Source organism: Rhineura floridana, chromosome 3 (genome assembly GCF_030035675.1).
Source record: "Rhineura floridana isolate rRhiFlo1 chromosome 3, rRhiFlo1.hap2, whole genome shotgun sequence".
Lineage (NCBI taxonomy): Eukaryota > Metazoa > Chordata > Lepidosauria > Squamata > Rhineuridae > Rhineura > Rhineura floridana.
This window is the reverse complement of record NC_084482.1, coordinates 55,581,738-55,652,180: the sequence shown is the minus strand read 5'-3', so window position 1 is coordinate 55,652,180 and position 70,443 is coordinate 55,581,738. Positions and strand designations below refer to the sequence as shown.

General features: G+C 45.3%; 2 protein-coding genes across 4 annotated transcripts; both read right to left on the bottom strand.

Moving 5' to 3' along the window:
* Positions 1–11,936: 11,936 nt before the first annotated feature.
* LOC133378740 (ninein-like) lies at positions 11,937–13,763 on the bottom strand. Its single transcript, XM_061613366.1, has 2 exons — positions 13,721–13,763; positions 11,937–12,720 (listed from the first exon to the last, which is right to left on the bottom strand). The coding sequence occupies exons 1-2, from the start codon at positions 13,761–13,763 to the stop codon at positions 12,362–12,364; spliced, it is 402 nt and encodes a 133-aa protein (XP_061469350.1). The 3' UTR covers positions 11,937–12,361.
* A 6,968-nt stretch (positions 13,764–20,731) lies between these two features.
* GCGR (glucagon receptor) lies at positions 20,732–66,546 on the bottom strand. 3 transcript variants are annotated; one of them, XM_061615908.1, is made up of 14 exons: positions 66,256–66,546; positions 35,483–35,623; positions 35,272–35,368; positions 34,295–34,402; positions 33,646–33,767; positions 33,337–33,443; positions 32,033–32,186; positions 29,884–30,043; positions 26,335–26,395; positions 26,012–26,081; positions 25,064–25,152; positions 24,334–24,472; positions 24,171–24,212; positions 20,732–22,270 (listed from the first exon to the last, which is right to left on the bottom strand). In XM_061615908.1, the coding sequence occupies exons 2-14, from the start codon at positions 35,534–35,536 to the stop codon at positions 21,977–21,979; spliced, it is 1,497 nt and encodes a 498-aa protein (XP_061471892.1). In that variant the 5' UTR covers positions 35,537–35,623; positions 66,256–66,546; the 3' UTR covers positions 20,732–21,976. The 3 variants fall into 3 exon arrangements, with proteins under 3 accessions (XP_061471892.1, XP_061471890.1, XP_061471891.1); XM_061615906.1 differs by lacking the exon at positions 66,256–66,546 and adding an exon at positions 35,709–35,781; XM_061615907.1 differs by lacking the exons at positions 24,171–24,212; positions 66,256–66,546 and adding an exon at positions 35,709–35,784.
* Between the last annotated feature and the right edge of the window lie 3,897 nt (positions 66,547–70,443).

Sequence of the window (70,443 nt, the reverse complement as noted above, 5' to 3'; positions counted from 1 at the left end):
CTATTCATCCCCAACACAGACGTTACCTCTGTTTCTCCTACAACCATCAGCACTACCAATACTGCATAATGCAGTTTGGTCTATCATCTGCTCCCTGGGTTTTCATGAAGATAATGGTAGGCCTGGTAGCCTACCTTCGTTGCCAGGGCGCCTACTTTTATTCCTACCTGGACAATCTGCTAATCCGGGCAGAGACCTTTCCACAAGCAGAACGGGGCATTGCTGTCACTCTACGGGTCCTGATGTCCCATGGGTTTCTCATCAACTACACCAAGAGTCACCTGGTTCCCACATGACACCTTCAGCATTTGGGGGCGATTCTCGACACCTCAGAGGCCATGATTCAACTTTCTTCAGAAAGGGTGGGAAATCTGCAAGCGATCGCAAGGACGCTAATCAATTCGATGTTGGTGGATCTCATGCTCCTAACCAAGGCTCTTGGCCTTTTTATATCCACAATCCAGATAGTTCCATGGGCACGCCATCATTCCGTCCCACTAGAGTGGTTCTTGCTTCCCTATCAGCAGGACATCATGGCCTGCAAACAGTTGGCTGCACCTCCTCAGTCATCTCCGAGACTCATTCTTATGGTGGACGGTCTCACCCAACCTCCAGAGGGGCATCCACTTCCATGATCTGTTGTGGGAGGTGATTACGACAGATGCCAGTCTTTCAGGGTGGGGCGCACATTGTCGTTCCCTATGTGTCCAGGGACAGTAGTCAACAGAAGAGACACAGCATAGCATCAGTTGGCTGGAACTCAGAGCGGCCAGATTAGCCATCCAGCACTTTGTTCCAATACTCCACCTACGCCACATCCTGGTTTGAACTGACAACATCTGTATGAAAGCCCACATCAACAAACAAGGAGGGATGCAGTCGTGGAACCTCCAGCAAGAGGCTGCCCATCTCCTCACATGGGCAGGACTCCATATGGACTTGGTGTATGCAGAACATCTCAGAGGGGACATCATTACAGCGGACTGGCTGAGTTGCCAACAGCATCAATTGGGGGAGTGAAGACTGCATCCAGAGGCGTTTGCTCAGCTACAGCATAGATTTGGCAACATGAGAGTGGAACTCTTCGTGTCTCCCATCAACCATCAGCTTCCCTGGGTTTTTGCCCATTACCCAATGAGCCAGGCAGAGGCAGTAGATGCACTTTTAGCTGCCTGGCCCCCAGGACTCCAACTTCCTCCAACTCGTCTGATAGCCCTCACCTTAAAAAAACTGAGGGAGGAACGCACGGAAACAGTTCTGATAGTGCCCTAGTGGCCACGCCGGTGGTGGTTTTCAGAGCTAATGCCTTACCTGGAACTTCTGAGGCAAGGACCGATTCAATATCTGGACCCAGCTTGGTTGAAACTGACAGTCTGGCTGTTGAGTGGCACTGTCTAGGGGAAGTGGGCTTGTCACAGGAGGTTATATCTACCGTTTTGGCTTCACACCACCCCTCTACAAAACAAATCCACAGTTCTATGTGGCAAAGCTTCGTCACCTGGAGCAGGTGCAGAGACATCTGTCCAACTAGGGCTTCAGTCTCAGATATACTTGGTTTTCTGCAGGATGGTCTCATCATGGGCCTGAAGGTCAACACCCTAAGGCATCAAGTTTCAGCATTATCATCGGTGCTGTCCCTTTGCCTTTAGGGAGTTATGGGTTCCCATCCACTATTAAGGCTTTTTCTCAGAGGAACTATGGCTCTCTGTCCATCTACAGTTCACAGATACCCTTTATGGAATCTTCAAATGGTCATTTCTGCACTTCAGAAGCCACCTTTTGAACCTCTTAACACAGTTCCTTTACATCTACTTCCTTTAAGGTGCTCTTTCTAGTGGCAATTACTTAGGCCAGATGCATCTCGGAGCTCAATGTGTTGTCTATAGCCAAGCACCTCTGTATTTTGCAAGGACAGTGTTGTCTTGAGATTTGACCCTTCCTTTGTGTCCAAGGTGAATTAACTTGCTTTTCCACCGTCAACAAGAGATCGTCCTTCCTTCCTTTTATCTGAATCCAGCTCAACCACATGACATTCTCTGGATGTTAGGAGAGCGTTAAAGGTGTACATCAATCAAACCAAAGAGGTTAGACTGTCTGGCTCACTGTTTGTCTCTTTCCATCCTATCTGTTTGGGAAAAAGAGTATCTACTTCTACCTTGTCGCGTTGGCTGCGAGCCTGTATCAAGTGAGCATACGAGGTGCTAGAAGTGCCTGTTCCTGAAATTATAATGGCACACTCTACATGCTCAGCCTCAACTTCAGCGGCATTTTCTGTTAATGCCCCAGTATTGGAGATTTGCCGAGCAGATGCTTGGTCCTCCACCAATACATTTGCATCTCATTATAAGATGGATTCTCATGTTTCAGCCGAGGCTACATTTGGCCGATGTGTCCAGCAACATGTTGATAAAGTCTGAGCCACATTACCCTCCCTATGCTGGGTGGGAACTGCTTTGGTATATCCCACTTGATGGACTATCATCCAGGGAGAAGGGAACTTTGGTCCTTACCTGAAATAAATTTCTCCTGGATGATAGTCCATCAAGGCCCACCACTGTGTGACTCTATGGTTATTTACCAGGAGTGTTACACTATGAGGGTGTGTGCTTTTACCTTGTTAAAAAAAGAGATTTGTTTTTTCCTCAACACTACTAGTTTGTGGCAAGATATGTGTTCTGTTGCTGTCTCTTGAAGTGGTCCCTTAATACAATTACTTGTTTGATTTGGGTTTCTATGGCTATTTTTTCTGTGTGCTGCTTATGTTTTAAAGGGAGTAGGTCTTCAGTGGTTGAAGCTAGCATGCAGCTAGGGCCACAGTACTCGACTCATCATGAAAGGACTGGGGAGGTCATGTGTGTGAGGTGACCTACTCCCAGCAGTTCTGCTGTATTTCCTGCCTACAGACACTAGGTGGAGCCCAGTACCCACTTGATGGACTATCATCCAGGAGAAATTTATTTCAGGTAAGGACCAAAGTCCCCTTCTTCTGGCCTGTTTTTCCTTATGCCCAAGTTAGCCCAGTTACTGTTGATTACTCCCCTAACTTTTGATCTCTGACTATCCTTCGGATTGAAGATTCTGCTCCCTATTTTTGTGGCAAGTTTGCTTACTTGAGGCCCCTTCTGGGGTAGAGAGTCTCAAAGAGCATGTTAAAAACTCATTTTTAAATATTTTCATTCTGCCCTTGGGCAAAGATGAGAATGCACAGGAATAATCTATCCATCCATCTACTTATGTGTGAGAAGAATCAAAGAAATAATTTATTTGCTAGATGTGTATCCTGCCCTTCTTCCAAGGCACTCAGTGTACAATGTTAATCACAGGGCTCCTCCAGACAATCTACTTATTGAGCATCCTGATTTGCTTGCACAAAGCTTATGCAGAGGTTAGATTATGCTCAGTAGAGCATTTGCATTTGTTCTGTTTGAGGGGAGGTTATACAATGACTATTCATCCTAATTTGTTTACAGGGTATTTATATGTCTTCCCTTTAATCATTTGTTCATTCCACACTTTCCAACGTATTTCCTTGTAACTTTTCTAATTGCAAAAAGTCCTTTTCTTTTTTAAAGTGGATTTGTTGAGCTAGGGTGACAGAGCACTCTAATCCTCTTTAACTGCACAAACCTAAATCTCCAAGTATGTGCTTGAATCCCTCCTGCAAAATGCTCCCAGCCTGGAGGTGCCCTCACAGCCCCTGCTCTTTGTAGGCTGGGGAGAGAAAAAGTGACTTGCCTCCTCAGTGAGCTTCATGGCCAAGCAAACTTTTGAATCCTGGACTTTCCACATTCAAACCAACACTAGCCTGTTTACCAGACCCACTATCCTTAACCTAGGACAGTTTGCTGTGAGTGACACAGTCTGAGAAACTCCTGTGAATAATGTATATAGCTAATTGATGAACCTCACTATCATGGGGTATAGTGATGATGGCTCCTAAAAGCACTGATGAATAGAAGTATCAATGCCTGGTCACTAAGATTCTAAGCCATGCATATCCCTTATGAAATATATAAAATCACCAACAGCTGGGAGTGACTATATTCTATTTATACCATAAGTACTTCTTTAGCATCTGGAGATGGTGCTTCTTGGAAATGTGTTGCTCATTATTCTGACTCAGTTCTAATGACATGCTTGACCAACAGCTCCTGATGAAAAAAAATCCCTTAATCTTAGCCTTTAGTTGTCTAGCTGTTATATTGTTGTTAGAGCCAAACTGAAACTTGTAAGAAGTGTAGATACCTGGTCTGTGCTAAAGGATTTGGGAACTAGTATAGGTATGGTTGCAATCTGTGGTGGTCTGGTTCAGAGTATGTTGTTTTGAATAGAGCCAAATCTCTCTGCTTTAACTTACTATAGCAGAAAAAATGTCTGTGGATGGATGACTTGTGTTAACTCTAGGATTCAGTCTTTACACTTGCATTGTGTGGGTGTTCCTGATCTGTCTCTGTTCTGCTTTGTGTATTTTGGGATGAATTTATTTATTTTATTTATATCCCACCCTTCCTCCCAGTAGGAGCAGCATTGTTTTAATAACATCCATGTGCATATTGCTCTCCAGATCATTAGTTTTTAGATAATATGGCCAATGGAGGCATCACAAAAGCAAACCTTGTGACACCGTGGTAGTAGTGGTGGTAGGGAATGCAAATTAGATTTGGGACTACCAAAAGCCAAAAGCACTGTAAGAAATGTGAGCTCAAACAATACTGGACCTTGAGATTGATAGACAAATGGTCAAGGAATACCTAATCACTTTGAATGAGTTCAAATTGGCAGGGCCCGATAAACCGCATCCTAGAGTATTGAAGGAACTGGCTGAAGAACTCTCAGAACCGCTCTCTATTATCTTTGCGAAATCATGGAGGACTGGTGAAGTGCCAGATGACTGGAGGAGAGCTAATGTTGTCCCTATCTTCAAAAAGGTCAAGAAGGAGGAACCGGGGAACTACAGACCAGTCTGCCTAACATCAATCCCTGGAAAAATTCTGGAGCAGATTATAAAGCAGTCAATCTGTAAGCACCTTGAAAGCAATGCAGTGATTACCAGCAACCAACATGGATTTATGAAGAACAAATCCTGCCAAACTAATCTCATCTCATTTTTTGATCGGGTAACCTCCCTTGTAGACTGTGGGAATGCTGTGGACATAATATATCTCGACTTCAGCAAAGCTTTTGACAAAGTGTCCCATGATATTCTGATTAGCAAGCCTGCTAAATCTGGGCTGGATGGAACAACTATTAGATGGATCCACAGTTGGCTCCATAATCGTACTCAAAGAGTGCTTATCAATGGTTCCTTCTCAAACTGGGTGGAAGTAACGAGTGGGGTACCACAGGGCTCTTTAACATTTTTATTGACTTGGATGAGGAGGTACAAAGTATGCTTATCAAATCTGCAGATGATACAAAATTGGGGGGGCATAGCTAATACCGTAGAAGACGGAAAGAAAATTCAAAGGAACCTTGATAGGCTGGAGCATTGGGCTGAAAACAACAGAATGAAATTCAACAGGGATAAATGCAAAGTTCTACACTTAGGAAAAAGAAACCAAATGCACGGTTATAGATGGGGGATACTTGGCTCAGCAGTACAACATGTGAGAAGGATCTTGGAATTGTCGTTGATCACAAGCTGAATATGAGCCAACGGTGTGATGTGGCTGCAAAAAACGCAAATGCTATATTAGGCTGCATTAACAGAAGTATAGTTTCCAAATCGTGTGAAGTACTAGTTCCCCTCTATTCAGCACTGGTTAGGCCTCATCTTGAATACTGCATCCAGTTCTGGTCTCTGCACTTCAAGAAGGATGCAGACAAACTGGAACGGGTTCAGAGGAGGGCAACAAAGATGATCAGGGGACTGGAAACAAAGCCCTATGAGGAGAGACTGAAAGAAATGGGCATGTTTAGCCTGGAGAAGAGAAGACTGAGGGGAGATATGATAGCACTCTTCAAGTACATGAAAGGTTGTCACATAGAGGAGGGCCGGGATCTCTTCTCGATCTTCCCAGAGTGCAGGACACGGAATAATGGGCTCAAGTTGCAGGAAGCCAAATTTCGACTGGACATCAGGAAAAACTTCCTAACTGTTAGAGCCATACGACAATGGAACCAATTACCTAGAGAGGTAGTGGGCTCTCCGACACTGGAGGCATTCAAGAGGCAGCTGGACAGCCATCTGTCGGGAATGCTTTGATTTGGATTCCTGCATTGAGCAGGGGGTTGGACTCGATGGCCTTGTAGGCCCCTTCCAACTCTACTATGCTATGATCCTATGATTCTATGAAATTAAGTTGCCTGTACTGCTGACATTCTAGGCACTTTTCTCTCCCTGGGTGTGTATGTGTGATCTTTTTCCTCACTGCAATTTCTTCAGTTCTTCTGTGTTGGATTAGCAGCCTCTTAAAATGGGATAAAGAAGACTCATTATTCAAGTTAGGTTGACCCCCCAAATTTGTTATGTGACTCTGATATTTTCAGTTTTATTTTTATATATCTTCCCTTAATAGTTCCTGACATTGTTTGTCTTTTTAATGACAGTTCAGTACATTGTTGATATTTTCAGTGAGCTCTACTGTCTGTAAGGATTATCAGATGCCTTTTCTGCATACTTCCTCCACTTTTAAGAATCTCAACACTTGCGCTTCTCAACCTTGAATTACCCTGCATTGTTTCTTCTGAGACATTTTAAGAGATCTCTGTGTAAGTCTGTTTCAGCCTTTTGTAAATTACCTATGCTAGATCAATTTGTATTGTTGCCAGTTATGCAAACTTCAACTCCATTCCCTTTTCAGGTTCATCAACTAAGTGGGTAGACCATGAGGCACCCTGCAGTTTATCTTTTCTACATTTTGAAAAATTTGATTCATCTCTAGGCCTTTTGTTTTTTAACCTGATACATGAATGAATTAGTTTCTCTCACCTTGTGACAAGGGAATCTAGAGACCTGCATGGCTTTTTCTGCTTTGAGCTGCAGAATACATAATTTTAGACCATGCTTCTGTGACTTTTTGGAATTTCAAGTATTTTATGTTTTTGTAAAAAGACATATTGAGTTAAACTTCTAAATCTCAGTGATGTTGATAGGAGAAATCAAACAAGTGCCCTTACTGAAACCAAGGAAACATCTTCTTCTTCTTCACCATCACCATCACCATCACCATCACCATCACCACCACCACCATCACCACCACCACCACAATAATAAATTGTTAAATTTATATCCCACCCTTCCTCCCAGAAGGAGCCCAGGGTGGCAAACAAAAACACTAAAAGCACTTTAAAATATCTTAAAAACAAAAGACTTTAAAACATATTAAAACAAAACATCTTTAAAAACACATTAAAACAAAACATCTTTAAAAAGCAACCTTAAAAACAACTTTAAAGGCAATTCCAGCACAAACACAGATTGGAATAAGGTCTTACTTAAAAGTCTTGTTGAAAGAGGAAGGTCTTCAATAGGTGCCAAAAAGATAACAATATTTAATGTCTAATATTTAATGGAAAGGAATTCCAAAGGGTAGGTGCCACAACACTAAAGATCCAATTACTATGTTGGTCAAAACATATCTTTTGATAAGATGGTATCTGCAGGAGGCCTTCACCTGCAGAGTGTAGTGATCGACTGGGTATATAAGGGGTAAGATGACCTTTCAGATATCCTGGTCCCAAGCTGCACAGGGCTTTGTACACCAAAACTTGAACCTTGAATTTGACCCGGTAGCTAATGGACAGCCAGTACAATTTTTTCAGCAGCGGAGTAACATGTTAGAGATACCCTGCCCCAGTGAGCATTCATGCCACCATATTTTGCACCAGATGCAGCTTCCAGACCAACCTCAAGGGCAGCCCCACATAGAGTGCATTTACAGTAATCCAGCCTGGAGATTACCAGTGCATGGACAACAGTGGTCAGGAGATCAGACAAATTACCAGACAAAGCTTCATATAGACATTAAACAACATGGGAGACAAGATGGTACCCTGCTGCCCCCCACAGCGCAACTGTCAGGGGGTCAAAAGTCAATCACCCAATGCTATTCTCTGAAAATCACCCTAGATATAGGATCAGAACCATTGTTATCTCACCAGGTCAACTCAGGATACCATGGTCAATGGTATCAAAAGCCACTGAGAGTTCAAGTAAGAATAACAGGGTCACACGCCCCTTGTCCTTCTCCCAATAAAGGGCCAACCAAGGCCGATTCAGTCCCATAACCAGGCCCGAACCTAGATTGGAATGGGTCAGGATAATCTGTGTCATCCAAGAGTACTTGCAATTGCTGCACCACAAGCCTCTCAATCACCTTCCGTAAAAAGGGAGTATTTGTGACCGATCGGTAATTGTCACAAACCAATGGGTCCAGGGTGGGCTTTTTCAGGTCGGATCACTGCCTCTTTCAGGGCGGTGGAGACCACTCTCTCCTGCAAAGGCAGATTGACCACACCCTGGATCCACTCAGTCATACCTCTTGGGCAAAGCGGTTGAGAGGGTGGTGGTGAAGCAGTTGCAAGCACGCTTGGAGGAAGCGGATTATCTGGATCCATTTCAGTCTGGCTTCAGGCCTGGACATGGGACTGAAACAGCCTTGGTCGCCTTGGTGGATGATATGAGGAGAGCGTTGGATAGGGGTGAAGGCACCTTCCTTGTCCTCCTGGATCTCTCAGCGGCTTTTAACACCGTTGACCATGGTATGCTTTTGTACAGATTGGAGGAGTTAGGCATAGGGGGCACTGTTCTGCAGTGGTTCTGTTCCTTCCTCTCTGATAGGTACTAGAGAGTGGCATTGGGGGATGAGGTTTCGGATCCTTGGCCTCTCACTTGTGGGGTGCCTCAGGGCTCCATCCTCTCCCTGATGCTATTCAACATCTATATAAAGCTGCTGGGGGCTATCATCAGGAGATTTGGGCTGCAGTGTCACCAATATGCGGATGACACACAGCTCTATCTCTCATTTAAATCTTCACCGAGGTTGGCTGTAGAAACCCTGTCCAAGTGCCTGGAGTCGGTGAGTGGCTGGATGGGAAGGAATAAGCTGAAACTGAACCCTGACAAAACCGAGGTACTGTTTGTGGGAGACAAGGGAAGGTTAGGGGATTTGGACCTGGTGCTCAATGGGGTACAACCAGAGCTTGGAAAAGTTACTTTTTTGAACTACAACTCCCATCAGCCCCAGCCAGCATGGCCACTGGATTGGGCTGATGGGAGTTGTAGTTCAAAAAAGTAACTTTTCCAAGCTCTGGGTACAACTGCCCCTAAAAGACCAGGTCCGCAGCCTCAGGGTCATTCTTGACTCCAAACTGTCCATGGAAGCTCAGGTTTCGGCTGTGAGCCGGGCAGCACTGTATCAACTCCATCTGATACGGTGGCTGTGCCCCTACCTTCCCAATCATCGATGGTACATGCCCTGGTCTCCTCTCGCCTTGACTACGGTAATGCACTCTACGTGGGGTTACCCTTGAAAACGGTCCGGAAGCTGCAACTGGTTCAGAACGTGGCGGCACGCCTGATTAAAGGCAGCCGCTGGTGAGATCACATAATTCCAGTGCTCAGAGAGTTGCACTGGCTACCAGTTGCTTGCCGGGCCCAATTCAAGGTGTTGGTTTTGACCTTTAAATCCCTACACAGTTTTGGCCCAGCCTATCTGAAGGAGCGCCTCCAGCATCATCAGCTATGCCGCCCAATAAGATCGGCCTCAAAAGACCTCTCTATCCCACCAGTCAAAACAGCTAGACTGGTGAGGACTAGAGAATGTGGCCCCCACCCTATGGAACTCCCTTCCAAATTATCTCCGCCAGGCCCCCTCTACAATGAGTTTCCGCTGGGCCGTGAAGACCTGGCTCTTCAGGCAGGCCTTTGGGGTGGGCTAGATTTTATCTTTATCGCTTTTATCATTATCGCTTGTATTGGTGTGTCATTTTGTGTTATTTTGTTCATTTTGTACGTCGCCCAGAGTGGCTGGATGGCCAGCCAGATGGGCAACTAAGAAATCCAATAAATTAAAATTAAATTAATAAACCAAGAAGGGCAAAGGTCAAGGGACACACTGCTGGCCACATCATCACAAGCCGCTTGTCCATTGGGCTGCTTCAGCTGAAAACAATCCCAAGAAGTTGCAGCAGGCGTTGCACTGGACACCTCACTGAGGACTGCAGTAGATGTAGATGGGGCATCAAGATTGCTATGGAGGTGAGCAACTTTACCCTTGAAGTGCCTTGCAAACAGTTCACAGTGGATTTCTGAAGGGTCTAAAACTCTGTTTGCAGGAGTTAATGTTAACAGGCCCCTAGCAAAAAAGCAAGGAGGGAGGGAGGGACCCAAAAATGCTCCAGCAAAAGAGAAAGAGGACCTCAAGGTGCCAAACCAGCAAATAGCAGCAGCCCAATGTGGCCATTTACTTTTTGCAAATACACCCACAAGTGTTTCTCTTTCTCCAATCCTTTGGACAACAGGGTCTACTTTTTATGCCATTTTTCCACATGTAGCAGTGCCTCTGTGGATTTTGCAATTGAGTGTCCCTGTAAAAAACTTTACATGGGGCAAACGAATAGACCCCTTAAAAAGATCTCGTGTTCCTCAGCGTAACAAGGGCTTCAACAGAGTCACCTGCTCTATCTACTGGAAACACCCCCAAGGCATTCAGGAATCCAGTGGATTCCATTAGCCTCCAGGGGGAACCATTTTAATCTGTGCACAACCCCTGCAGAGGAGGACTGGAGCAGTAAGCCTAAACTTCACCAGGAAGTGGTCTGATCATGACATTGGGATGACATCCACCCCACTTATCCCCAGACCACCACTTCCTCCATCTGGAACAAAAACCAAATGGAGGGTGCTTCCTGCTCTATATGCCTGATCAATGACAACTTGAGACAGCCCCATGGAGGTCATGAAGTCCTGAGCTGGAACACTAGAGGCAGCCTCAGTGTGGACATTGAAATCACCCAGGACTATAGTTCTGGCTTCCTCCAATACCACAGCTGAGACGGCTTCCAGCAGCTCAGTGAAAGAAGCTGCTGGGCAGCAGGGTGGACAGTATACCAGCAGCAACTCTAGTTTACTGTCTCCTTGGCTCAACACCAGATGCAGGGCCTCACAGCCAACTCCAAGACAGAGTGGTTTCCTGGTGATAGTGATGGAAGTTCTGTAGACCACAGCAATCCCCCCCACATCCCTGCAGCCTGTGCTGGTGTTGCACTGAGTATCCAGGTGGACAAAGCTAGGTCAGGTCATCTCCTCCCAGCTCACCCACCCAGGTCTCAGTGATGCACATCAAACTGGCACCCTCATCCATGATCAATATCCATGATTAAAATACCAAGATTTTGACAAAGTTATCTGATTTTCTTTTCATGACCAAATTTTCCTCTGTAAAGAGCAAAATGAATCACTACCATTAACACTGAGCGGTTATAAATATGGCAATATCAAGATAGTAAAAGATCCTAGAGAGCAACAGAATCTAGGATGCTAGAATGGCAACTTCCCAAACTCATTAGGCTATTTATTTAAAATATTTTCTATCCAGCCCTTCTACCCTACAATGTGGCGCTCAGGGTGGCTCACAATGCCATCATAGACAGTAAACAACACAAAAAACATTAAAATAGAGAAAAACACACAAAATACAGTAACAATTCAAAGGGAGTGATATTAAAAGGGGACTAAAGAGATACAACTAGAGAAGGGGGGAAAATCAGTGTCAGGCTGTACTGTCAGTCCCTCACAAAGGTCTCTGGAACAAGATGGTTTTCAGAAATTATTTTTATTATTATTAGTTTATTTATACCCCGCCTTTTAGCCAAAGGCCCTCAAGGTGGCTTACAAAAAACACAAATATAAAATACAATATAAAAATGCATCAATAAAACAATACAAAATACAATCTGCAAAAATTAAATAACAATACACATAATAGCTCTTAATGGTGGGTTTATCCATGATACAAGTAACTGCATTTTCTGTGTTAAATTCCAGTCTCCTCAAAGCCAGCTGAATTGCATTTGCAACCAGGTCTATAGTTTCATATGTTTTTTGTTGGGAGGGGAATGTCCTGATTTTCTTGGGTGTCCAGCTGCCCCGGCAAGGCGACAGAGGGCAGCCCCACTGCCCCTCTGGGGACTCCAGGGGTCCTTCCAGGGGTGCCTTGCACGGAACTTCCTCCTCCTCCTACATGGAAGTTCCACTTAGTTATTTATCACAGCTAATGGCTGTCGACAGACCTGTGCTCCCTAGTTGATGGGGTGCAATCTCTCTCTTGCAAACCAGGCTAACGGCCTCTTCTAGGTATATTTTGTTGTGGGGATAGTTTCATCTCATGAATGCCACCTCACAAAGCCCAGAACTATGTTAGATCTCCATCACCTGTGCGTCCAGTTTGACCTGTTTCTTCCGTAAGCCTTCATTTTCCAAATTGATGGTTTCCAGCTCATGTTCAAGGGAATTCATCTGGCTGATCTTTCGGTTGGCTGAAGCCAGTTCTTTCTGCAGCCGCTCACATTCCCTCTTCAGATTCAGCTGCTCCTGCTCAATGGCTTTCACAATCCCCGACTGGCTTTGGTGTTTTACGTGCTTCAGAGACAGGATGGTGGATTCGAGCTGCCGTATCTTCTCCCTGGAATGAGCCAGATCTGCCTTGGCGCTCTGGACCTCCCGCTGGAGCCTCTCGTTGTCCTGCCTCAAGAGCTGCTGTTCTTGCTTGGCCAAATCTCAGGAACACCAACAGGGAGAGTGGCCTTCTTAAGACTATGGTGCTTTTTCCCTCAATACATGATTCCTAAGACTCTGAACATGAAAGTGTGTGCAAGTATCATGGCTCTTTCAATCCACTAATATGCTTTTGCTTAACTGACAAAAGTTTTGAAGTTTTGCTGAACTCTGTCGATTTGTAGAAGAGAACACATTTCTATAAAAGATTTTAAAGTGACATTTTCACACATAGTAAGGCCTTGAATTATTAATCCAAGAAAGTAATGCTGAAAATAGCTGTTCTTGTTAACTGCATCAGCTCGGCCTGGCCGAATCCTATAAATCAAACGGAGGTAGATTTGAGAAGGAATTCAAGCCTTTTCTGTTTTGGCATCCTAGTGGGAGGGCAGGACAGTTGTATTTTCTGTTTCTCCATATATCTTTTAAAAATCCTTCAGTTTAGTTTCAATATTATTTATGATCAGCACATGCAAACTTATGCACGTTAACATTTTGCACCCAACATATCCTCCAGGAATGAATTGGAACTTCTTGGGCAGCCTGCAAGATGCATGGTTTGCTACACATGTGCATATATGCCATTTTTGCCCCTCCCCTGATGCTCGGTGCCACTTACACAGCTCAAATAAATTTGTGGCCCAATCCAGTTAAACCTTCTTTGTGCTGCCGTATGTGCAGAGGGTTGGGGGATCACTTAGGAGTGGGGCTGGTGTAAGGCTTGATTATGGACATCCACTTCTGTGTGAGACAAGAGTGATGGCCCTGCGGTTTGTAATTGTGTACTTGGCAAAGGAACAATATTAGCAGCCCTTGTCATCTGTGCAACTTGGTTGCTAATCTTACAAACCCCTCTCCATAGGAGGCACTCCACTAGCTTCAGAGTCCATCACTCCTGTGGACAGGGCAATGTGTGTGTATGAACTGTGACGCCTTGGCTCATTAGCGTTTCCCCTCCAAGATTGCAGGCTGCTCACCTGCGCTTGTGCAGAGCTGACCTACATGTACTTTGAATGCTGGTGATAAACCCCAGCAGGTAGCTCATTTCTCCTAAGAAGTCCAGGTCCCTGCCTGGCTAATGCTGCTCTTGTCATCGCATCTCCTGTTACCATGGAAGCCCATCCTTCACAGATGACGTGTGCAACTGTTCTTTATTGCTGGGAGAAAATGTCAGCGCATTTGACCTTCTGCCCTGCGCTGTGGCAAATGGAGGCTAGGAGTGCTGGGGAAGCAAACAGTGCAATTGGGCCCAGAAAACAGCTTCACTCTCTGCTCTTTGTACTGTGGGCCTTGGTAGGGAACTGATGAGAATGAATTTCCCTGAATGGGCCTCCCCTTTTTGGGAAATGCAGGCAGTGATAACAGGAGCTAGTGGAGGATGGGTTGTTTTGCTGAGTTCCGGCTGGCACAGTTTGTTTTGGGAATAGCCCTGGGAGATATTGATGGAAGGGTAGCTAATGCTGGCACAATTTATGGGCTATGGAAACAGCCCCAAGAATCCATATGTTGAGTGTGTGGGGGTGGAGGGAGAGAATGGCAACAATTTCAGCCCTTTCTGAATAGCCTTTCTGGGCCAAAATCATGACACTATAGGTCAGAGCTACACATCATGGATATTTGTTGAAAAGGTCAGAGCATCCCATGGCAGGAACAGGAAGGAATGCCTGCCTGTATCTCTGGTGTTGTGTGTGGGGTCTCTGTCTTCTTCCTGGGCTCTAGGATCTGGACTGTGAAATTGCTCCCAGTGGGGCTATTACATAAGGTTCTGTCTGTACTTGGAGACTAAGTGGCTGTCAGAGGCACAGCATTGCCCACACGACAGGCAGGAGCGCCTAGGGTGCTATGCTCTCTGGGCTATAATTTATCCTGCCAACTCAACACAGTGTGCCAAATGAGGCACAGCTCTCTGCATTGGACACAATTGCACAGGGGTACGTGCCAACCATGCATGATTGCTGCCTGGAGTCTAATACCTGCCTAGGATTCGACTATGACCTGGGAGACCAGGGTTCGAATCCCCACACAGCCATGAAGCTGACTGGGTGACCTTGGGTGACTGCTTCTCAGCCTCAGAGGAAGGCAATGGTAAACCACCTCTGAATGCCCCTTACCATGACAACCCTATTCATAGAGTCGCCCATAAGTCGGAATTGACTTGAAGGCAGCCCAAGGTTAAAAGGCAGTCTCCCTGGGCTCTTTCTGACCATAGTACAACCCCCTTGGCTATGGACTCATCCTGTAGTGCTTGTCTGCAATATGTGTCCACAGCCATCCCAGCTGAGGTTCTGCCAAGGTAACATGGTCCACCTACCACTATCCCATAGAGCAGGGGTGAGGAACTACAACTCCTATCAGCCCTTGCACACATGGCCAATGGCCAGGGATGATGGAAGTTGTGGTTCAGCAACTTCTGGAGGGCCAAAGGTTCCCCACACTTGCCACATAGTCTTGAAATGCAATATTCTTTCCTTATCGTAGAACTTGAAGGCCACAGAACTGGGGTGCAGTCCCACCCCTATTGTGTAGTGACTGTGGGCCCCAGTGCAGGAAACCCAACATGGAGATCTCTTTCAGAGGGCAGATGCAATGCATCTTCTGTTGGTATCACTTTTGAGAATTATTCTTTGACAACTGAGAAGGGTGAGCTATCCATGCAATGCACCTGATCCGCCAACCATATTTACCTTCCCATAAAGTGCCTTTGTGCTCCAGCAATTTGCTTCAGTTAGGCTCATTATCTCAGTCAGAGGCAGCCAGTGACAGCAGCAGCTCCCTTGGTGGTGGTGGTAGTGAGATAGCATCTCTGTCTGTGCCCCGTGCTCATCACAGGCCCATGAACAGATGGTTGTGGTGGTTCTTATGCCCATCCTCAACTGCCCTTCAGCCTGAGGGTTGCAAGGGGTAGGAAAACAATAAGCCAGGCAAACACCGCTGTGTTATGTTTCCCCACCTCTAACTTTTTAGTCAACTTGTGGTTTTGATCACTGGGTTTGTGTTCCCTGTGGGTGTGCCCCTCCTGTACAGTTTGAGCTTATATATGTAAGACAGCAAATAAATTAAGGCAGTGGACTGGGCTGAAAGATCAGGTCTCCCTCCCCGCCCCCCAAATGTATAGATCAGGCCTCCCTCTTTCCCCTCAATGTACGTGTCAAGCATCTAAGGCCAAGGCCTAACTAGCCAGGACTGGGACCTGAACCAACTTCAGGCATCTATAGGGGGTTTATTCAGGAAGTGATTCTGAGTTCGATGTAATTACTTCTAGCCAGGTTTTGGAACAGGCACAGAAGAAAAGGGGAGCCCGAACTAGGAACCTCCCACTTTTCCCAGAGGGGGATCGGAATGCTGGGTGGCATGCAGAAGGGAAATCAAAGCAAGCAATGGAGAGAAACCAGAAATGGGAATGATCTTAAGCTGCCTCTGCTGCAGTTCCCCTTTCTCAGGCTGTCAGTTCTATTTGTCTAGGCAGAGGGAAGCAATCCAGGTAAAGAATGGACAACAGCAACCCCACAGCTTAGGCCAGGTCATGCCTGTGCACTTTGCTATGTGTACAAGAGTGGCCTGGGCTTAATTTATAAGGTAAGGTTAGATGCTACTCTGGGCCTTGGGTGCCTACTTCCAGCATTTCTGCTGCTAGATGTGAGCACCTAAGTCAGTGCAATCGCTGCTTTATTGCATGAGATACCAAGATGTAACTCTTGGGCTCCTATGCAGCTGCTCAGGTATGGCATGGGGCCATTGGCAAAATTGGTACATTTACTGGATAGGAAAGTGCTTTGCACTGAGTCAGACCATTGGCCCATCTGGCTCAGTACTGTCTACATTGACTGGCAGCGGCTCTCCAGGATTTTAGACAGAGGGTTTCTCCCAGCCCTACCTGAAGATGTCATGGAATGAACCTGGGTCTTTCTCCATGGAAAGTGGGGCTCTTCTACCGAACTATGATCTTGCAGCTTAAGGTTTACCTGGTACAAGTCATGAAAATGCATTTCAATATTGCTAAAGCAGGACAGGTGGGTGATATGCAAACTGCCTCATGTGCAGACAAATCCTTTGTGGCTGCCAAGGATCAATGTAGCTTGAGCTCAGAGAGGGATGGGGTTAGCCTATTCCCAGCTGTTCATTCAACCAGCCAGTTTCTGAGGTTTTGCCAGAGATGTCTCTGGTAAGTTAAACAGAAACCTGCCAGTCTGTGCATACAAATAAAATGTTCATGAACCTCCAGGCTCCAGCTCGCTTTTTGACACATCCTAAGAGACACTTGGAGTAAGGGCCATGGCTCAGTGGCAAAGCACATCATTTGCATGCAAAAGGTGCCATGTTCAATCCCTGGCATCACCAGGCAGGGCTGGGAGAGACCCTTCTTGGGAACCCTGAAGAGCTACTTGCCAGTCAGTGTAGGCTATGACCAAACTAGATGCACCAATAGTTTGATAGTGAAAAGCTGGTTCCAATGTTCCATTTAGGTTAAGGAATGTGAAAAAATAGCCATCATTGCCAACTTTTGGAGCAGAAAGCATTTCTCTTCAGCTCATGTGGATTGCCCTACCTTGGGAATTTTTCCTCTTTCCCTACATTGCATGTAACAACTCAGTGAAGATTTAGATAAAATGGCCACTTGGTCTGTTCTGCCCTTCAGATTCTATGGCGCCTGGGTCCAAAACAGATTGCTTGCATGGTACCCTGCCACAATGGATGTTGGCTCTGGGCCATGTTCACAGTCTGTTGGATGTTAAGCTTATCAGGCCCCAGGTATAGCTGCAGTCTTGGCGAGGGTGTAGAGGTCACTGTGTGGTTTCTTCCCCAAATGATGGCAATCAAAGCTCTACATCTCATAGCTTTGGAATGCGGTGGTGTTTTGAAATGGGGAAGAAGTGAGTTGGAGGGATGCTGAAGCTATTAATGCCAAGGAAATAACTGGCTGTGTGCCAGAGGGGGTGTATAGCAGTGAGCTGAGGATTATTTTGGCTGCTTCTTCCCTGTACTGGAGGGCATGTGGGATTTTAGGGGTAGTGCACTGTAGGAGAGGCAGAGGGACTAATTCCACAAATAAGGGGATTGTTCTGTTCCTAAAACTACCTCAGGGGGCTTAAAAGTCATGTTGCCAAAGCACCTTAGGTGGAGGCACAAAATAGTTGGAGTGAGCACATGCGTGTGGCACCCGGCTGCTGAAAGAACTGCACTGGCTGCCCATTGGCTGCCCATTTGATACTGGGCCAAGTTCAAAGTTCTAGTTTTGGCGTACAAAGCCCTATACAACTCGGGACTGGGATACTTGAAAGACCATCTTAGCCCTTATATACCCAGTCGATCACTGTGCTCTGCTGGTGAGGGCCTCCTGCAGATACCATCTTATCAGGAGGTTCGTTCTGCACAATATAGGAAACGGACCTTTAGTGTGGCAGCACCTACCCTGTGGAATTCCCTCCCTTTGAATATTAGGCAGGCGCCACCTCTGCTATCTTTTTGGCGCCTTTTGAAGACTTTCCTCTTTCAACAAGCCTTTTAAGTTGAGACCTATCCCAGTCCGCATCTGTGTCAGAATTGTTTAATGTTTTTTAATAATGTTTTTAACCCTTTTTAAGGTTGTTTTTATAAATGTTTTTAATGCTGTTTTGTTTTAATGTATTTTAAGATCTGTTTTTATGATGTTTTAAAGTGTTTTAGTGCTTTGTTTGCTGCCCTGGGCTCCTGCTGGGAGGAAGGGCGGGATACAAATTAAATAATTAATAAAATAAATAAAATAACAATGCTCCTGTTTGTGCACGTAGTTGTTTGGGGGCAAGCAAATGCTATGTGTGTGTAAAAGATGTTCTGGGATTTTACATTCACTCTGCAACTCTCCTTACCAGTTCCTAAGCCCAGCAGGCATATAATGTGAGCAAAATGGGTCATTGTCTCAAGAAAAGTGTCCTGGACTTCCTCAAGTGTCACCTAGGTCACAGGCAGGAGTTACACCCCTAAGTGGAATATTTAATCTATCAGTAGTCATGTGTGTTCAGTACCTGGTTCCGGACCTGAGAGAATGTTGCTGAGCTGAGCAGCCAGTATGTTTTCAATGAGCTTCCTAATGCAAGGATGGGGAACTAGTGGCCCTCCAGATGTTGCTGGACTAAAATTCCCATCAGCCCTGGCTAGCTTGGGAGTTGTAGTCCAACAACATCTGGATAGTCATAGGTTCCCCAACCCTCCCCCCCCCCACAAGTCTCTTGTTTTCCAGTACGATCTCCTTGTCCCAACCTCAAGTTCTGTCTGCTGGTCCTATCTCAAATAATGGTTTGTAAATCAAATTACATGTCAATAAATACCTCTCTGTTCAGGTTTCTTTAAATGTTCAAAATGTTTCAAAGACATCCATAAGAAAGCATTTCTAAATGAATCCACAGAGAATAGTAACCTTGCCAATCCCCAGACTATTTGCTGCAGTTAGAGTGCAGATCTTACTATAAGGCAAAGAATTTGAACAGTATTTAACCTTCAAAGTGCACCTTCCTAGCTGTAGGAGGACCTTTCTCAGATCAACCCATTATAGTTCTGCACCCCCTGAACCTTATTTGGGCTTCATCTTTGTGTGCATGTCTCTTCAATTTCCCCCCCCTTTGAAATGCGCTTTTGGGCCCTACTGTTGTTGTTATTCTCACATACAAAGAACTGAGGCTCAGAGAAAATGACTTGACCAAGGTCACACAGTGAATCTAGGGCGGGGAGTAGGAACCCAAGTTTTCCAAAGCTAAACCCGAGTGCACTGGATCACGTCACATTTCCCTGGTGCTCCAGTGCTTCTTCCACTCCCCGCTTTTCTCCCTGTACCAGTATGAGGCCTTCCCAATGAAAAATGCTGCTCCCTCCAATAATTATCATGTGATGAGTGATGCTTGTGAAGAAGATCACCTTATAAGTCCTATTTACTGAGGTGGAGCAAAGACTAAGAATGGCTTGCCCAAGGCCAGACAATTACTATGAGGCAGAAAATAATTAAAAACACATTTTTGGTTTATAGTAGATTCTCCCGTACAGATGAGGAGCAGAGGAGGAAATAAAGTCATTTGCTTAAGACCAGATGACAAGACAGTGCTAGGAAAGTATTCTGTGGGAATCCACTCTGCATGGCAGAAAGTTGGGTTGGACAGGGAACCCAGAAGGGGAAGAAAGGAGGTTGAAAGGCTTGGGTAGGGGGCAGTGGGGAGAAAATGGGAGGATGGAAAGACTAATGGAGGGAGGGAAAAATGTTTGAAAATCATGCAAAACCCAAGACATACATGGTTCCAAAACTCTGCGTGTAGGCAACCTCTTAAATTAGAAGGAACATGAAGGCTGATTCCAGAGCTGGCATGGCACCCAGGGCTGAAAGCTGCTCATTGCTCCACTGGGGGTGGTGAAAATCTGCCTCCTTTAGGCCTGGCTGCCTGCCAGGGAACAGTACTTATGCTGGCTGTAAATATCTTACCTCATTTTGGGAAGGGGTTGTTTGTCTGGGTGTGGGGGAGTGGGAGAGGGTGGCAAGAAGATGATGGATGCTGATTGTACTGATCATTTCCTAAAGAGCCTGTGCTAAAGACTTGTTGCATGCTGGCCTGGCCTCCCTATACTGCAGTTGGTATCTTGCTATGCCACATCACTAAGGTGCGCATATACTGGAAAAGATTTCTTTTTATGAAGTGGCTTTGTTTTAGTAGGATAGAAAGCAGTATGCTTAAAGAAGAAACTGCCAGTGGTGGCTGCTTGGAGATGTTTACGTACTGAGGGGCATAGTGGACCTATTCTATGGACTGAAGGATCTGTTCAGGATTTGGGGTACTGGGGGGGCATCACATAGGCATAGGAGTTGACAATTACCTGTTTCTTGCAGCTGTTCTAATTTAAAGCTGCTGCGTGGCCTCCCTGGAAAGGTTAATACTTCTGAAGGGCAAGGCTGGAGCAGGACACCTGTTCCTGCCCATGTTGGTAAATGAAGTGCAGCCCAGTTCCTAGTTAGGACAAACCTCTCACTGCATCAGGAGGCATTGTCCAAGTTGCTAGGACATATAGTATAGTTTTATTGGGGCCTTCAATCCCCAGAACATTGGCATTGATAGGCAGACACAGAGGTGGCCCTCAGAGCTTGCATTGCCCACACACATGGATTGACAGAGTCACCCAGAACAGAAGAAGCAAACATGCCCATAGTGTGGATGCAATGGTACAGCTACATACAAGGTCAATAGTTAATTACACTTCTCACCTGAGTAAACATTGTCTCTTCCACATGTACACCGAATGGTAGTATTGTTCCTCCCAAGCGCTGTAGGCAATGCTTCCTACACCACCCCCAAAGATCTGTGAGTTCCTTAAGAGGCATGCTATCCCATGTGCTCAGCAGGCAAAGACATCTCTGTTCACCAGACTACATATCCATATATAAGAAAGTGGATCCAGAAAGTTTGCACTCAGAGAGCCCAGGGTATGCTACCGTGAAATTTCAGATTTTGCAAATAGGACACTTAGCCATATTGGGCAATTATAACTACATTTGCATGTTTGGACAAGTATAATTGGGCAATTATACTTATATTTGCATTTGCATGCCCAGTTTGTTTGGGGAGCTTTATTTGTAGAATTTTGCATTGAAGTGTTTACCAGGTTCTGGAAGATAGGGGGGAAATGACAGAAACATTGGGAACGGCTGATAGTCTGAATACTGTATATCCTACCATCTGATAGATTTAAAAAATTGCACAGACCCTTGTGAATGCATGTGTGTGTATTAACCTTTTAGCAAATATTGCTGGCATATTCTCAGCTTGTTCTCTGTAATTTATAAGGGCTAGAAACTTGGTTTTAAAAAACAAAATCTGAGATGGTTAAGGAGTTTGATCAGTGCTAATCATGGCACAATCTAAACTGCAGACTTAATGATGGGACAGAATGTATTCTCACTACAAAGCTTGTCTGGTGTTGTCATCTCTCTCAGGGTGCCCTATGACTGGGCTGTCACTCCCTCATTTCATTTTGCTCACCCATGGGTCTCACCCATGGAGCATTCCGCATGCAGACAGGCAGGGCAGCTAGTCTCAGTGGGTCTGCCACACACACATCTTCAGCATGGAAAAGAATTCGTGCCATCCAGTTAGCTTCAAGCAGAGGGCGCAGTTGTCAGTCACATGTCCCACTTGGTGTCTCCATGTCCTGGGCTGTCAGCTGCCCTCCTTGCTCTGCAATGTGGCTGTCTGGGCAAAGATTTAGGCAGATCCTACGTGCCTGGTGCAGGCGAGTAGTCCAGGTTCAGAAGTTGCTCTCGGCTGTGTCCGGGAACTCGTAGCAATGGGGTTGCTCGCCCACAGCCAAGTTCTCGCTGGTACTACACGCTGTCCTCTCCAGATACTGTGTGCTGGTATGGATGGTTGCTTGGCTGCGGCCCAGTCCATGGAGGTAGTTGCCAACCAGCTTGTGCTTCTCGCAGGTCCTGGCACTCCCGTTGTGGACATGGGGCGTGTGGCTGTATGTGTGCTTGTATTCCTCCTCTATGTCCCAGCCAAGTTTCCAGCGCGTCCATTTCTTCATGAGCTCTGAGTGTACCTACAGAGATGACACATTGGGGGAAACGTGTTTTTGCTGCTGTTTTGATACTGATGTCTTTTTATTGTTTTACTATTGTTGCAAGCCACCGGAAGATGATTTGCCACAAATGGTGGGACATAAATCTTTATAAATAAACCTAATCATCTCACGTGTGTGATAAATACAGACAGATCTCTTGCTTTAAGGGGCAAAACATGTTTCACACAAACATGCACATTTCTGTTTTATGTAGTAAAGAGCAACTTCAGAAGGGGACAACTGTCAGAATGGATGGGAGAGAAAACCTTTTCCATCTGCCTTTTTTTCCTTTTTACTGAAGTTCTCTTCTCCCTACCTAATCCTAAATTTCAAAATCAGCTGTGCACCTTTGCAGATGTGATATGAAATACTAGATATTTCTAGTATCTCATATCTCATGGGGGGGATATACAGATGGGGAGGAAAATGTATAGTGGTAAGGATCAGGGAGAGAAAGGATCAAGCACTACCCCTCCTGCTGCTTTTCCCACTGAAAATTGTCCCGCTTCTCAAACTGGCTTTTCACCATATGCAGCAGCAGCAGCTATTTGCAATGGAAATGGGTACATGAAAAAGTAAATGTGCCAAACACTTGCACAGCTTCAGTTGTACTTATAACAAAAGCTCCATGCTGGCTGTGTTCTATCCACATGATTTCAGTTATATATGGACAACAGGCACACATGATGGTCAAGCAAGAGCCCTGTGCCTTTGACTGTACATATCTTCCTACCACATGAATTAAGCTGGGTAGGTCACCCAGGTTGAGGGATGGATGGATCTGTCAGTTCTGATTCTCGGTTCTCTCCTGTTTCTCTCTATTCCAATCTTAAATTCAGTTCTCCATATTTCTACTGCAGTTTTTCCTTAAATGCTCATGAAAATTCTTCAGCCTTTTAGTGTGAAGTTCTCCTAATAAGCACATTTTAATGTGCACCATATTCGTCCGAGTCCCAAGCCAAATTGGGCCCATTTGGACCTCTTGGGGCCTTGGCTGAGTCGGGTTCAGATGGCCATGGACTGCTACATGTCAGATTTGATGACCTAGAGTGACTCAGGGCTGTCAGGGGGATGGCATCAGGCAGGAAAAGGAGGCAGCCATCAGATGCGGTGGGTGTTTAACAAAAGGCTTTCCTGCAGGAAAGCCCCTTGCAAACCAGCATCGAGCAGGATCACTCCCTCCACTCATCAGCTGTTAAGCTGAGGGAGTGATCTGAAGGGTGTGTGTGTGGGGGATGTTCTGCAAGAGGTGTTTTCTGCAGGAAAGCTCCTTGCAAACCAGCATTGGATGAGATTGCTCCCTTGGCTCAACAGCTGATTAGCGGAGGGAGCGATCCTGGACAGAATTGCCACCCTCTCAGTTGCGGGGGGGGGGGGGAGCCTGATGCCCATCCCAGATTGGTGTCACGAGGCAGATTGGGAGCGTCTGTGCACAGCTCTAGTTTTGACCAACGTACATATTTTTGCAAGTAATTTCTCCTAACTATTCATTTTCGTATGTTATTTTCACTAATATATTCATTTTTATGCACTTTTCCCCAATATACGCATTTTTGTAAGCACTGTTTGATTGGAGAACTACATTGTGAAATTCGGGTAAGTGTGAATTTCGAAGGATGGCTCTGTTTTGGTTCTCCTTTTGTTCTGGAAAGTGCAAATTTAATAGGTTTGGCTTTAAATGCGAACTGAATCAAGTTTCTCCCACATCCCTACCTAGCTCTTATAGTATTCGAAAGGACATTACATCTAGCTCCAGCTGTGCCTCACAACACCACTCAGATGAATACAGGTGGAAATCTCCCCCCCCCGATACACAAGGCATCTACACAGCAGCCTGTGTGTCCTGTATCTTCCTCAACCCTGTTTGGTGCACACTCACCTCCTTGTTCACAAAGCAGTAGAGAATGGCCACCAGTAATCCCTAGCAAGACAGAGGAGTCAATCAGAATAAGGCCATAAATATATATATATAGTCAGAAAGATCTGTCTGTACCTATGATTGTTGGAAGGGCCTGAGGAATCATGCAATTCCTGTGTCTCACCTGGAAAGAGCTGAGGAGGAGGTCAAAGAAGAGCTTGACATAGCGCAGTGTGCCCTGGGCATGCTCATCCGTGACAAAGGCAAAAACCACCTCATGGATACCCAGCAACGGGATAAGCGTCAGTGTTGACTTGGCCAGCCTAAATGGGGCATCAGCTAATTAAAATTCATTGCAAAGAAAAGGCACCGTTCCTCAGTAGTCAGTCAGAGTCCTGTATGGACTCCCTACCCCACTGAGGAATAAATAGGCTTGTGAGGCTGTGAACACACTAGTCACCAGAGCAAAGCGTTCCAATTAGGCACACCTAGAGGGTGAACGAGTTGATCTGCCAATCAGTTGCAAAATCTCTTTAAAGAGGAATTTAAAAAAACATACACAAGCTGCTCCCACCAGGTTTTTACAGCAAAAAGGAGCGAGGTTTGACTAGCGTTTGGTGCCCCCGTTTTCAGCAGAGAGAGGTGGAAACACACTGGAACCAGCAGAACAGTGACTGCTCCTACTCTGAGTTGGAAGACAAGTAATCTGCAGGATTTATAGATACGACACACTGAAGGCTATTTTTAAAATCCACAAGTCAGTGTACCAGCCCCCAAACCCCACGGACACGTGGAGGTGATTGCAAGGATACCTCCTAACCAACAAGGGCCAGCATGCCATGGGCAGTGATGGTGGAAACAGAATCTTCCCATTCCAGGAAAGCTATGGCACTGTTGGGGCAAGTAGCCAATACCGGAATTTGTAGTCTGTGTACCGCATCTGGTGGGCACGGAGTTTGGAGACCAAGATCTGAATGATACGGATGAAAATGAAGAAATTGATCTGAAAGAGACAGAGAGAGTGGGTGAGTGGAAGGAAGGGGAAGAATTGCAGAAGAGGAAATAGACGGGTACAGCAAATAGTGGTTTCTGGGACATCATTCTAGCTGCTGCTGTGACTATTACTAATTCCCCACCCTTCCTAAGCACTCAGGGGCTTACAGGAACAGCCCCCCGTCTAGGCATTGCTGACATCAATTCATCCTCAACTTTAACAGTGCTATAGGATTAGACGTTTGCAGAGCATTTACTGGGTTGCTGGCATGCATGCATGTTAATAACATGTTGGGATTTGAGCACTTAGGAAAAGGGCTAAGTCATAGTTAGTAATATCATGTACAACAGGGTGGCTAATATGCCTGGGGGCTGCATTAGGCCCCCAAAGCAATTTTTGTTTCTTTTCTCCCCTCCTGATACTGTTTTTGGCAGTATATAGTGCTGGTTTAAACTTCTTGGTCCAGCCCAGCACCCTGAAGGGAATGCTGTGTCAGATGGGAATTTGATCAATCATCACTCTGATTATTTGATGAGTAGGGAGGCAATGATAACGCCCTCCTCAGCTGATCTGCATGGATCAGTTAAGGAGGGGCCCTGTGTGCTTCTGTGTGCATGCATGTGAGGTAGCCATACCACCACTGCCATGTAGTCCCCAGAGGGTTGGTCAAGGCTGAACATGGCCCTTGGGCCAAAAAAAAGGTTAGCCACCCCTAAACTGCAAGGTGGATAGGCAGTCTGGGCCTAAAGCTGCATATACACCATATATTTAAAGCACATGGCTTCCCTCTGGATTCTGTTGAACATGGCAGCAATTGTGGGCATCAGTGAGCATCTGAGACAAACAAGGAATTGAGAGGGCTACTCACCAAGATGGCCAGGAACACAGGGAAACGCAGGATCCACCAGAAACCCATATTATTGTTGGTACTCCAGCATCTTGGGGAAGAAAGAAGGAAACCATGGTGTGTATAAGACAGGTCTGGCCAAGCACGCATGTTCCCACTGTCTTAAACCACAGTCTCGCCCCCAGTGCTCATGTTTGGTACCATATGTTCTGCGCTCACCCTCAGACTTCATAACGATGTCACCTGTTAAGTTGCCTGGTAACAGAGGGACCACTAGTAACCTACCACCAGTTTGCATAAGTGGATACATACACTGTTCTGGTACATTGCTTGTTGGAACTTACTGAATATTTTCATAAAGATATTTCACCACTATCCACGGCACAATGAAGAGTACTGGGGCCCCTGGGGAAAGAGGAGACAAGGTTATACAAGAGAACAGCAGCCACTCTGCTAAGCAGGCAGAAACTTAACCTGAGAAGAGCTTCTACTCTAGGCTCATCCTGACTCACTTAATGCAAAGGGAGATGATGAAGGAGTTGAGGGATCTTCAAAATATTGGGGGTATCATTACAATTAGCTTGTTTGGGGTTATACATCCTTGTAAGTAAATAAATAAATAAATAACCTCTAGATTGAACTCCAAGTTGACAAACTTTGTCTCCCAGGCTTCACGAACCTCCCAGGCTTCATCCAATCTTGCCTGGCCACCACATAAAATTTTGCTAAATAGCATAAAAGCACAATGTGGTATAGGCAAGCTTTGCAGGTGAATTTGCAGGCAAGATCTGGATGATTCTGGATTGTATCCAGCTAAGACTGTTAACACACTAGTCCCCTATCCCAAAGTGTTTCTATTTGCCACACCTGGTGGGGGAGTGGGTTGATCTGTCGATCAGTTGCGAAATCTCTTTGAAACTGAATAAAAAAGAACAACCCAAACTGATCCCACCAGGTTTTACAGTAAAAATGGATGGGGTTTGACTAGCACTGTGTGTGCCTATTTTCAGAAAAGAGAAGTGGAAACGCACTGGAACTGGCAGAACAGTGAGTGTGTTTCTACCCTCAGTCACTCACTGTGTAGGCAGAATGACTTCCTCAAATGCAGTGGAACTCCCTCTCCCTCTCATCCCTTCCGCACCCCTTCAAAAACTGCTCTGGGGTTTCCCCCAACCCTTCAGAGCAGATTTGGGAAAGGTGTGGGGGGGGAAGGAGGGAAAGTTCTCTTGCACATGCATACATTTGTTCTACCCTACGCAATGACTTAGGTGGCTATCACCTGACAGGGTGTTTCCACATGGAAGTTTATTGTGGACTTGAAGCTGCGCATGCCTCAGTGGAAATGGCAAATCTGGATTAAATGATGGGATGGGGGTAGGTGAGAGCAGGATGACATTTGATGAGGATGACACTGTGTGGGCACCAGCAAAAAAACTTGAATGCGTGTGCAGCATCGAGTCCACAATAAACTGCCATGTGGAAGCACCCTTAAACACATCCAAAATAGAACAAGAAAAAGCATATTTACTGACTAAACATACTTTAAGATAGATAGGATGACTGGATAGCCAAGTGTCTAGATGTTACTGGACTACAGCTCCCATCATTCCTGACTGTTGGCCATGCTAGCTGGAGTTGATGGAAAGTGCAGTCCAACAACATCTGGAGGGCACCACATTGGCAACTCCTGACAGCAGGCATCTGAAGTCCCACTCAGACAATAGCTTTTCAGAGACGAGAAGTTGATATGATAGAGCCATTTGCTGGCCACAGTGCGAACGTTAATTTTCTTTGGCCCATTGTTGTTTCTGGTCAAAGAGATGCTGCAGGTTTTGGGTTTTTTTGCCATGCTTGACCTGAGAACATGGTTGGGGTGGGGGTGTATATCTTCACTGCAAGAAACAAGGAATCCATCACACCACCGTCAGCATTCTCAAAAATTATCTGTACATGGCACTACAATGAGCTGGTCCTTGTGGGGATGCTTGCCCTTTGGGTCAAACTTTATTAGGCATGAGGGATGTGTGGCTGCTGCCAAGAAGAGCAACATCTCATTCCTGTGTCTCCCCAGTAATGTTTAGTAAAAGAAGATAGATGAGATGGTGTCATCATTGCCTCCAAAACGTTCCCACCCCTGCTGCAAGGAGCAGCCAATCAAGTGGAAGAGGTGAGCTTGGGGTGCTTGAGGAATTCTATGTTTGTGAATTCTGATAAGAGCTCACCTGATCTGCATCTCCTGGGCTAATTATCTACTGCCTTTCATACTTCCCAAATGTTCCAACACAGTTTTTGTTTTAAAACATATATCCAAATATGTTTTGAAGTGCATTTTTTAAGGGGGAAACATATAGAAATAAGGATTTGGAGATATGAGGCTTGTAGAAATATATATTTTGAGAGAACATAAGATCAGATACATGCTTATGTATTGAAATGTGAATTTACACATGGAATTATTTTATTTGCAGTTTAATGCAGGAACATGATGGAACGGGTGTTGTTGGAGAACACATTGAAAACTAGCGCAGACTCCAAACAGAGTGATTCACCCATCCCTAGGGTGGGCAAACTCTTAGCACAATGATATCATATCACACCTCTTTTACTGGGTGTTACCAAGAAGACCTAGAGAGAAGATGCTGTTGCTCTTCTCAACCACAGTCCATGCATCATTCATAATGTGTTGCTTGCCCTTTAGTCTCTTACTCTGAGAAAACAAAGAGGCAGTTCTTTAGTGGGTACCTGGTGCTCATAAAGATCGCATTTGATATTCATGCAGGCATTTCTTGAATTTCTTTTTCTAGAGGAACCAGATTCTGAACGGCAACAATAATTCAGAACCTAGTAACACCAGAAACCAGAACACCAGAACTTGGTGACTCCTGGCCAATCTGGAACTTGCAAAATTGGATCAAGATTTTAATTAAACCACAGGCCAAAATGACCCAGGAAGGCACCACATAAAGAAGCACCTAGAACTTAATCATTTGACTCTTGTCATGATAGGATAGTGATTGCAAAGTTTAGAAGAAGAACTTGGAGCAGAATACCATTCATCAAGGTACATGCCCTTTCAATTGCATGTCTAGGCCTGTCACCCAGAGGACACCTTATGGAGGCTAATATACATAACAGAAAGGTGACAGCATCTTTGCTACATGGAGGAATAAACTCCAAGTAAAATGGCACTGCATTAGTTAAAACATTGATTCATATTCTGCCTTGAACCCAGACTTTCTGTGAGCAAAACTCCACTCACAGGACTCTCCTGCTGGAGGAAGTAGTGTTGGGGAGGTGATATTTGCCAATTCCCGTTTTCCTCCTGCAGCCCCCTATGCACCCTGAATAATTGGAGGGTTGGGGGATCCTCTGGGAGATGGGATGGGGGTTGTAAGGGAAGAGGGCAATAGGCAAAATGGCCTTATCCCCCTTCCTTTAGTGGGATTCTCTGTTGGATCTCAGTCCTTTCCATGAGCACAAAGAGCCCTTCCATCTACTGACATGGCACTCTGGGCCCAACACTGTGAAGGCTCTCACCTTTATAACCCTCTGGATCACATTATCTCCATTCATGGGGTACTTGGCCACACAGCCAATCCAACCATGTCTCAACCTGCCCCACACTTGATGTCACATATGATGTTAGGTGTGGGGCAGGTGGGTGTGGTTGGAGAAAATAGCTTTGGCTCATGGGTCTGAAGTTCCCCACTCCTGTTGTAACAGGGGGTGAATATCTGCACCACTAGTCCCTCTCCTGTCCCTTTCCTACCTGTGATGCTGTCTGTGCCACCCTTGGTGACGCTCTCTATCCTGCTTCTGCTCCAGTGAAAGGACCTGTGGCACTCCATTGCTCATCCTATTCAGGGCCTTGGCAGTTGTACATATATACTCACCCCAGCCAATGCAGAGGTAGAGTGTGAAGTAGCTGCGCTCAGAGAAGACGGCCAACACGAGCAAGTTGTGCAGGTAGAGCCCCTCCACCAGCAGCCAGCAGTAGTTGGCCACCATGCCATACTGCATGAACACAGTGGCTGCCCGGCACTCTGCAGCAGCCTGGGGTAATGGAGAGGAGTCAGTGGGAAGGGCAAGGAAGCCTGGGAGCTTGCAGCAATAAGCCCTCTTCCCACCACCACCACTACTACCCGGGCAGCGTTAACACAAAGGGGTGTGGAGGCATTGCTGTAGCTGGCAGATTGATGGAAGCAGCATTTTACTACTCCCCATAGTTTTGTGATCGATGCGTTATTTATTTATTTATTATTTTATTTATTTAAAGTATTTCTATCCCGCCCTTCTACCCTATAATAGGGCACTCAGGGCAGCTTACAAAAATAAAATCAAACACGTACATAATAAAATTGTAAACAATAAAATCACAAAAACATTAAAATAAATTAAAATACATAAGTACAATTAAAATACATAAAATACTATATATATCTATATCTATACATACACACACACACAGAGAGACAGACAGACATATACATATATATAGGGAGTGGTACAAAGGGGACTACAAGAGTAAAATTTAACGTAGAAGGCATAAAATCATAAAATCAGTGTCAGGCTCTACCTTCAGTCCCTCCCAAAGTCTCTCCGGAACAAGATTGTTTTCAGAAGTCTCCAGAAAACCATCAGGGAGGGGGCAGAGCGAACTTCTTGGGGTAGAGTATTCCAAAGCTTAGGGGCCACAGCTGAAAAAGCTCTGTCCCACATGCCTGTCAATCTAACATCTTTCACTCCAGGCATGCAGAGGAGACCAGAGGCAGATGATCTTAAATCCCGGGCAGGTACATATGGGCGTAAGCGGTCCCTCAGGTATATTGGTCCAAGGCCGTTTAGGGCTTTAAAGGTCAAAACCAGCACTTTGAATTGGGCCTGGAAGCAAATTGGGAGCCAGTAGAGTCGATAAAGCACAGGGGTGATATGCTCCCTGCGCCGTGCTCCAGTTAACATTCTGGCTACTGCATTTTGAACCAACTGTAATTTCCGAACTGTTTTCAAAGGCAGCTCTGCATAGAGTGCGTTACAGTAATCAAGCCTTGATGTCACCAATGCGTGTGTCACTGTGGCAAAGTCAACTGCCTCCAGGAATGGATGCAGCTGGTAGACCAGTTTGAGTTGGCCAAAAGCACTCCTGGCTACCGCAGCCACCTGATATTCAAGCAGCAGGGCAGGATCCAGGAGGACTCCCAAACTGCGGACCTGCTCCTTCGAGGGGAGTATAGGAGCTTCATTCTTAAGCAGCAGTGAAGTATAGGGTGGGGTTGGGAGGGTGAGTGTGAGGGAAGGATAAGGTAGCAAAGATCTCTTGCTACTTTCACGGGACTCGGCCCTCCCTTGACAATGTGCCAGTGGCTGGCATCAAGTTTGAAACTGCTGCTGATTCAAGCTGCTTGTTTATTGTTCCCATATACCGTAAACCACCCAGAGAGCTTCAGCTATGGGGCGGTATATAAATGTAATAAATAAATAAATAAATATACATTAGTGAATGTGAGAGTGCTGAACCAGTGGAGGTTTGTAGTGGATTCTTTTGTGGGTGCTTCTGTGGAGGTGATGGCACGGCTTAATTTGAACTACGGCTTAGCCCCAAGGCTACCCTTCAATTCCACAAGGTCCAACCTTTGAGCAGTTTTACTCCAGATACCACAAAGTGCTCTTGAACTCTGTGTATGTGTCTGTTATTAACTCATGATAAAATATATCAGAGAAACTGTGTAGTAGGCAATGTAGGTTTTGTTGGAGGTGTTGATATCATGGACTGATTGAACTAAAAGCTGACTTGACCTTCATGAAAGCTCTGAGAAAGCATTTTGCGCTTTTCTTGTTTGCTGACTTGTTAATGTGGATGTGAAAACAGCTACAGGTGTTAATTGCAAAGTAGTGTGGCCAAGGATCAGTGGGTGACCATAATTGTGTGTGTATGGTGTGGTGTTGTAGAATCAACTTAAGCTCCCTCCCTCCCCAGGAAAAGGAAACAAAGGAAATGAAAAACCAACCAAGTGTCAAAGGGGAGACCAGGAGCGGGTATGTTACCTCATCACTCAGCCAAAGACCCACACTGTAGTCATCTATCTTCTCACTGTAGCGAGTGTTGAGCAGCGTGTCGATGACAAGGACTGAGATGCCCTTCAGGATGAAGGAGGCGAAGAGGTTCATGTGGATATAGTTGCGCATACAGTGCAGCTTGCTGGAGAGCAGGGAGCTTGTCAACAATGCCTGTCCCACAGGGCTGGCTCCATGCAGTGCCTCCTCTCTCCCACACTTTCCTCCCAGTCCTTGCACCCTCAACCCACTCTTTCACCCTGTTGCACCAACCAATCCCCCACCCAACACCTCCTCCATGCCCTTCTACACTCTGCTTCTCATTCCACAACTACATATTCACTCATGTTCTGCTATCTCATAAACTTTCAAACATTGTGCAGCTCACTAGAACCCAGGAATTCCTGGCCAATCTGGAATTATTGCAGATTTGACCAGGCAATATTTTAATTAATTCTAGACCAAAGTGACCCAGGAAGGCACCAGATAAAGGAGCACATAGATTCTAATGACTCTTGTCAGCACCTATAAGCTCAAAGTTGGTTGTGGGTGTCCTCTCATCAAGTGATATATATTTCCTTCCACTGATGTACTTACACACCAACAAGTCACATGTTCTCAGTACAAATACACAGTGACATACATACATCCCACAGTAACATTCTGCTTTCTCTGCCATGGGGATAATTTTAATCTATTGCATCATGGCAGAGACCCATGACACTCCTGATCTTATACTTTTTGAAGACAACTAAATTAATTTGTGGCCGATGTCTTCAAGTAAACACTTGCTGAACCTGCCATGTAATTAGGGATCCACATGGATCTCCCCCACAGAGTAATTGTAAACAAACAAACCAACCAAAAAACAAAACTTGTAAAAAAAAGCTTAATGAATCCTCCTGAAGTTTCTCTAACAAAATCATCCCCCCCCAAATACATAAAAATAAACTGCAGTTTATACAGTTTCTCTCACTCACTCAGAAAGCATGCACAGTTTGGATTGCCACTAATGTTAATTCGTATAGGGCAAGCTCAGCTTCTCTAATGTAGATGGCTTCCTCCCAGCTTGAAAGATGCATTGCCCCCAACCAGTACTCAGAACAGGATGGGATGGGATACCATCGCATCCCACTTCCTTTCCAGGCAGACCTATAACCATCCCTCTTAATTTTAGGAGGACTGAATTAAATCTAGCCTAACCATCCTGTTTTATTTTTTCCTCCCACTTTAGACACTGCCCCCACCAGCGGTCCCCCCCATCACCCCCACTCCCAGTCCAGTTCCCAAGGTACCTGAAGCCCAGCAGCACAGCCAAAGCAAGAATCAAGGCGCAGAGTGACACCGAGTAGCCAACCGTGTACATCACCTTGAAGCTACCATAGATCCTTGCAAATCTGTCCTGGGAAAAGAAAGGGGTGGGAGGAGAGAGCAAGAGAGAACTTGAGGTCTAAGAGGGGCTGTACTAATCCTGCTAGCAGTCTTATCTGCTGTCAAGACTTGTGGTTATTTATTGAGTACAAGAGACCTTTTCCATATATAAACAGAGGTGAGACATGCTCTTGCAGGCAGCTCCCAGGGCTCATTCAGACATCCATCCTCACCTGCTCTGAGATTGTCTTATTGTCCATCACACACTGATGGGCATCACGCAATGACTTCCCTTCGGGACTGGTCACCCACTGCCCATCTGGACCACACTTCTTGAATACATATCCATGCTTCACTGCAAGGAGAGAAAGAAGAAGAACATAAGAAGAGCCTGCTGGATCAGGCCAGTGGCCCATCTAAGTGCAGCATCCTGTTCTCACAGCGGCCAACCAGGTGCCTGGGGGAAGCCCACAAGCAGAATTTGAGTGCAACAGCATTCTCCCCACTTGTGATTCCCAGCAACTGGTATTCAGAGGCACACTGCCTCCAACAGTTGAGGGAGTACATAGCCATCATGGCTAGTAGCCATCAATAGCCTTATCCTCCATGAATTATTAGGAGAACTGTATGCTGCTCCATACATAACCATTCTTGTTCTGACCATTTGTTGTTGTTCCTCTGTGTCTGCCCACACTTCCAATCTCCTGTACCTTTGACGTTCCTCCTCATCTTTCTCTACCATATTATCTTGATCCTTTTGAATCCCCTCCTTGCCAGTTCCCCCTCTTAGTGCTAGAACTCTATCTGGGAGCTTCCTTCCTTATTTCTCCTGCCAAGGGAATGGACCCATCCCAATCTGCTTCCCCGCCCCCCTGCACACACCTTGGTCATACCAGGGCAGGAACCAGGGGCAGGACACATTGACTGTGCTGTTGGGCTGTGCATCAGGCCAGCATGAGTATTTGTCAAAGGTTCGGTTGCAGACCAGCTCTGTCAAAGAGAAGAGGGAACTTAAGATCTGTGTATGAGATGGTGGTAGGAACGGCGGATTGTGCAAGTGAATATATATGAGTGTGTGTCTTCCTCCTTATTTCCTACATTTCCTCTTCTTTCTATAATTAGGGCACTTCCCCTAAATCAGTGACCCTCACATGCATTATCAAGGAGGCCCTCCAGGAGAATTTGCCCTTCGGACACATTTGGGGACCCTACAACTGCCTAGTGCTTCACTCACAAACCTCACCTCCACCCACCTCAATCCACCCTTTGGACTCCATTGTACTGAAAAAGCTTTTACAGTAACTTCTTGAGAAAAAGAAATTATCTTTGATCATTTGCGTATGCTGACTTATGGATCATTCTTCCCTCTTGGAGCCAGCACTGCAGGTCGCACCTCTCTCTCAAGTTTGCAGAAGGGCCATAGGTTAACAGAAACTGCTTTGCATGCAGAAGGACCCAGGTTCAGTCCTCGGCATCTCCAGGTAGGGCTGGGAAGATTCCTTGTTAGAAATCCTGGAGAGCCACTACCGGCCAATGTAGGCTATACCAAGCTAGCAGAGTAGTCTGACTCAGTATAAAGCAGCTTCCTAGGTTCCTTAAGCTTCCAAAACTCTTGTCCCAATTCCACAGCCATAAGCTTTCACAAACGCACATGGAGCCAGCATTCAGCTGCTCATTCCTAGCAAAAGGCTGAGCTGAAACAAACAGGCAGCAAATGGGCAAGCAAAACAGCTGGATGGCAAACCTGACCAGGCTATGCCTTTAAATGTCTGTTCCACTTCAGTGATGAATGCCCATCCCCTCCCCCCTCCAGTTGGGTATTCAGGCAATACGCAACTTCCAGGGGGCACTTGTCTCACCAGTCGGTGGTGGCAGAAGGCTCATGTTGTGGTGGCACTCTTCACTGTAGGCCTTCCAGCTCTCAAAGAGGAAGTCCATGATCTGGGCTGAGGGTCCCTGTGGAAAACAACAGCAGAAAGGAGGACTCGCCTAATATGTATGTGCCTATCAGACCTGGAATGGATTAGGATGGGGCTGAGGAAGGGGTGGGGGTGAGGCCATGGCCCTTACCTGGAGGCACAACACCAGTGCCAGCAGGATACTGAGAAAGCGTGGCTGGGACATCCCTCTGCAGGGCTGCGAAGCCGCATTGGGATGCTCCCAGAGCCGCTGGCTTCCTAGGGAATGGCCTAGTGCCGTTTCAGCAGAACCCTGCAAAGGATAAGGGAGACAGATGTAAGGGGACACACACACACCACACACACACACACACACACACACACACACACACACACACTTATGTTTGCAAGCTTCTTGCTGCCGTCCTGCAAACTCTAGGCTCCGGCGCCCTGTCTCCAAGGCTGATTGCGCTTGCTGGGCTACATCCAGACAGGCTGTCCAGTGTACCAGCAAATCATGGATTGACAGGGACCTGTGAGGAGTGAATAAGGTCGCTGCAGCCTCCACCCAGGTCAGGTGCTGAGTGCTTGTTGGTGTTTGACCCTGCCTCTGGTTGGTGCTGGGGGCCCCTCTGACCTTCCCTGGAGCCAGAAGCAGTTGAGGACACCCAGTCTAGGGGGCTGCTTCAGATGCCAGTCACTGTAACTTGAGCCTGGTTTGGGGGGAGCTATTTCAGGGCTCGATTTCGTTCCATGCCGAGTGCCCAGTGAGACTTGATCCACTACGATGCAGCACAGGGGGGCTGTTCTTTTCTTACTCATCTCCTCAGAGGCAGAAGTATGCAGAGACTTCCCTGCCCCACACACCAGCTAGCTGAAGTTTGCAGCAGGGGCTGGCGAGCAGTGTGTGACCAAATACAACAGAACTCAAGAAAAGAATCCCAAAGCCTTTACTAAGCTAGGATTAAGAGTGGATCCCTACAACTAGCCCATGGAAAGATGGATGCCTTGAGGGCTAGGCTGGACCCTCTAACAGGAACCCCTCTGTTAATGCTATATGTTGCCTTGCAGCCTGAAGAACAGCAATAGTTTGGATAAATAGGTGTGTGTGTGCATGGTGAAAGAGAGAGAGAGAGAGTGTGTGGTGCAGACAGCAAAGAGCCCTGGAAAGAATGTGCCTGGAGATCAGAAAACCAGTGGGATTGTGCTGGGGGTGCTGAGGTTGTGCTGTCTGGGGGATCCAGCAGAGGGCAGTGTAGCTGTGCAGTTGCTGGGGTGCATCAGCAATGACAGGATACCACACCAGGGCCCAAAAGGGCAGCAGGGGCAGGAGCAGTGTTAGTGGGGAGGGTTGTCTGTTCCTTGGATGGTGGGTAGGATGAGGCTCGGTGAGGATACATGCGCTGAGTCCTGATCTGCTCGTGGACACTGGCTTGTGCATTCCATCACACTGATGCTGCCTGGACGCATGCCAGCAGGGACTCTCCTCTCCCAATACGTACACAGAGTCAACTTCTTTCCTCCCCCACTCCCTCCTCTCTCCAGTCCCTGTCTAGGAAAACATTTCATAGGGGGAGGGATGAGGCAGAATGTGCCCCAGATGCTGCCTGTGGCCTGTTTACAGCTTCTGGCACAGCCCAGCTAAGGCCAACAAGGCTGTTAATCATTAACACCCTCAAGGGATCTCCTGGCTCTGGATGAACCAAGGGATATTGATGCCTCCTAGCCCCATAGCCTTCATCCTACTGCCGGCAAAGGCCCCCGTGGGTCCAGAAACTGACTCCTTGGCTAAAAAAACTGTGCTGTGTCCCTGTAGACAGTTGTTGGGCAATGGCCCTATGTTGGCAGCCCATCCAGGATAAACTCAGATCCACACAAAAGCTAAGTCATTCAACCCTCTCTAATCTGGTTAAAGGGCTCCTGGAATGGGATCGCAGTACTCCTGACAAACAAGCTATTCTTGCTGTGTGCTTGGAACAGACGGGCCAGGCCTTTGGCTCTGGATGTTGCCGGAACTTTGCTGGGATTATGAGCATGCCCTTCCAGCTGGCCCACGAAGCAAAAAGCACTTGGCCTGAAATGCCAGCATTTACCTGCCATGCCCTAAAGGGAATAACCCCTCATGATCTACCAGGCCCATTCTGCAGTAGGTGCTGGGTGACAACAGAAAAAGCCCTGCATAAGAAGTCTTCCTTTCCCAAGAGCTACTCCAGAGTGACTGTCCTGGTGCTGGTTTAGCAGGAGGGATTTGAGTGCATCCCGAGACACTCAGGTTTGCACAATTAAGGTAGATTGAAGTGTTCTGTATCATTCTAGCTCAACAAATCCACTTTAAAAAAGAAACAAGACTTTTTGCAGTTAGGAAAATGACAGGGAAATACACTGAAAAGTGTGGGTGGACAAATGATTAACAGGAAGATGTATAAACATCCTGCAAGCAAATCAGGATGAATGCTCATTGTCATATAGCTTTCCTGCAAACAAATCACGATGGATGCTGAATAAAAACCGGATACTATCTTAGGTCTGCGTAAGCATTGTGCACACAAATCAGAACAAATGCTCGATAAATAGGTCGCCTGAGGGAGCCCCAAGACAGCGATCAGTGGGTTCTTTAGATCGGAGGCAACTGCAGCTTTCCCAAACCCATGGGGGTAGTGAGGATGTGTATATTCTTAAGTAAATAATTTGCGCTCAGAGAGAATATGAGCTGAATCTAGTAATCAGCTCCTTCCCATCACTGCAACAACAAAAAGTACACCAAGCACTTCCAGACAGATTAAAGACTTGTTTTGTTTATTTATTTAAGACATTTATACCCTGCTTTTTGATCATAATGGATCTACAATAATTTGAAATCACACTAAAATCAATCTCAAATGGAAAAGCCAAAAGTGCAAATCTACATCAGCCAACATCATTTGGCCTTTATTGTTATGAGATAGTACACATTGTGGCAATATACAACTTCAGATTTGTTTTTTTCCGAATGTACAATTTCTCTGGTGGGAGTTAGTGCCGTCATGGGATCAGCTGATTATTGGGGCTTGCATAGCTCTGTGTTTTATGCTGGTTTTACTTCTGTACTGTTTGTTTTGGAAATGTTAGGGTGCCTCCAGACAGTCACTGTGTTGCAGGAGGGATTCAAGCACATACTGGAACTTGATGTTTCCACAATTAAAGCATTTTGTTCCCAGAACACAACAAATCCACTTTTGAAAAAAACTCCAGACTTTCTATCATTAGGAAAGTGAAATGCACTGAAAAGTGTGGGATGAATGAATGATTAACAGGAAGATGTGTAAACACTCTGAAAGCAAATCAGGATGAATGCTCAATAAAGACCAGACATAGTCTAACCTCACATAAGCTTTGGGCACGCAAATCAAGATGAATGCTGAATAAACAGGTCCTCTGGAGGAGCCCTTCTAGTGTGTTTTATTGGTAGCATATTTTTATTTCTTGTAAAGCTGCTTTGATACGTTAAAAGCAGGTTACAAATAATTTTAAACAAACATGAATAAAATAAAGAGATATGTCAACCTTTCAAATAAGATCACAAAAGTTACTAGCCTGCATTTTTAAAAAACTAGCCCACAAAGAGGCTAGTATCCTGTGTTTCTGCGCTAGCTGCAGAGGAGGGGAAGGTCCCTAACTCCATAGCCAGCATGTAAACAAAGGATGCTAGCCTCTTAGGCTGTTGTACATTCAGTGTGTTAATGTGCATTCAGTGCAGGATGCAAGTGAATTTTTGGGGTGCTGTACACATGACATCAGACAGCTGGTATAGCACAGTGGGGAGGAGACCCTGGCTGGGAGTTCAGAGTCTGTGAGTTCAAATCCCCGCTCGTGTCTCCTGGGTGTCAAGGGCCAGCTAAAGATCACCCCCACAGTGAGTGGCTCAGGGGTTACGTGCCCTGCCACCTGTGCAGCCGTGGGCAAGCTGCATAGTCCCAAGGAGCCCAGTTGTCCCCCAGCTGACAGCTGTGGACAAGGAAGGGGCTGGCTTGTGCAGCTGTGGCAAGCTGAGCAGGCCCTAGCCAGCTGGGGAGGACTAGCCTCAGAGGGAGGCAATGGTAAAGCCCCTCTGAATACCGCTTACCATGAAATCCCTACTCATAGGGTCGCCATAAGTCGGGAACGACTTGAAGGCAGTCCATTTCCATTTTCACACATGACGTCATCCGCGTGTTGTCCCTGTCCCACACTATTCATTGATCTTAAGCGCTTTTTGCAGCAATGGTTATAATCCATGGCTGTTTCATCTCCTTCTGAGTGAGGGAATGTAGAGGCACCAGCATGTTCTCCAGACTGAGACCCGGCAGCCATAGCCCTCATATTTAATTTAAAATATTGTCATGCCACTATTTTTGTAATTGTGCCATTGCTATGCTAATGTTGTCTGTAAGTAGTAACATGTGCATAAAGTAAAGTATTAAAGCACATAGCTGCCACCAGACTGCAGCAGGCCCTCAAAGCTTAAATAAGCTTGGCTGTGCTGTGCATACTAGCATGCACATGCCTTCCATCATCCATCTTGGTGATGATAATCATGTGTGCACAGTTTGCTAACACAGCAATGTGGGAAGGGCACAGCCAGTTCGCTCTGGCTGCGGAGGGGGGTGTTGCCTGGGAAGGTGGCTCCCACTCCACGTTCCACACCAGCATGAGGTCATGGAGTGCATGCTCTATGACCCAATGCTAGTGTGGATCACAGACCGGAAGCTACACCTGCTCAGTCCCAGCAGCACAGGCCCCACGTAGTCGCAGGGGCCCTCAGCGAGTGCCCAACCTGGCCACCCACTGGTGCCAGGCCTGTTAAAGCAGATGCTATGAGAAAGTGCCTAGCTAAAGTGTGACACTTCTGTGCTGCTTGCAGTTATAATGAACTTACCAGAACCCTGCTCCTCCTGTTTTAACTGTTTTAAAACTGTCTGCTTTACCTTCACATTTTGGCCTTCTCATCTACTTTAGTTTCACCCATGCGTTCACCAGGTTTAATTTTACATCCCTCCCTCGGAAATTATCAGAAACTGTGTACATGTGTTCACAACCTGCTGTACAAAGCTCACAAGCCCACTAGCACATCTGTATTGTTCTCTGTGTGTGTGCCTTCAAGTCAATTACGACTTATGGCGTCCCTATGAATCAGCGACCTCCAGTGGCTTCTGTTGTAAACCACCCTGTTCAGATCTTGTAAGTTCAGGTCTGTTGCTTCCTTTATGGAATCAATCCATCTCTTATTTGGTCTTCCTCTTTTTCTACTCTCTTCTGTTTTTCCCAGCATTATTGTCTTTTCTAGTGAATCATTTTTTCTCATTATGTGTCCAAAGTATGATAACCTTAGTTTGATCATTTTAGCTTCTAGTGGTTGTTTGGGTTTTGCTCTTTTGCTGGGTGCATTGCAAAGTACATTACTGATGAGATACCAGTAGGCCTGTGCACCACATTTGGCCAAGCCCTGAGCCAAATCAGGCTTACTTGGAGGGCATCAAACGAGTTGGGTTCAAACAGCCATAGGTTGGGTTGGATTTATTTATTTATTTATTACATTTCTATCCCGCCCTTCCTCCCAGAAGGATGACCAAGAGCAATCTGTGCCTACCAGATGGCGGAGCATCAGGCAAGAAGGAGAGCCTGGCAGGGCGGAAAAACCCTGCAAAAAAGCCAAGACCTACCTCAGATCTGGCAGAAGGTAGGCCCAGCTTCCTGCCTGCCTGTTACTCTATTGTCTGCCTGATGCCTCCCGCCCGCCACATAAATCCCTCTACAGAGGGATGACTCTGCAGGGTGTGGGTGATGCTCTGTAAGTGGATTTCCTAAAGGAAAGTCGCTTGCTGAGCATCACCTGTGCAGAATCGCCCCCTGTGCCCAACAGCTGTTTGATTCTATAGTATGCAAGTGATACTCTGCAGGCAGCTTTCCTCTAGGAAAGCCATTTGCAGAACATCACCCACATTGTTTAACAGAGGGGTTAATTCTGCAGCATATGGACGGTGCTTCACAAGCAACTTTCCTTTCCACTGAGGCATTGATGGGGGGGGGGATCAGAGCACCTTGCAGAATTGACGTCTCGGTCAGGAGTGTCCTAGCTACATATTATTTTAAAACCCTAATTAATCATTATCCCTGTCCCTGAACTCCTTTGGGACCAGATCTGGGGCAGGGTAGCGGTCCCCAAGTCAACCCAGGGGCAGGTCAGCCTGATGCCTCCTCGTTCAGAGCCATGGAGCGGATGGGAGGGGCTGTGCATAGCCCTAGATCCCAGCCATCTGCCATCTCAATTCTTCAGAGGTATCTATACATATGAATTAGCATATGCAAAAGTTATCCAAATTTACATCAGAAGCCTGTTTCCCCACCCAGTCCTTTAAGTACTTAGCAACACCCCCGAGGAGGGATTTTTTCAAAAGGTGTTTTAAGCAACAATGAGAGAGAAAGGAGAAAGGGGCAACAGTTGGTATTGATAATTTTAAAAATGCTTCTACTTAGCACTTATCTGATAGTTTTTGAGAATTTAAAGCACTCCATAGATACACCTGGTGCTTCCAGATGGCCTGTTCATGGAGCATTCATCTCGGTTTGTTTGTGGAGAGATTACACAATGTAGGCTATTTTGATTTGTTTGCTGGGAGGTTGATGTTGAGTCAAGCAACTGTTGCCTCACACTTTCCACCGCATTTCCTCTCACTTCCCTTGTCGCAAAAAGTCGCATTTGGGGAAGAAGCACATTTGTTGCACAAAAGCTCTAAATTAGCTGTAATTTCATGACCTGCAGTTGCCAGTATGTGATTGAATCCCGCCTAAAAAAAGCAACCTCTGTCTCAGTAACGCTTGCAACACCCTGAATGTGAGGTGTGAGATTTAAGCCATGGACTTCTCAGCTGAAGGTCCTACTTACTGGCAGATTTCTGAGTAACAAAAGCCTGGCTCATGTTTTTCTCAGGGAAAAGCAGCTTTGGGAGTAGGCAATATGAGGTAAAGAAACTGTAAGGGCACCTCGCTTAATCCTCTCCTATTTGCCATCTCTCCACTCCAGTCTGGCTCCCTCCCACAACCGCCCCCCCCCCCGCAATTCAGTGTGGTTCCAGACATGAATCAGGAAACATGTAGCATCCAAATGTGAAGCATCCAAAACCCTATGCAGAAAAGTATGAAAGTGTTGTCTCAGTGCCAACCTAGGTGGATGTGGGAAATCAAAGCAGCCATGGGATGGAGGGAATCGAATTGAGGTGCTATGGATTCCCCCCCCCTTCATGCGTTTTTTTCCTCTCATTCCAAAGAGCGCTCCACCCAAACTGCTGTTTCCTCCATGGTGCAAAACATACATACAGATACTGTATGGATAAGCCGATTGGGTGGGGGGTTTCAATCAGGAAAATAATACAGGGGTATATGGGGGTGGGAAATGTTGAAAATCCTTTCCCAGCACCATGGCACTGATCCAAGTCACCCATCCCACAGTAGATGAAAAGAAAAAAAAACACTAGAGATCTAGTCCATGGATCTTCTATGCCATGTCTAGTTTTGTCCTGAGAACTGTATTGCCTTTTGGACTGTGAGGCTGGTCAAAAAGTAACAAGCCCATTCCAAAATCAAACAGAAGAATGCTTCAACACAATAGACCTTTCCCCCTTGTCGACACCATTCATTGGTTGGTTGTACTGCCTTCAAGTCGATTCTGTCTTATAGTGACCCTTTGAATAGGGTGTTCTTGGTAAGTGGTATTCAGAGGGGGGTTACCATTGCCTTCCTCTGAGGCTGAGAGGCAGTGACTGGCCCCAGGTCACCCAGTGAGCTTCATGGCTGTGTGGGGATTCGAACCCTGGTCTCCCAGGTCATAGTCCAACACCTTAACCGTTACACCACATGGGTTCTTACTCACACACTTATTCCTGAGAATCCAGATAACATTCCTTCCAAAATGCTACACTCCTCTGCACTTCTCTCCCTTGCTGTCTCATCTGCAACAATTTTTGCAGTGTCTGTTGCGATGGCAGTGCAAAACTTTCAGGTAGCACTATTGCTTTATCCAGTTTGGAGGTAGCATTCATGGACGTTGTGTGTGTGAAATCCTTACCCCTCCACATTATCTCCAGCCAACCTCCCAGGCTCTCTGTTCTGTACTAATCTCTCATTTACACCCAAGTTGTCTTGGGTGTAAATGGAAATTCTTGTCAGTTTCGTTACAGCTGCCTTCCCAATTTCAGTACTCCCATAAAGACTATATAACTGGCAGTTTCCAAGGAAGACTACCACTAGCAGATTACTGGTAGAGTTAGAAAATAAAGTAAATAAATAAAATAGATGGTGGTTGTCTGGAAGCATTTGAAGAAACAACTATTATGGACTATGTATTAAATTCAGAGAGCACACCATTTGTAGGACTGAAATAAGCTCCAACATTTGGGTATAGCTCATTTTTGAGATTCTTAAGAATGTGCTTCCAGATTCTGTTCTAGATTCATTCCACAGTCCCATGATGCAACCATGGAAATGCAGGCTTTTGGCTCCTTAGCTTTTAATGCTCCACGAAGAGCATCCTGGAACAAAGAGCCTAAGCCTGAGTCTTCGTGGTCAGGAGGGACCTGGTGGCACATGCCCAATCCCCCCCATCTCTAAGGAACATTTTAAAACCCTCCTCTCAAAGCATCTCAGGGGGACAGCTCTCAGCCCCTGGTCCTGAGAGCTGCTCCCAGGACTGTCCCTCGCCCTGTCGCCAGGTAGTTATTTTTAGCCCTGGGAAAATCATGTTTCCTCTGAACAGACCCTAATTGCTACTGCTGCTGTTTGGGAGCTGGGAAGCTCATTAATCAGGGGCGGGAGGGAAACAGTCACGCCAGATGCTGCACTCGCTCCTGGGCTGAGCTTTCTCCATATTTAGATAGCAGGACAGACAGATGTGTCTGTCAAAATTAACCTTGCCCTGGCATCAGCAGTGCCCAGAAGCTTTCATTGGGGACCTGGGCAGCTCACAATCCCAGATCACATTGGCCAGGTCCCTTGCATGGCAGTCCCCAGTGATGCAGCCTGAGCCCCCATGTTGCTGAGCCACCTCCTTCCCCACCAATGGAATCAGCCCCTCGTGCCGCCTCTTTCAGGCTGTGCCCAGGCTCCTGGCATCAAAGCTGACACGAAGAGCCTCTTCAGGTGGATTCTGGCTACTCCTGGTTGTTGAACCACACTTCCCTATCCCAGAAAGCCCAAGGCCTCCTATGCAACTGTAGTCCACAGAGAAATCACTTCCAAAGTATGGGGTGGGGGGAGACGAACCAATCCTACTCTTCTTCATCTCCCCAAAGTTAAAGGCTGGTTTGTCCCTGTATTTCAGTGTTTTGATAAGCATTTTAATATTGTTTTAAATAAATAAACAAGTGGTGCCCCAGAGAAGCCTCTCTCCACACAAACACACCAAGGAAGTGGAATGCCTGGCTCACATACCCACCATGGGAGCTGCAGGCTCTTCCAGAAGGCTGAGTGAAGGAGACCTCTGCCCTACATCACTCCTCTTTACAAACAGCCGCAGCCTATCCTGATGTCTCCTCGCTGCTATCCCTTAGCCCAGCTGGACAGTTCACCCTCCTAGCTCAGGCCCTTCTCAGAAGTGCCTCTTCCGGCTCCCAGCCCAGCTCTGTCGGACAGGGGTTTTCTGGTCTTCAGCCAGCTCTTCAGCCTCAGCCAACCCCTAATGCTCCAGCAAAGCTGCAGGACTGCCCAGGCCCTCCTTTGTTGTCCCCCAGACACCCTCTTCTGGCCCTGCCCCATTGGGAAGAGGGCGGGTCCTTTTGCCTCTCTGCTCAACCCAACCCTGTCTCTGAAAGATGTTCTCCCTGCCAGAGTGGCCTCCATACTTGGCTAGCGTATGCTAATTACCATGGAGGCTAATGACGGACCTTGACCCCAATGGGGAAGCGCCTGCCTGGAGTCACATCGTTGTGGAGAATCCTTCCTGGGAACAGAGGAGGCTGAGGCTGCAATATACAAGCAGAGCTCTGCCCACAGTAGCCCAAGCCACTGTAACCGAGGCATGTATCTACAAACAGGAGGCAAGACTGGCCATTACTCTACAGGCACTGTGTGCATTTCTGCTACATCATAAAACTCGATGGGGGTGGCACTGGGAATGGGGCAGCGGTCACATCTTAGCTTCATCTACCTCACAGGATGCTGTGAGAATAAAACAACTATATATTGTAATCCTCCAATGCATTCAGATAGGAGAGCAATATGAAGAAAAGTATACATCAGACATGAGAGCTAGAAAGTTTTGGTAAGAATTAGTATTCTCAGGAAACTGAACTAAGCTAGATGAGCACCCTTACGTCATCCTTCAATGAACAAAAGATTTTTATCCAAATTAAATGCACCAGCCCAAGCGTTTAGCACTTTGTAAGGTTTAATTATCATAATGTAGCCACTTGTGAAATGGTATACAGCATTTAATAGAAAAGCTTTCTTCCAGTTTATTTCAATCTCATTTTCTGTTTTTTTGCCTTGGTAAATTAGTCAATTATCTGCTGTTATTCCCTGCCTTACCTTGGATCTTAAATTTCCTTAGGTAATTCTTAAACTTTTTTGGGGGGGGAGCATTTTTGCTTTCAGAAACTGCTGCTGCTGTGAAAAACTGCAGAAAAGCAGTACATTCTTTATATAGCAGAAGCACTTTCTAAGGGCAATAACAGAAGATTTTAAATGAAAACAGTATTATCCTAAATACTATCCTGTGTTGTGCCAGTAAAGGAGACTGTAGAGAGACTGTGTCGGTTTTTCTCCTTCCAGAGTGGGAAGACTGTGTATAAGTTGATGCTGAACCTGATGCAGAACTTGGGAAACGCAGACACATCCCTGTCTGGAGAAGGAATCACGAGACAGAAAACTGTTATTAAGATTTCTAGGGACCCTTGGTATTTTCCCAGTGTGAATGGCTCCAGGAAATTTGGGGGCTGCCCTAACTAGCAGATTTGGCCACTGTCACACATGTCTTGGTCACGTCTAGCCTGAACTGTTGCATCACAGTACACTCTACATGAAGCTGCCTCTGAAAAGTGTTCCAAGGCTCTGAAAAGAGTGAGCAGCAACTGTTGTCAAAAACTGAGGTGAGAGAACTTGCAGGCCCCTGCTGTTTGAAGTATTCAACCCAGTTATTGGTTCCCAGCTGATTTCTGAGCCCAGTTTGAAAAGCTGGACTGTGTATACACCAGAGTAGTAATGCACATGTAGGCTGCACAGATCTGATGTTTCCATGTGAGCTTTTGGGGACATTTGTCCACACACAAGTGTTTTCAGTCGAACTCGGTCTCAGTGTTTCCGTTTGCAACAGTGGGTGGTTCTTGATGGGAAGTATTCACACTGTGTGTGGTTGTTGTCCCCTCCCCTCAGCTAGTATTCCCTCCCCCCCCCCACATTCTGGAAACCTGAAGTCTATTGTGGGCATGTGTTTACCTGTGTTTACCTATGCGCAGGTATGTGTTTACCTGTGTACCTAACCAGTTTTAATTATTTTTTTAGATTCAAGTTTTCTGATATACCAGACTTGCATAAAACTGCAGTTAAAAAAATAAAAATATGTGTGTTTCCCACTTGTTCTCACCAGCAAGGAGTGCCTCACCAATGAAAACAGGGGTATGATACTACATGGCACCCAGGAAAACATCACCACGCATGTAAAGAAAAAGGACAAACCCTCCCACACACTGAGCTTCAGTATGGCCACAGGTGGTTAACATGCAATTTCATATTAGATTTTTTCCCCCTTGCCAGAGTGGTTCCCAAATACTTTTCCTCTGCGGACCATTGAAAATTGCTGAGAATCTTGGCGGACCACTTAATAATTTTCTTCCTATTGCAGCAATTGTAATACGCTATTCTAGATGCTGTATGATTTGTAATTGTATTTTTATTGCTTCTTTAATTTCTTATGTGGTGTTTTAATTGTAGAATTCAAATTGTAATACAATTAAATACCATATAAGAAATAAAAAAGCAATACAGATACAATTAAAAATCACTATGAAAATTTAATGCGGGCATGCTGAGGACCACCTGAATGAAGCTTGTGGATCACTGCTGGTTGGTCCATAGACCACAGTTTGGGAATCCCTGCCTTATTGCATTGTTCATGGATTAGGAAAACCCTGCGTTAAAATGGGGGGGGGGAGTACAGGCTGCCACTTGCATGAGGACATTGTCATGTGGACAAAGTGAAAAACATGCACCCGTGGGATCAGTGGCAGCTGAGGGGGAAATGTGGGTGGGTCTGCGTTTTTCTCCCAGCTTCCCAACACTGTGGTCATTGTAGCTGCCTGAGAGGGGGAGGGACGAGGCATGCTTGGTGCAGTGTGGCACATAGCAGCAGAGCCAATTGGACACTCCTGCTACCATACACACCACACTGCACTGAACTCCCCACGCCTTATGCCTCCCCCTCTTGGTCAGTGGCAGCGACCCACAGGAAGCTGGAGAGCAATGCAGCCCCACCTGTGCTACCCCCACTGGCTGCTATTGCTACTGCTTCAAATCCATGTTAAACTGCTGTGTGTATGCAACCTGGGCCACTGGCTCTACAGTAGTAAATGTTTTTGGACCAAGGTATTTAAAGGATTGCCTTCTTCTGCAGTAGCCTGCCCACCTGCTGAAGTTAATCAGTGGAGGCCCTGCTGTGTGTCTGACTGTCATTCTCAAGGGTGTAAATAATGGGATGCAGGACAGGGCCTTTTTGGTTGTGTGCCCCAGACTCTGGGACTCTCCCCACTCAGGAAACCAGTTTGGCTATTTGATTATCAGTCAAAACTGCTATGCTTTTTAACTTGGCTTTAAAAAACTGCTGCTCAGGTTTTGTTATCTTGCTAACCTGAATGTTAATGTAAAAGAGGATTAGACAAATTCATGGAGATTAGGGCTATCAGTGGCTACTAGCCATGATGGCTATGCTGTTCATGGTTGGAGGCAGTATGCTTCCGAATGCCAGTTGCTGGAAACTACAGAAGGGGAGAGTGCTCTTGCATTTATGTCCTTCTTGTGGGCTTCACATGGGCAACTGGATGACCACTGTGAGAACAGGATGCTGGACTATATGGACCATGGCTTGATCCAGCAGGCTCTTCTTATGTTCTTAAGGGACAAGCAATAGAGGACCGGTGCAAAAGGCCTGGGGCTTGGGCTGCTGCTAATAATGCCCATGATTACAAACAGAAATCTGGGGCTCATCTACATGGTGGTTTAGTGTGTGTTTGGTGCTACTCACACCTCCTTTTAATTCACATGTTCACACCTCCTTTTAATTTGCATGGTTCACATGACATTAGTGGCAAACAGAAGCTATCATGCAGTTTCCCCCCTGTAAACCAGTACTAACCCAATCCGCTGATAACACGAAAAGTTTAGAACAATACGGCTCCACTCCACGCATCTTTGAAGATGGTTTGCATCAATGGTTTTTAGTGGGCAGGTGAATCATCGCTTTCAGCTATTCCCCTTTCTCAGCCCACTAACTCTCCCATGAATTCCATTTTGCGGTTCATCTGTCAACTTCCGACTGCTCTGTTCTCCTCCCTTCACAGCTTGCTGCAGCCCTTTCCTCCCTTTCTCCTTCACTCCTTGTAACAAGCAATGGGAATTGCTATTGGATTTTATTATTCTTTCTCATATTCTCTATCTTTGTGGAGAGAATTTTGAAGTAACATCTCTCGGCACCTGGTTTCCGTTTTTCCCGCCTAAAAAATTTAAAGAGGATTTTAAAAATAGTCACTCCAAAATATTGATATTAATATTGATATTTTCTCAAAATAGCAATATTGATATTTAGAGAAAATATTGATATTGATATTTTCTCAAAATACTGATATTTTATTTAAAATATCAATATTATATTGATTTGTTTTTCCAGCAGGGAAAAATTAACTCAGAAAAGGCAAGGGGCTGTGGAGAAGGGGGGACAGATGACCCCACTTCTTTTCAACAGTCAAACTTCAGGAAGCGGTGAGGGCAGGAGCGAATGGAAATACTGCGCAGGTCAAAAATATTTGCACATGCCCAGTAACTGAGCAACCAGAGGGAGTAAAAATGTAAAATTAGAGGGCAGGGCCACAAGGTAACAGTGACACTAATCCTTCCCAGAGAAATGCCTCCTTGTGTGAATGGAAAACGACGGATTTGCAGCTACCACTTAATGTGAAGTGAGGACCTTGCAAATCTATTACAATCGTAAAAGCAGTGTGTTTGCTATGAAGAAATGCTCCCATGTGAATAAGCCCCTGATCACAAACATTGAGCCAACAAGTATGCCTGCATTTCCCCCTTTATCTTGGGTGCTACTCAACTTGAACCCGATGTGCCACCTATTCCTTCAACACTGCATTTGATAACCTTGATCCATCTAGCTTGACATCTACAGCCCCAGGCTGGCTTGCAGAGCCATCTGGAGGCAGTTTTGACCTACATGCCTGGCTTCAATTAGAGGGAGGGCTCTGGGTTCTGTCATAGACAGAAGGAGGTAGAGGTAGAGCAGGTGCTTGAAATTAGGTTACTTAGGCAAATGAGTTACGGGTGTATGGATACATCACTACAGGAGGATTGTGTTCAGAAATCCACCAGAATTTGCTATGAGAGAGAGAGATGGTGTACTTTGCCAACAAGACCTTCCCCTGTCTCATTTTGACACAACTCAGCCAATGCTGGCAAAAAACTGTTGACAGTGGGGGTAATACCTGGGGAAGCTGTTATTCAAGCTCATTGTAGTTCATAATAATCCACTGTATTTCTACAGTGTTGTTTATACTGTTCCTTTGTGACTTAACTCCAGGTTGTGATCTGGCAAACCTATTCATATTCCCTGGTATGCCCCCTCCGCAATCTATATTTCATACTCAAAAAAAGCTTGAGGCTAATTCTCATCTAGGAAACACAGAACTGAACAAAGGATGACGCCCAACTATCTGTACAGAAGAACAGGTATAACTAGGTCCCCTCCAGATGTTCTTTTTATTGTGCATTCATGATGATTCGTGCTCATTATGGTATTGGGGTGGTTATGCGCAATCCTGTTGTAATTACTGTTGCAAAAGTTTCGAGGTGGACATACTGTACTGCTTTGTTTCTAGTCAGTGCACATCCTGTAACTTCCTGCTGAAATCCTGTAACTTTTTATACCACAAATGTTCCAGTTTATTTTTTGTCCCATTTTTGTTGTGTTATATTTATTTAACAAGATTTATATACTGCTTAACCATAAAAACCTCTAAGCAGTTTACACAAAATATAAAATATACATTAAAATTACTGATAAAATATAATGCAAGAGTGTCCCTCCAGATGGCAATAATGTGGTTAACACTGGGGAAGCATTGCAGAAGAACTAATAAACCAGAATAATGTGTGGACGGTCCAGTATAAATTCACCACTAATGAACTATTATTGCATCAACAACATGTAGCAGAATGCACCCTAAAAAAAAAACAGTCTGGAGTGACCCTAGATCAGCCTTTCCCAACCAGTGTGCCTCCAGATGTTGTTGGACCACAACTCCCATCTTCCTGACCATTGGCAATGCTGGCTGAGGCTGATGGGAGTTGTGATCCAACAACATCTGGAGGCACACTGGTTGGGAAAGGCTGCCCTAGATACTCTGAATCTCAGAACTATACACTCCACCCATTATATTACCAGCCAGGGCTGACACCAGCCTGCAGTGGGCCTTGGGCACCAAACTGCAGGGGCCTGTGGAGGCGCTGCTGCCGGAGGCTTAATAGGTCCAGCAGTGTCATGGATTAATGTGCTGTGTGTGCACACCTACCATCACTCAAAATGGCAGGAGGACATGTTGATGCCCCCACCGCCATCTTGGGTGATGGCATGCATGCATGCACAGTGCACTGACACAGTGCCATGGCACCGCAGGAAGTTGCATGGCCAGCCCACATCGGCAGCTGCAGGTTGCCTGGGAGGGTGGCTGCTGCTCCATGATCTGCATAAGCATTGGGCGCGGGGTGAATGCTCCATGACCCAATGCTAGCACACATCGTGTAGTGGGAACTACACCTGCCCAGACCCAGTAGCAGGGCCCCCTCTCAGCACCAGGGGCCCTTGGCCAGTGAAACGTGCCCAACCTGGCTGCCTGCTGGTGCCAGGCCTGATACCAGCTCCTAAAGGATGCTTGGAATTGGGCCTGGCTCTTTCATTGGCAATTAAATCCAATGTAAGTCTAAGGCTACAATCCTAAAGCTTGGGAGAGAAGGGTATGGGGTGACTGAAGGTAGTTTGTCTGCCTTGTCCTACGTACGTCCTGTTGGGCTCTGACTCCTCTTGCTCTTCTCCATTATTTTCTGTCTCTTGCTCTTCTCCATCAAACTATTTCACTCTCTCTGGCAACAGTAGTGCAGAATGGGGTGTGGCTCAATCACCCTGGAATTCCCTTCTCATGTAAATAGATCAGAGATGCAGGTACTGAATCATGATTCTAAAATAAGAATCTCTGCAAAATAACCTTGGGTCTTTGTGACTGTAACCAACAACTTATTAGTCCCTATCATACATATTGCCAATGTGTCACAAGATGAGAGCAGCTAAATCTAAGGATCAGGGGGATGCATGGGACAAAGATTATACACTGAAAGGTCAAACAAGTCACTCTGCACATACCGCTGGGCCTCCAATACATAAGCCAATATGATCTGAGCGAAAATTGCTTTCTGAACCTTAAAATGATGACAACTTAGACCCTAATTGTGAAAACAGAACCTGTCTGTTAATCCCCTCTCAGATAAAATTTCCTTGCTTTTTAGTGCAAGCCCATCCCATCTGACCACCTGATATTATTGCAGAGGAAAAGGGAAAAAATACCCCAAAATACTGCAGAGCAAAAATTGCCAGAATCTTAATGTGACAGAAATCCTTGTCTAAATTTTAGACCTCAATATCTGCTAACTTCTCAAAAAATTCCATGTGTGTTCTCATGTGTAGTTCTGGTGCTTTGGAAATTGATGTGAGTGACCCTGAAGACACCTGCAGGTGGTAGGGCAAGCCACTGCTGCATTCCTCACTTCCTTAAAATTCCAGCTAACCTCTTCATTCTTTCTATTTCTGCTTTGTTCCCCACAAATGATAAAGGATCCCCTATTGTCTCATCCCATGAATATACTGCTCATCACTTGGTAATATAAGAGCAGCTTGGAGAACCTGAAGGTCCTCTTTGCTAAGGCAACTGTAGGTAGGGATGGGCAAATCTGTCCATTTCATTTTCTTTCAGATTCTCACTTTTCCAGTCTTAAATTCAGTTCTCCACAGTTCAACATCAGTGTAGGGTTTTTTTTTTTAAGTCATTGTGAAAATTGATCATCATTTTAATGCAAATTTCTTCTAATGCATTTTTGTACACATTACTTGGCTGGAGAATTGCATTGCAAAATTCAGACTTCTGTGAATTTTGAAGAATGCCTATATTTTGGTTTGCATATTGTTTTGAAAAGTGCAAATTTGGTAGATTTGCCTTTATATGCAAAACGAATCAAATTTCTCCTCCATCCCTTTTAAGGCTCAAACCATGAGGCCCTGCCTGAAGACAGGGGTTCATAGGCCATACCATACATTGTATCAGCCAAATATACCTGGAGGATCAAAAGACACACATCCAGAATTGAATCCAAAGGATCCATTTAAGTGAGAGTGTGAACCTCAGGAGGAGCTGGGCTGAACCCAGCAAGGTAACAGTCTTTTCCCTACATGAAGGAATAACTGGGAGCTGTTGAAGTTAGGATACTGCTCCTTGCTTCCATGACCCCATTCCCCAGGCACTGAGGTCATTTGTATTCTATGCAATCTGTTGAATGCTATGACAGCTATGAGTAATCAATGTTGGCCATTTGCTTGTTTTAGCCTTTTAAAATGTTTTATATATATATATCACAAATATCAGCATAGGACACAAAATATGAACTGTGGTCAAGGCATTGTTAAGGGTGTTACATATACAAATAGTAATGAACTATCAAGCAGTGGGGTTGGGTGTTGCCCATGTGTAAAGGGAGGCTGCATTTCTGCTTGATATGGATTCTAGTACTGGTATCAATGTGCCGCTGTGTTTTATAGTTTTTGAGCCAGTGTAGTGGTTAGTGTCCAACTAGGACCTAGAAGAGCCGAGTTCACATCCTCACTTAGCCATGTTTACTGAGTAAACTTGGACCAGACACCATCTCTCCAAGCCTAATCTACCCCCCAGCTGTTGTGGGGATAAAATGGGGAGGGGGACAACCATGTAGGTGACCTTGAGAGGAAAGGTGGGATATAAATGTATGTATCTATGTATGAATAAATGTACATGTGTAAACAGCTCTGAGATTATTTATGACAAAGGGCAGTACAGAAATGTATTGAAAGGTAAAATAAATGTTACCATTGTGAGCATCCCTTAACACCTACAATATCAGCTGCTCCAAGACATCTGTCCACTCCCATCCCTGGCTGGCACCATTCACAATTCAAAGAAGGCGGCTCAGGAATAGAGGTCTGCTTAACAGATACACTACACAGAGATTGCTCTACAACTTGGAAGCCATGGCACTTCCATGGATATAGTGGCAGTAAATAAGCAGGGAAAATAAAGGAAGCTTCTCTCTCCTGGAGACTCTACTTGGCCGATGGTATGCACTTGTTTGCTTGGATGTATGTGCGGGTTCCTGAGATGCACTAGCTCTGTGCTACAGGATTGGTCCTTCTTGCCCTTTGGCTTTGTGGCAACTCGGCATACAAAGCCAGCCTGGCCTAGCTCTCCTGTGGGGATTAAAGAGGAAATCCAGTAATAATCACACTTCTGTCTTATTCCAGCCCTACATACCAGGCCTTGAACTACTGCATGTGTACAGTTGCCAAGGCCACCTCATGGCACACGGCTCACTAGCTAAGAAGGAACAGTATAAACTTCCCACTGAAAATTTGGGACAAGCAACCCTCAAAACGCACCAATGGGCACCCTGCCACCATCTTTCCAGAGGAGCCTCCCCACAACAAACAGAAATGGGGAAATGGCCTTGGAGACAGTCTTAGAGAGAGTCTGAAAAGTTCAATCTGAATTCTGCTTAGAATCTAAGAATTGCGTTGCTTACTTATACCAGAGGCCCATCTAATCTGGGACCCTTATCTCTAACAGTGGGCAGCTGACACAGGGCATGGTGAAAGTGGACCCCCTCTGATGTGTGCCTTTAGCATCTGGTAGACAAATATATACTATCTCAGAATATGTTGGTTCTGGATAGACCCATTCTCTGTATATATGTATGGTTAAAAACAAATGTTTTTTGCGGCAATACATTTAATTAACTAAGGTGTAACCAGACATCATGGAAGATGCATAGTTGCCCTGTATCTTCTCTTCCAATCTCCCATATAATTTGCATAAAGTTATGTGGTGTGATATCATCATACTCCTGAGTTTCCCTGCTCCTCCCACAAATCCCACTCCATTGGTTGCTGCTTGCAAGGGTAGGGAAAAGCGCAGCATGATGAAGGAAAGCCACACATTTTGCATCACTAAACATTACTTGCTCCCTCTAAGATGCACACCTTAACGTGGTGAGGGGGTTTGAGAGTGTTGAAGAAGCTGACAGCAATGCCGTCAGGAGTCTAGACCAAGAGGCTAAACTCCCAGCAGGGGCACCCAAAGCGGAATGGTCAAAGCTGAGACACCAGACTAAGATGCATCCAAACTCAGAGGAAGGCAATGGTAAACCACTTCTGAATATCTCTTACCACAAAACCCCTATGAACAGAGTGTCCAAAATGCGACATTTTGCGTCTGCGTCTGTGTTAGAATTTATTTTAATACGTTTTCTTTAATAATATGTTTTTAACCCTTTTTTAAAAAGATGTTTTTAAAGCTTTTAAAAAATGTTTTTAACATTGTTTTGTTTTAATGTATTTTAAGATCTTTTTATGATGTTTTAAAGTGTTTTTAGCATTTCTGTTTGCTGCCCTGGGCTCCTGCTGGGAGGAAGGGTGGGATATAAATCAAATAATAAATAAATAAATAAAAACATGAGATAGTGCTGGAAGATGAGACCCCCAGGTCAGAAGGCACTCACTAAGCTACTGGGGAAGAACAATGGACAAGTACAAGTAGCGCTCGACTAATGACGCAGCTGGGTCAAAGCCGAAGGAAGCCCAGAGACTAATGCGCACAGATGCGAAAGGAGTTGTAGGACGCACACAATAGGAACATGGAATGTGAGAAGAATAAACCGGGGTAAGTTAGAAATTGTCAAACAAGAAGTGGAACATATCAACATTACAATACTGGGTGTGAGTGAATTAAAATGGACGGGAATGGGACATTTTCAGTCAGACAACTACAAAATATTTTATGCAGGAAATGAGAAATTAAGAAGAAATGGGGTTGCTTTAATAGTGAGAAGTGATGTAGCAAAAGCAATTAAGAGCTATAACGCAAGGTCTGAGCAAGTTATATCAATGAGATTAAACGGGAAACCTATTAACATAACTGTCATCCAAGTCCACCATACAGAAAAATGTATTGCCATTTGCAAACTTTACAAATACAGATTCTTGGGAACCTTCATTGTTTACTTTCTTCCTCCTAAAAAATGGTAGCTAAGTTCTGCCCTCTGCTTTCTGTTTTAAAATTGATGAGCGATCTATTAAAAGGACTTTCCCCCTTATTCCATAACTTTTGAATTTGCTTAGGAACCTTTTATAAGAGCCTTTGTCAAAAGCGTTTAAAATGTCCATAATATCTACCAATTTACCCTGACCAAAAAATTCCACAGCTTGATCTACATGTTTAATAGTTACAGCTTTAATAATCCTGCTTCCACCAATTTACTTGGATAGATAGGTAGGGTGATAGATACGTAATTTCATCGGTCCCCACCCTGTGTGATCCTTTTTAAAAATTAGTACTCCACTGGCTAAGAGGCTGGTTTTAGTTTATAATAATCTTAAAAACAACCAATTTCACATATGAGTTCTTTAAGAACTCTTCAGTCAGTGCCATCTGGCTCTGGTGACTTAGATAGATAAATAAATAATGTCATTGTTACCTCTGTGTAACACAGGGGTACTTCCAGATGGGTCTTTTTTGTGGGATTGGTGCTCCTCATTCATGCAAGCTTTTTGTGGCGGTTTTGCGGCATCCATCTATTGTTGACATCAAAATGCCAGCCTGTGCCCCCCCTTATGTGAAAAACCTGATACATTGCAAAACGAATACCTGTTGCAAATGACCCATCTGCAGTATCTGAATGGCTAGGCTCCCTCAGCAGGAAGCACTCATAGTTCTTCAGACAAACTGCAGGACAAGTATGGTTCACATGTGGGTATCTTTCCTGTATGTTGGATGCTGTAATCCCAGGGACAGAACTGTCAGGTGCCTGTCACTTTATTCTTATTTATTTACGTTGCTCAGGAGAACATCATAGCTCTGTGACTTAATAGGATTTCATTATGCCCTGGTTTATAGCACAAGTAAAGCCCAACCCTATGCACATTTACTCTGAAGTTCAATAGTGCTGACTCGGATGTAAGCATACGTAGGGTGGCATCGTTAGTACTTTCTTTCAGAACATGCCAGATCTATGGGCAATCCATGGAAAAGAGACTGCTGTTACAAATAATTTTGTATTTTCATCTTGTGCCTAAGTTCCAGCCTTTTCCAGTAGGACTACATGAGTGGCTCTTGAACTGTCAGGTAAATAGTGGAAGGGGGACTTTTTTCTAGCCCTTTTACTTGAAGAGGAAGGAGGAGAATAAGCTCCTGTAACATTTTGTAATTGTGCCTAGGGAAGGAACAGCTCTTGAGCCTGTTCAAAGAAAGATGCACTGCGCCATCACCCATACTGGGAATGTAACACAGGTAGAACACTCTCTCTTCCAGACCCTTCTCTCAACAAACAAGCATCAGAACTGCTCTGATTTCCTCCCCCCTCTCTCACACCCACACACAGACCCCCCCAATTCCTCAGTTACTCCCCCCCCCCCATGATTGCTCAAGAGAAAGGCTGTGGGGAAGCTCCCTCTAGTTAAAACACAAAGGGATTCACTTCTAGCTCATTAATGGCACACACTCCATGGCTTGCTTGGCATGAATCTTGAAGCTACAATCCAACACAGCAGGGGCTTTAGTGTTTGGCAGGAGAGAGGATGTCAGAGGCAGAAACTGATGAGATGCCAACATGAGGCTTTCTCTGCCAGTAAAACCCCATTTCCCACTTATGATCAGGTGGATTCAGCCAGTCTTGGGGGAGGCTTGTTGGATCCATCACCTGCATGTACTTAAACCATTGTCCCACAATTGCTATTTTAGTCTTTTGCTGCTGCCAACCCTCCCCCCTTGCAAACCTGCCCTCACGGCTCTGCTTCTGCCTCTTAATTTTGATCTTCATTACCCTCTACTGTCCCTGTATAAAAAGAACAGACTAAATCATAGTGATGCTAGGAAGTATCTAATTAGCTGGAACACCTCTGATGTCACAAATGGGAGAATAATCCAATTTGTACAGCACTTTTCTTCTATTTAGCAGTGAAACAGCTATAGATGATGATTTTTCAGCATTACCCAGGTGTGAGGATCAGTAGTGTAGTGGTAAATTCAGAAATGCAAGGTCCCTTCATGATAGTCATATCAAGCCCCCTCACAGCCACTCCCCCTTCTAAGATTATGCAACCTTCTAAGATTTTACAATAAAATGAGCTTTCAGTCTCTTACTTTGGAGTACTTTCCCTTAGTGATGCATTGCAGTTCTCCATGTGTTGCCTTTTAGATAGATCTACTATTTTCAGTGCACATACATGGGCAAATGTAGTAAGATGTAAGTTAAGGAACTTCCTTAGCTGGGTTTCTCTTCTTGGTTGCCATACTAAGACTAAAGGCTGACTCATATCCTTTCACTCTGATTGGCTCCAATCATCAGAAAAGGACACTGAAGACAGAGGGACCCTGCTCCCCAAAAAAGTAAGGAGGCTAAGACTCTCTGGGACCCTGGACGACTGCACCTTGGTAAGGATGCAGGTGTGTGTTTGTTTTAATTAGGCCAAAGGAAACTCCATACAACTTTTAAAGAGTTTTAACTATAATGTAAATGGCATTTACTAGGCTCAGATTACCTCTATAGAATTAGGTGAGCTCTTTTTGATTTTAACAGCTCATCTCCATGGTTGCCTAGATCCTCTGCTATGAGGGTGAGGGATGGAAAGAGCTTCCTCAGTATTACTGATGATTAAGCACCACCTCATATTGTGCAATGGTGATGAGAAGCTGCCTGACCTTGGGAGGGAGGAAACAACAACAGTAGACTGGAGACAGGAATAAAAGGAGAGTGATAAAAGGACAGTCTGGCAAGTTAGCAAACACAGGCAGGTCACACTCCCTATTTTGGCAAACCTGTGACCTTTCAGATGATGCTGTACTACAACTCCCATTATCCCTGGCTAATGGCCATGCTGGCTGGGGCTGATGGCAGTTGAAGTTCCAACAGCATCCAGAGGTTCCCCACCCATGATTTAAATAGAGGAGGCAGGACTCCCAGTGTGCTGTCTACTGCCCCATCAGCTACTTTATTCCATGTATTGGAATAAAGATGTTCTAAAAGATAAGACAAATTAACAAAATAAGAATAAAAGAGAATGGGAAGGCAGCAGCATGAAAACATCGCCCACATTTGATGGGTTCTATGAATGATGGCAGACAACCCTCTGGGACTGGTTGCTCTAAGAAAAAGGGGGTAAAGGGACACAGCCTATACTCAGATGGGAGTGAAATTGTTTTTTCATGATCATTTGTCTGAGGCAGGAAATGTGAAACAACACAGAAAAACAATGAAATTGCAGATAGACAGTACTTGAAGTGGTGTGGGAAGAAAAGATGGGATGCCATCCTACTTCTTTTCAGGGAGACCTAAAGCCATCCTGCCTCTTTTCAACAGATGCAATTGAGCCTGTCCTAATCTGAAATGAAACCATTCCTCTTTCTTTTTTGCTGTATTGCCTAGCTGTGGCTACAGATGTATCAGGGAAGTGGTAGTGGTGGCAGAGGAGGAAGCCATTAGGGAGTAGAGAGAGCATGCAGCCTCTGGGAACTCAGAACAGAAGGGGAGAATCTATGACAGGGCTGGCTAATCTTCGACCCTCCAGATGTTGCTGGACTACAACTCCCATCAACCCCAGCCAGCATGGGCCAATGGTCAGGAATGATGGGAGATAAAGGTCAGTAACATCTGGAGGACCAAAGGTCAGCTGCCTTGATCTATAGAAGGTAGGCCCCTGCATGCCAGCTGCAAAATGGCTATGTGGTCTTTTCAGATGAATGGCCCCTGTCACAGGTTATGTCTCCAGTCCCAGATCTGCTGAGACAAACCAACTTACTGTGCCTTACAGCACAGAAGGTCTTCATCGCACAGTGTGAGAACATCACCACAGAAAGAAAAACAAAAATGTGTTGTTACGGCCACAGTTTGCCCCTTCCTATGATAGCACCCTTCTAGTCTCACTTCTATTGCAATAAGACAAGGGTGGGGACTTATCTCCCCCATCCTCCACAGACCAAGGATGACAACTAGGTACAGCCGCTCACCTGTCAATCACCTGATGTCATTGTGTTTTTGCCTGCACAGTTTGAAATCAAACCATCCGGGCAAATGCACAGCCTTACATTTTACAAGCCCTGATGCAGCACTGTGCACTGGGTTTCACAAGCTCTGCCAATCAGTTGATTGTCAGGGCTTGCGAAGCCCCATGCAAGGTGGAGTCAAACAGGGGATTGGTGCAAAAGATCTGCCTATTACAGGTAAGCTCTCTGGGCCTTTCAGATTCCATTAGCTCAGGCTGAAGAGCTGGCATAGTCCTCTGAAAAGCCAGCTGTGCCTTCCCACAGACAGCTTGTTAAGAATGGAGAAAAGCCAGCACAGCTGGTAGGGAGCCTGTTAGCCCAGAGGACATGGGCAAATGCTTTGGCCTCACTCAAGTCCCGTTTCTCTTTGTTTTGCTAACTCTGCATGGCATCAATAACTCACTGACACTGTGGGAAGCTTTACTGCTATTTTGCTGAGGGGAGAGGCTAGTGGCAAGAGGACTTGCTGCTGCCAATACACATCTGGACACAGTGACACGTACATCTGTGCCTGCTCATGCACAGGCCAGAGTCCGTGTGAGATGGCTCAGAATTCTTTTCTAAGTAAATGGACAAACCATGAGCCTGCAAGTCACAGAAAAGCAATCACTGCCGCTGGGACAAGGACGGCAATGGATCCTCTTCATCCTTCCAGCATGCTACTTGACCCAGCTCTGACTGCCCTCTGCTTGGGGGCTGGTGATGATGAGTCACACAAAACTGAAGTGGGCAGAATTGCAGCAGTTGTTATTCTGATGCACCAGGCTACTTCCCATCTTGCGAGGTCTCATAGTGAGTAAGGCCTGTTCAAACAGGACCCTATGCAATCGCTCTGTTGACACAGCCCAGCTTGCAACGGAGGCACAAAGGGCACAATGGAGAAGCTGCGCCTGAACCCAAGAGACCCTGCTCAGGGCCTCTCATCACTGTAAAAATCCAAGGGAACCAAGTAGATATATGGCAATGGTTCAGCTCTTACTTACCATGGCCCTTACGTGGAGCAAGGAGCAGTGCTCCAGAAGGCCTAGCTGTCTGCTACCCAGCAGATAACCACTAACGCCCAAAAGCACAGGCAGGTAGGCCTACATGGTGTACAAAAGAGAATGTACTATTTCTTTTGCAAGCTCAGCCCCAGAAGACATTTTTAGTGCTGGGGCTCAAGCCCTGCAACAACATTTTGGGCCAGTGTGGTGTAGTGGTAGAGGGCTGGCCTAGGAAAAATGAACGATCCAAGTTCAAATCCCCACTCATTCAGCCATTTAGCTAACTTGGTAAGCCAGCCACACACTCTCAGCTCACTGGGTTATTATGAGGATAAAAGAGGAGGGGGAATCATATACACCCCCTTGTGCTCCTTGGGGGAAATGTTGTAAATAAATAATTGAGGATTTTAATCCATTTTTATTGGTATCTTCTGCTGAAGGAGGAAATGTGAACCTTTTCCTAGAAACTGTTACTTCCTAAAGGTGTTTAAAAAGACATTTCATAGAATCTATCTGACTTACAGGGTGGTCCATATTTAGGGTATATAACATTCCTCAAATATGAACTCATTACATTTATAGCTAGCACAACAGAAGAACTAGATTTAGTACTTAATTTGAGTTGGAACTTGGGTTCTGTTGCATAAGCAAGTATTGGAGCATATGTTGGATCCTGGAATTTGAAGTCCCAATTCACATATCCAGGGATGTGTGCCTGTATGTGGACTGAGTGAATCTGCTCAATTTTTCAGCAAGAAATAAAACAATGTAATATATTCACTATACTCTCCAGTCATAATTTTTCAATGCAAGCGGAGATTTTACTATTCTATTGCAGACCAACTATCAAGCATTTATGATGCTGCAGTAAAATATCCAGATATGTTTTTTCCAGTCTTGATTTTGGCATGCAGTGGAGCAGTCATACAGCCATTTGGCTGTGCCCTCAGAATCAGCCCAGATGCAATCAGCTCACTCAAACTGTCAGAGCAGTGTAGATCTAGTCTCCTAAATATTGCACTAGATGGTGATCATTTTTCTCTGCTCCTTCTGTTTATCCAAAGAGAAGAGTGCATCTGAGAATGTACAAACTGAAGAGGTCCAGCCAGTCCCAGTTCATCAGTGACTAGGGGATAAGGCTTCCTGGTCAGAGGGCACAGCTTCTATATAGATCTGAACTCTAGCCGTCATTTTACAAATTAAGCACTGTTCAGCAACCAAACCCAAAGTTCAAACATTCTATTGGGCTTTGCTCCTAGATATGTTGTTTTCCTAAGTCTATACTGAGACTTATGCTGGATGGGGCGTCAGAAATTATTATTATCATATCACCAGTGCTGCAACATGAGCTGAATTATATAAGAAAAAAGAATGGGTGGTATCATAATGCATAGTCTTCCTCTAATTACCTCCAGGAAATTAATGACATACACAGAATAGATTCTTCACTGTGTTCACAGCCAAAGAGTGGAGGTATGTATCTAGGCTCAAGCAATAGAGGATTTGATTCATATTGCCAGAGTGACTAGGTCAAGAAAAATATGTGCTAAAGGTAAAGTGAGCAAAGACAATGGGAGACTGTCTGCCACATTTGAGGTCAACAATCCAATAGGTCAGAACTAGCTATAGTTGTTGTTAGGGGGAGACAGAAGAGCTATCTTAACACACAGCTCTGAGTTGTTGTTGTTGTTATGTGCCTTCAAGTCAATCACGGCTTACGGCGACCCTATGAATCAGCGACCTCCAATAGCATCTGTCATGAACCACCCTGTTCAGATCTTGTAAGTGCAGGTCTGTGGCTTGCTAAGGCAATATTAGGCTACAAGCTGGAGACAGGGTGGCTGAATCTGGGAAGAGCATGGATGTTTGAACATCTTCATAGTCACAATTGCATTACGTGCATGGAATCTGCAATGTCATTACATGTCCTCATTTCCAAGAATCTCAGCTTCACTTTAAAAAAGCAACACCTAAATTCCTAGTAATCACCATTATGAAAAAAACTTTGGAAAATTTGCAAGCAATGCTTTGTGAAAGTTAAGAAAAGTATTCTTTGTGGGATTTCCAGTAAGCAGAGGCCTGGAAGTTTGTATTTTATATATCTCCTACCCCATCCAACAAATGCCCTTCAAGCTCTTTACACAGACTGTACCCTATGTCACATGTTTCTGCCACCAAATATTTAAAATTCCTTAAAAACTGGCACACTACCAGATTAAAAACTGGCATATATCACTGTTCACATAATGCTGAAATACTTGTATCGCTGCATAATTTACACAATTTATCCTTGCAGAATTGCAGGTTTCTCATTAAGAATTTGGATTTTTTTAAAAAATAAAAATTCGTAAATCAAGATCCTATTACAAGAAAAGAATTTGCTCCAGGTAATGTATTTTGGAAGATGGATAGAAAAGAAGTATTCATAAAGTGTGGAATAAATGCAACTTGATGGGACCACACTAGGGTGGAGAGACATTGAGCAGAGGACTAGATTATAAAACGAGGAGGGGAAATTCTTGCAAGGCATTTTAAGAAAGGTTGCATCGATGCTTCATTCCATAATACATATCCAATAAGTTAATTAAAGGGAGACTATCTGCTCAAATGGGAGAACCAGTGTGGCTTAGTGGTTAGAGTGTTGGACTACAACCTGGGAGACCAGGGTTCAAATCCCCACACAGCCATGAAGCTCACTGGGTGACCCTGGGCCAGTCACTGCCTCTCAGCCTCAGAGGGAGGCAATGGTAAACCCCCTCTGAATACCACTTACCATGAAAACCCTATTCATAGGGTTGCCATAAGTCAGAATTGACTTGAAGGCAGTCCATTTTTTTCATCTGCTCAAATGCAGCTTATCTAAGAATGTGTTGTACAGAATGTCGTACAAGAGAAACCGAGTCTAGCAAAAAACAGGGCTGTTACCTAAACTCCAGTGCTGGACTAGTTTATAAGGATCAGAGATCAGAATTAATTTTGAAAGCCAACAGGAAGTGATTTGTACTCTTCATGCACAGATCAAGAGGCTGGCATGATTGCAGCTACAAGGCTGTTTTGGTTTCCATAACCTCCTGCCTCGCTGGTGACAAAAGAGGAGGAATAGATTTAAGTACTGTCATGGCCAGATCTCCACAGGCTGCAGTTCTGCTCTTAGCAGCAATAGATCCAAAGCAGGGTAGTTAACCCAACAGTATCCGTTACAGCAAAAGAAAGGCAAAGGCCAGATTTGGTTGGGATTTTTATATCTGTTGTTCTACAACTATCCTGCCTCGGTGAGTACCAGGGGTTAATCTTGATGCAGATTACTTAGGGAGTTTTGCATGAGATGATGTGTTTACAGCAATAATATTGATAGTAAGCCCAGCTAGGGTAGGGTGAAAAAACCATCCTATTCCTAAACATTAATCTTTAGATGGGCCAGGTTCATTTACACAAGGAGGGTCATTTTTAACACCTTCAATTTAAATGTCAACAACACGACGACCCAGCTGGGAAAATCCCACTTGTCCTTCCTAACTTCTGCAAGTGGCCACTGTAGGATTATACCACACATGTCAAGCATTTGGGACAGACTTGCCTAAATGGGTAACTGGACAAGCATACATACTCTCCCCCACTCCTTGTGCTCCTTTGTTGACTCCACTTTAGAGGAGATGGTTATAACCATTATTCAGTCTTCAATGAATTTTATGGGCTTCCAGATCCACTTGTTGTTTGGCAGTATATTATTAACCAGAGATATGGACTTTTGTGATTTTGTAATACAGTTTCTAATATGAAAAAACAAAATATCTTATGCAACAGGTCCTTATATATTATAAGAGTGCTCCAGTTTTGTATCTTACTTACAGAATATTTTTTTCAATTGGCTCTTATCTATGGAGTTGTTTTTTTCACCTTTGGATGAGAGCACACATGGGATAACCTTTTTTAAAATTTTGTTTGTCCAAGCAATGGGCACACATCCCCCCTCTGCCACCTTTTTCCCTACACGCATAAGCATAAGCAGATTGCCATTAGTATTAATTAGATTCAAGTTCCGTCAGGGGTTACGTGACTGACTGCGTGGCCGGGTTCCTGCAAGAGGACACAGAGCATGGCCCAATGATGTGATACGAGATGACGGCTTAAATAAGTGGTTGAACCTGGGAGAAGAGGAATTATATGTATTCCTAGGCATATATAGGCACAACCCTGCAGTGGATATATGTGTAGCATTTCTCAAAATAATCAACAGTATATAATGAATGGGATAATATTTACAGCAGGGAGAGTTCAGACTTCAGGCTTGTAGTGCCTCCTTTGTGTTTTACTAGAACACACAAGATCCACCAAGTCCTTCCACATACAAATCCATTCCTGGTTACCTTCCTTCAAACTTTCTTCATGTTGGTGGTATAATTTGGGGTGGGATGGGGATAACTTAGTTGCCATTATTGAACAACTTGGGTTTGGAAATCATTGCTGATCTATCTCAAATTACTCAGAGCTCTAGCAGCAGTAGACCCAGATTTGCCTTCTGACCACCCTTCTCTACCGGGCTATGGTTAGGTTTCAGAGTGTTAGATGGAAACATCCAGTGCAAGCCCTGCTGTTGTTAATTTTTTGGAGGGCGGGAGGAGGCAGAAAACCTGCATCGCTCTATCCTCTTATTCAAGAAATAGCTAAGATTGGGGAAGGGGGTTAAACGGTGTATGTATGTGTTTGCACGTGTGGTCAGGGATTACCTGGAGTGACCGCAGACTACTAGGCCGTCCAAGCACATTGGCTAGTGCCAGTGGTGCGTGGCATATTCGAACAAGCTCGCTAGAAATTATGCCGAATTTGCCTCTAGTCTCGGCGTCGAAGTGGATCCCTGACCTCTTTCAGACGGGAGATTACGTTGCGCCCTCTTTAATAGCTGCAGGAGTAAGCTTTTTTCTCTCTCAAACAATGTTGCCCCGTTATATTTTGCTGCCATGTGGACTTCCCATACCGAGGCTGTTGTCACCTTGCCTCCCTGGGGCGCAGTGTGCCCTCGGGAGTGCGTGGACTAGTATTGCCCGGGATGGAGTGCAATGGGGAGGGGGGAAGAGGCTGTTGCATGTGCATAGTCCGTCTGCTTCCCTCCAGGAACCAGAGATCGAAGGGGAGTAAAGAGATTCCCTCCCCCCTCCACACCGCCCCCTCAGAGAAAGCGCCCAGAGAAAGCGCCGCTCCCTCTCTTGGGCGCCCGTAAGCCAGCTCAGGGACCCACCCGCCTGCCTCCGCTTCCGCGCCCCTCAACATCTTACCTTCGTCGCCCTCCCCCCCTTACAACAAAAAAGGCGCAAAGATCGCCTCACACATCCCCAGAGCCGGCGGCCCAGACGTACCTGACTGGCCTCGGTTCGCGGTGCCCGCCGGGCGCATCCCAGGGCAAACAGGGCGAGGAGGTCCCAGGCAAGGCTCGCTCTATGCCGCTGGCTCGTGAGCTCTGCGCCTCTCAAAACTTTTGCCAGAGCCGCGACTCGCTGCAGCCTCTGACCAGCTTCGGGGGAGGGACCGACGGGTTGGGTGGGGGCCCGGCGAAAGCGGGAGGGAGAGGAGGACGGAACCGCTTCCCAGAGGAGCAGGTGCGGACAGGGAGCCGGAGGGGCTCCAGCCCTCCTTCTTCTGCTTACGCTGTCCCGAGAAAAGGCCCTTCCTGGTTCACAACTTTTAACTCGCTTCCTTTTCTCTTCTGCTGTGGCTGCTGAAGCCCCCCTCTGACGTTGCAAAGAAAGCGAGGCTGCAGGTGTCAGAGAGGACCACGGAGACAATCGCCGACCCCACGCCCCAAGTTAAGGCGAGCTGGTCAACAGCAGCCAAGGCTCACTGTCGCACTCTCATTCGCTCCCCCGCTCCAGGCCCGTTAGGGCCACAGATCAGTGTGCATCCTCTTCCCCTTGGGATGCGTGTACTCCTTTACACGTGAATGGCATTGAAGAAAGGGGGGGAAAGCCCTCCCATTCTGCTGGCCAGGTGATCGTCAACGCCTTCCTCTTGTTGATGAATCAGAGGGGTGGATTTATGATGGGGTCTGTAAAGGATCTGCTCCCATGCCTGATATATCCTAAAGGAAGGTCCAAGGGTAGAAAGATCAACCCTGTTCTCTGCATCTTTGGAGAAAACAGGGCATCTTTGTATTATCCCAAGTCTGCCGCAGGGCTTTTTCCAGGCTCATTTTGTAAGCGCAACAATTGTGCACCTTTAATTCAGGTGTTGTGCAGGATACTGTTGTAATTTTAGACACCTTCCATTAGGAAACATTAAATGTCAGGATAGCTTTGTGGGGGAGGGGGATATTTTATTGCAGGGATGGGGAAGTGGGACCCATACCCTGCCTCCTCCGCAGCATATCAGATGTGATGAGGAGTACCTGTCTATTTGAAAGTCAAAAATGTTTTTTGTTCTCTTCCTCTCCTCCTCCTTTCCCTTTAGCATTTGCTCCATTCTTTTGTGATGATAATGCAAAGATATCTCCCTCTGGAAACTCATTTAACAAAAACAGATTATAACTAAAATCAGCTTCCTTACCAAATGATTGGAAGTAAGCCAACATAGCACTAATTTCTATAAAGGTGTGGGAGCAGTGAACCGGGAAATTACAGACTAAAGCATGCCTTGGATAAATTTCTGGACAGCATGATTAAAAAACACACTGAGTGAACATATAGAAGAACAAGCATTGCTGAGGAAGAATCAGTTTGGCTTCTGCAAAGGAAAGTCCTGCCTCATCAACTTTTGGGATTATTTGAGAGTGTAAAGAAGCATGTGGATAGGGATGATCTGGTAGACAGATCATCTGTTTGGAACTCCAAAATGATTGTGACAAAGGGCCAAACTATATTATAGTAAGTTTATTAATCACAATTTATTTAATTTTTTAAAATAAGCATGCTTAACTCTACCATTTTAACTGGAAGGAAAAGCAGCTGTGAATTTCAGTGCCATGCTCCCAACCCAGATCAGGATCTAGCACCAGTTTCCCATGAAAGCCCCTCACAGCTGCCATTTTCCCCAAAGGTAGTATTTGCAGTGATTTTTGGCAGGAATACAGCACAGGGCCCCATTCCAGATTGGCAATGTGGCACTGGTTCAGGGTTCCATGACTGCTTTTGCTTCAAAATAAGAATATCAGTGTTAAGCATGCATTTTTTAAAAGGTGCTTAATGTAACATTCAATTTAATGTACTTTGACCCAAAGTCCCTCACCAAAGATTCCTGAGTAAACTTAGCAGTCAAGGGATAAGGGGGCAATTTCTTTTATGGATCAATAATGGCTTAAAGTGCAGGAAACAGAGGGTAAGAGTAAATGGACAGTTGTCAAAATGGAGGGATTTCTTCTCTGCCAGTGCCATTGTTGACATTGAGATTGAGATTTGAGGGTTGTGTGTTACTATGAGATCTAGGCTAGAAATTAAATCTACCTGGTGGCTTTGAGCAAGGTCATGGCACACTCTACCTTAGTTCCAGACCAGTAATACTGGAATTGCTAGGTAGTAGTCTCATAAGGTCATTCCTGAATTCCCAGAGATGCACAGATGACCTACACTGACTTGTCTATTGTTTTATTTCTCTGATTTCTTCTTGCCTTCTCCTTATCCCATGTACTACAGGAAGAACACCCTCTTAGGTGGCCTTTCTTCCACCCCATTCAAAGCTTCTATATTTATTGTGCACAGATGCCTCAAAGAAATTTATGGAACAAAGAATCAAAAGGCATTCCTCTTTCAACATGGCTTGTAAATTGATGCCTTTATCCCAGACTGCATCTGCACTGGAATTGGTTTTAAGATGTTTTGTTTTTAAGATGTTTTCATTGTTTTATCACTTGTTGTTTGCCCTGAGCCCGTTTTGTGAGGAAGGATGGGATAGAAATTTAACAAACAAACAATAAAATCAACCCAGTGTTCAACAACCCCAAGTATGCTGCCTTGCCATGTTCTTGCTTGATCCAGTTTTGTTTTTTTAAATCTGCTTCCAGGGAAAGCAGGGCAACCAACTTTAGCTGCTGCTGGTGATGCCAGGCCTCGGGGACTACCTTTAGTCATAAGCTATGGAGATGTCTAGGGATTGCTCCACACTGGGCAGAGGTCTCTAACTACTCACATGCAATTCTAGGCTGTGTTCCAGATGCATAGGCTTTGTCTCAGACATAAGCTGCCTGGCTTCAAAGAGCCGGAGAATAATGCCCCATTAGAAATTATTGAGAAGGTTAACCAAAATGGGCAACTTGGCTTCCAAAGAGTATAAATGGAAAGGGGGAGCATTTAGCATATAAACCTTTGAGGAAATCTGTGCACCCCTGCTAGAATGTTTTGGGGAAAATTTTACAGAATGCATGCAGAAAAATCAGGAGGGCTCTGTGTTCTTTCTGTATGCTAGGGGTCACCAACCCCATAGCTCATGGGTGCGACCTTCAGTGGTGCCCCCAGCAGGTAGCCCAGAATCTAAGCTTTATTTTTTTTAAAAAAGAATAAGTCTCTAGTCCTCCTAGAAAGTCAGTTATGGAGCAAAATGTGCAGGTACCCTTCTAAGCAATTTCTATGAAATGAGCTAGCCTGGCTGCTCTTGCCTGTCAGTGTTATTAGCCAATGAGTGAAGTCAGAGAGTTGTTTTGACACCAGGCAATAGCACTTCCCATGGTCTTAACGAGGTGCTGTTTGTCCCTCCCCTTTAGTGCACTTTTTTCTTCTGACTCATTTTGAAGTCCTTGGAATCTCTGTATTTTATTTATTTATTTATTAGATTTATATCCCGCCTTTCCTCCCAGTAGGAGCTCAGGGCGGCAAGCAAAAGCACTAAAAACTCTCTAAAACATCATAAAAACAGACTTTAAAATATATTAAAACAAAACATCCTTGAAAACATTAAAACATCTTTTGAAAAAGCTTTAAAAACATCTTTTTTAAAAAAAGCTTTTAAAACATTAAAAAGCAATTCCAATACAGATGAATTTTGCCCTTCCTTTTCCCCTAGCAACCAGCATGCATCTTTCCTGCGCTGAGTTTGTCTAGAAGTCATTTTCTGCAAATACTACCACACAATAAGTATGGGTAAATGTTAAAGAATTCCCTTCCCCACAAAAGGCAAATGTGAAAACTTTGCAAAGAGGCTTAGGCATGCTTCCTCCTTTGCAGGAGCTAAAGACCAGAGACTCATTAAGAATTCACTGTACAGTTAACTTAAAGTACAATGGCATCATACATGGCTACTGAGAAGTAAATCTCTTTGTGTTTAATGGGACTTACTTCCAGGTAAGTGGGTACAGGATAGCAGCCTGGGCTTTGGTTTAGGGTTGACATTCTCTCAAAATTTGAAATGTGCCCTCTGGTACAAAAAGGTTGGCGACCCCCTGCTATATGCATTGCAGCACGATCAGCTAATCCAGGGATGGGGAATGTGTGCCTCTCCAGGGATTGTTGGACTATAACTCCCATCATTCCTGATAATTGGCCATGCCGGCTGGAGATGATGGGAACTGAGTGCAACAGCACCTGGAGGGCCACAGCAGGTTCCCCATCCCTGAGCAAATCCAA

Excerpts from the sequence above, each read along its gene's own strand:
- GCGR (XM_061615908.1), bottom strand. The coding sequence starts at position 35,536 with ATGTCCCAGCCACGCTTTCTCAGTATCCTGCTGGCACTGGTGTTGTGC. Across the intron at positions 33,768-34,294 it reads CCTGCCCTGGTATGACCAAG|TGAAGCATGGATATGTATTC; the intron begins GTGTGTGCAGGG and ends CTCTCCTTGCAG. Across the intron at positions 25,153-26,011 it reads CTGTGTTCCTGGCCATCTTG|ATCAATTTCTTCATTTTCAT; the intron begins GTGAGTAGCCCT and ends TGTCTCTTTCAG.
- LOC133378740 (XM_061613366.1), bottom strand. The coding sequence starts at position 13,763 with ATGAGCTACCTGCTGGGGTTTATCACCAGCATTCAAAGTACAT. Across the intron at positions 12,721-13,720 it reads CACCAGCATTCAAAGTACAT|ATTTGGCCAAGCAAGAACAG; the intron begins GTAGGTCAGCTC and ends GGTGTTCCTGAG.